Raw genomic sequence first — 66,785 nt, forward strand, 5'->3', positions numbered from 1 at the left:
GGAATATTAGTGTTATTATAGAGCGGGAATATTAGAGCAGGAATATTAGTGTTATTATAGAGCGGGAATATTAGAGCAGGAATATTAGTGTTATTATAGAGACGGCAGGAATATTAGTGTTATTATAGAGCGGGAATATTAGTGTTATTATAGAGCGGGAATATTAGAGCAGGAATATTAGTGTTATTATAGAGACGGCAGGAATATTAGTGTTATTATAGAGCGGGAATATTAGTGTTATTATAGAGCGGGAATATTAGTGTTATTATAGAGCGGGAATATCAGTGTTATTATAGAGCGGGAATATTAGAGCAGGAATATTAGTGTTATTATAGAGCGGGAATATTAGTGTTATTATAGAGACGGCAGGAATATTAGTGTTATTATAGAGCGGGAATATTAGTGTTATTATAGAGCGGGAATATTAGTGTTATTATAGAGCGGGAATATTAGTGTTATTATAGAGCGGGAATATTAGTGTTATTATAGAGCGGGAATATCAGTGTTATTATAGAGCGGTAATATTAGTGTTATTATAGAGCGGGAATATCAGTGTTATTATAGAGACGGCAGGAATATTAGTGTTATTATAGAGCGGGAATATTAGTGTTATTATAGAGCGGGAATATTAGTGTTATTATAGAGCGGGAATATTAGTGTTATTATAGAGCGGGAATATTAGTGTTATTATAGAGCGGGAATATCAGTGTTATTATAGAGCGGTAATATTAGTGTTATTATAGAGCGGGAATATCAGTGTTATTATAGAGCGGTAATATTAGTGTTATTATAGAGCGGGAATATTAGTGTTATTATAGAGCAGGAATATTAGTGTTATTATAGAGTGGGAATATTAGTGTTATTATAGAGCGGGAATATTAGAGCAGGAATATTAGTGTTATTATAGAGACGGCAGGAATATTAGTGTTATAGAGACGGCAGGAATATTAGTGTTATTATAGAGCGGGAATATTAGTGTTATTATAGAGCAGGAATATTAGTGTTATTATAGAGACGGCAGGAATATTAGTGTTATTATAGAGCAGGAATATTAGTGTTATTATAGAGACGGCAGGAATATTAGTGTTATTATAGAGCGGGAATATTAGTGTTATTATAGAGCGGGAATATTAGTGTTATTATAGAGCGGGAATATTAGTGTTATTATAGAGCAGGAATATTAGTGTTATTATAGAGACGGCAGGAATATTAGTGTTATTATAGAGCGGGAATATTAGTGTTATTATAGAGCGGGAATATTAGTGTTATTATAGAGCAGGAATATTAGTGTTATTATAGAGCAGGAATATTAGTGTTATTATAGAGACGGCAGGAATATTAGTGTTATTATAGAGCGGGAATATTAGTGTTATTATAGAGCGGGAATATTAGTGTTATTATAGAGCGGGAATATTAGTGTTATTATAGAGCAGGAATATTAGTGTTATTATAGAGCAGGAATATTAGGCTACTGTCACTTTAAGAGCTGCACGGATCCAATATAATGATACACATTTAAAGAGAGTCTTTCGCGCTCGAATGGTTTAAAGTCATGTTGAAATGCTCACAAAGGAATCAACAAGAGGAATCGAATTTTAATTTGATAACAATCGATTTTTGATTCCCGAACCCTAGGTGACGTGCAACTAGAAATAATCGAATAAATGCATGTAGGACTAAATTGCTGGGTGAATTATTGGATTTGCCTGCTATAATCCATGTTTCTAAACTGTAGGTAACGTGTCTGTCCTGCAAGCGCAAGTCGAACACGGTGGAGCCGTTCTGGGATCTGTCTCTGGAGTTCCCGGAGCGATACCACCGCATGGAGAAGCCTAGCGCCGCGTGTCAACGGAGCTGCTCCCTGTCCGAGATGCTCGCCAAGTTCACGGAGACCGAAGCTTTGGAGGGTTGCATTTACGCCTGCAACTTCTGCAACAGTACGTAACATCTTGAATTCTTTATTAAGCTTTACAGAAACAGGGAACCATTAACTACAATACAATACAATTCTGCACAAATGTGACCCTGGACCACAAAACCAGTAACGAGTCGCACGGGTAGATCTGTGGCAATAGCCAACAATACATTGTACGGGTCAAAATGATTGATTTTTCTTCAATGCCAAAAATCATTAGGATATTAAGTAAAGATCATGTTCCATGAAGATATTTTGTAAATTTCCTACCGTAAATATATAAAACTTTTATTTTTGTGAGTGGATGCAGCACAATCGCCAACATAAATGAACAACTTTAAAGGAGATTTTCTCAATGTTTCGTTTTTTTCTTTGTTTTTGTTTTTAGTTTTTTGAGCACCCTCCGATTCCAGGTTTTCAAATAGTTGTATCTCGGACAAATATGGTCTAATCCTCCATACATTAATGGAAAGCTTATTTATTCAGCTTTCGGATGATGTATAAATCTCAATAAATAAATAAAATTACCCATGTGACTGGTTTTGTGGTAAATTAAACTTATATCGCAAAGGATAATACTCAGTTTCATCATTCTTAGTGATGTCAATAATTGTTCTTCCCTTCTAGTTGTTAATGCATTTAACATCAGACTTTCCCGTTTCAGGAAAGCGCCGCAAATCGTCCCATAAGCCCCTGTCTCTTTCAGAGGCCTGTAAGCAGTTACTCATCTGCCGTTTACCTCAGGTTCTGCGGCTACACCTCAAACGCTTCCGGTCAGTCCAAACCCTTCCCATGTTTCACCTTGTTAAAGGGATAGTTCACCCAAAAAATATAAATTAGCCCATGATTTACTCTCCTTCATGCCATCCTAGGTGTATACACTCACCTAAAGGATTATTAGGAACACCTGTTCAATTTCTCATTAATGCAATTATCTAATCAACCAATCACATGGCAGTTGCTTCAATGCATTTAGGGGTGTGGTCCTGGTCAAAACAATCTCCTGAACTCCAAACTGAATGTCAGAATGGGAAAGAAAGGTGATTTAAGATATTTTGAGCGTGGCATGGTTGTTGGTGCCAGACGGGCCGGTCTGAGTATTTCACAATCTGCTCAGTTACTGGGATTTTCACGCACAACCATTTCTAGGGTTTACAAAGAATGGTGTGAAAAGGGAAAAACATCCAGTATGCGGCAGTCCTGTGGGCGAAAATGCCTTGTTGATGCTAGAGGTCAGAGGAGAATGGGCCAACTGATTCAAGCTGATAGAAGAGCAACTTTGACTGAAATAACCACTCGTTACAACCGAGGTATGCAGCAAAGCATTTGTGAAGCCACAACACGCACAACCTTGAGGCGGATGGGCTACAACAGCAGAAGACCCCACCGGGTACCACTCATCTCCACTACAAATAGGAAAAAGAGGCTACAATTTGCACGAGCTCACCAAAATTGGACAGTTGAAGACTGGAAAAATGTTGCCTGGTCTGATGAGTCTCGATTTCTGTTGAGACATTCAGATGGTAGAGTCAGAATTTGGCGTAAACAGAATGAGAACATGGATCCATCATGCCTTGTTACCACTGTGCAGGCTGGTGGTGGTGGTGTAATGGTGTGGGGGATGTTTTCTTGGCACACTTTAGGCCCCTTAGTGCCAATTGGGCATCGTTTAAATGCCACGGCCTACCTGAGCATTGTTTCTGACCATGTCCATCCCTTTATGACCACCATGTACCCATCCTCTGATGGCTACTTCCAGCAGGATAATGCACCATGTCACAAAGCTTGAATCATTTCAAATTGGTTTCTTGAACATGACAATGAGTTCACTGTACTAAAATGGCCCCCACAGTCACCAGATCTCAACCCAATAGAGCATCTTTGGGATGTGGTGGAACGGGAGCTTCGTGCCCTGGATGTGCATCCCACAAATCTCCATCAACTGCAAGATGCTATCCTATCAATATGGGCCAACATTTCTAAAGAATGCTTTCAGCACCTTGTTGAATCAATGCCACGTATGTGACATTTAAGGCAGTTCTGAAGGCGAAAGGGGGTCAAACACAGTATTAGTATGGTGTTCCTAATAATCCTTTAGGTGAGTGTATGACATTCTTCTTTCAGACGAACACAATCAGAGTTATATAAAAAAATGTCCTGGCTCTTCCATGCTTTATAATGGCCATAAAAGTGCATCTATCCATTATGAAAGTGCATCTTTTATGATGGATAAATGCACTTTCATGATGGACAGATGCACTTTTATGGCCATTATAAAGCTTGGAAGAGCCAGGACATTTTTTAATATAACTCTGATTGTTCCCTATCCCTTTAATGGTTTGAACCCACTTCCTCCTAACGGTTCTCATGTTTCCAGGTGGTCCGGTCGGAACCACAGGGAGAAGATCGGTGTCCACGTGGCTTTTGATCAGGTCCTGAATATTCAACCATACTGTTGCTCGGACGCCGCTCCGATGCCGCAGAGAGAAGCCTTCACCTATGACCTTTCTGCTGTAGTGATGCATCATGGGAAAGGCTTTGGCTCAGGGCACTACACGGCCTACTGTTATAACACTGAAGGAGGTGAGACATGGTTCTTGGCTAGCGAGTCTGGGGTTCATGTGGACGGTTCACAATTGGTATGAATGCAGCCCGTGCAAGCAGCTCGTGCGCTTCACATCTCCTACCGACTGATGGCCCGTTCACACACAGGACGATAACTATAAAGATAACGATAAAGATGTAGTTCTAAAAATCGTTCTCCAAATGAAAGAATAGCAGAGTTCATGCCACAGCTAAAACGATAGCGATACAAGGAACGATATCATTGGGATCACTTTCAGAACGATTTTTTCCAGCCGTCGAACGATAAAACACTGACAGCCAATCAGAATTCCAGCCGTCGAACGATAAAACACTGACAGCCAATCAGAATCCACTCGAATATAAAGGGCTCGCGCATTAAAATGGCAGAAGTTAATCGCCGAGGTCCAGGAAAACCCACCCCCTTTTCAAGGATACGTTAACAAAAAATATACGTGGAAAGTAATCGGTCGTACCCTTGGAATAAATTAAGTATTAACAACGAGATCATTATGCAGGCTAGCAAATAGCGTAACAAAATTACCTCAGGAATCCAGCGCTAATTTCGACAGCATTGTATTGCTTCCTTTGAAGTTGCAGTGAAAAAGGAGTTGTATATTTATATAAAGATGTTGACTAGGCATTGGTTTTATTCCACTATTGACTTCGTCAGCTAAATTCACTGTTGGATTAGATGGATTACCCTAGACTAGCTAGATTCACAGATGCGCTCGAAACGCAGCATGCTGAGGACATCTGCTGGTAAAAGACGTGTAAATGCAACAAGAACAGCAAAAACATGTTCAATGACGTGTTGTACACAACAATTGTAAATCCATTTTCGCTACATGGAAACCGCAGGGCGCTCTTGGAATAAAAAGATTGTTATCGTTCGTTGGTGTGTGTCAATGTACCGTAACCCTCTGGTGCTCTTCACGTAGCGGTCAAAAATGACCGAATTTTCATTTCAATGAAGGGAATGTACAATATTTTAGTTTAATAATGTTTTTTATTTAATATTTTGTATTTTATGGGGATTTTATGGTACTACATTATATTTACACTGTATTTATAATTCATTTCTTCACGTTTTGAGCATAGACCTGAAAATTACATTTCCAACTTAAACTGGTAAATCTTGAATGCTTTAAAGCAGCAGACTGAAGTTTGATCTCTTTTTAAAGACGACACTTGGCTAATTTAAAATGACAGCGTTTAAAAAAGTGAACCTTAAAAAAAAGTAACAGAATTTTACATTTATTGTTATGAAAAATGCACCAAAATACTATTTGAAATTTTTATATGAAATCTATATTATCAAAAACAAGTTTTACTCTAAAACTACAAGAAAATCAAAGCCATAAATCTAAAGTTGTGTTCCAAATGTGAGGTTGATATCTCAAAAAATGAGCGTTCAGTGAGATGTTGTTCGGCTGCAGTACCAAACGCTTCCACTAGAGGAAATTCGTCTCGCATTCGTCATGCGTCATTTCTGACCGCGAGGAGCACAAGAGTGACTATTGTTTACAGCAGGGGTTCCCAAACTTTTTCATTCTAGGACCCACCTAGACAAGTATAATCAATCTCAAGACCCACTTGCACTGGTGCTACCAACTTTCTCAGTTGGTCGCACCAGCATGATTTGGTCGCACCTTTTTTTTTTTTTTTTTGCTACATGCCATGGGATTAATCAATGCATGCTGATGGTCTTAATCTGCATACCCTAGTTTTGCACTGATGTAAAAAGACTGACAGTGACAAGACCTCATGTTAGCAAAATATTTTAAACTTTTAACTATTAAAAAAACATGTATGTTCTTTAATGTTTGATTATAATTTTACCGTCTTCACATAGGGATGGGAAATGATAAGATTTTATCAATAATAATAATGCCACTGACGATTCTGCTTATCGATCCGATTCTTTAACGATTCTCTTATCGATTCTTGATAGCACTGTGTGGAAAAATGTAGTCATATGCTTTTTTTTAAAAAACAAGGGGTTTTATTTATTTAAAAGCTTAAGCTTGAGTAAGCAAACTGTACTTTTTATGTAATTTATGTAATAAATCGAACCTTATTGTAAAGTGTTACTGATTAGTTATCCACCGATTCAGACGTCACCTGAGTTCACTGTTGGAAAGATCAGTTGTTTTAACCATTCATTAAAATGAATCGTTCAAAGGAGTCATTAGTTCGCGAATTGGACGTGTCGTGCGCGTTGCGTGATTATCCCAGCGGTTAGGACATGGACATCCAAGATTTGTGTCAACACAGAAAACATTTCATCACTGGATAGTTTTTTTCGTTTAATTAAAGTGTTGTTTTATGTCAGCTGGACGTCTGGGACGCTTTTCAGAGAAGATAAGGCAACAACTTATTTAGCACAATTCACACCCAGCGGTAATTAAGGAAAAAAATAATCTCCGAATGCTCCACATGAAACTTTGGTCTTCCGACCTTTTACCAACGTGTCGATTTATTTTGATTAATATGTGCGAGGGGGAGAGAGCAAGACAGCGCTTAGTTTGGAGACGGTGAAGTCTTGTTTACACTTTCGCCTGGCTCTGAAGAGCTCTCTCTCTCTCTCTCTCTCTCTCTCTCTCTCTCTCTCTCTCTCTGCTCGTTCTTTCAGTTAAACATGCACTCTGTCACAAGCGCAGCAGTTCATCTACATTACTCACCGCTCAAATAAGACTTTGGCAGGACAAAAATTCACTTTGGCGGGCGCTAAAACTCACTTAAGAGTCGTTTGGTCATTAATCGGACTGGTTTTGTTTCACTCACCGTAACGTAAATTTAGCTGCAGCTATAATTGCCTTTGTGCGACCCACCTTTTCTCACTGTGTGACCCACAAGTGGGTCGCGACCCACAGTTTGAAAACCACTGGTTTACAGCACCATTTAACCTGTTCAGATCATGGCCATGATTTTTTTTTGTTCACACAGCAACAAAACTTTTACCAAGTTTCGTACAATTCCGATGAAGTTAAAAAATAAAATAAAAAACTTTTTTGTGTGTGTGTGTGTGTTTGTCTTGCAGGTTTCTGGGTTCACTGTAACGACTCTGAGATGAACGTGTGCAGTGTGGAGGAGGTGTGCAGCACTCAGGCCTACATCTTGTTCTACACACAACGCTCCTCTTAAACCTGTCTATCTCTCTATCTGTCTCTCTTTCTTCTCTCTATACCTGTCTCTCATTGGAGGTCTGTTCCTGACATCAGCAGTGAGACTCAGAGATTGATTGGTCTCTGCTGGCACAGTCACACTTTACCCAGGGCATTCAGGACCAAACTACTCACCTGCAGGGTCCAGAACAGCAGGGACACACACACACACACTGAAGTCCCTCTGCTGTCGGAGAGAGAGACAGACGGATCATCCTGGAGAGAAAAATGCGACAGCAATATGATCATCAAACACTCTGAATCAGGAATTCTTCACCTTTGATACTGCGACTGTTTTCTACTCTCTTTCTATTTGGGACGAAAATCAGGAAAACAGAGAAAGCCTCTTCATTTACATCAGTGGTAAATGACTGAACAATCTTATGACGCTGAATGTCTTTAGTTGTGTATGTATGTGTGTGTGTGAGTGTGTGTTGAGTGGAAGGGTGTGACTGCTGACCTCTGACCCTTGACCTTTGTCCTGTATTGTGAGAGCACCTGTTATCAACTTTATTGATCTTGTGGGATCTTCCTGATGATAGTGAATAAAGAAAAAAATCATGAAACCTTGACATGCTGTCTGCTTTATATTTGATGCGCATTTCATTGCATGGATGGGTATAAAGACAAAAAGGTTACTTAAATCTAAAATACTTTTGTTTAAACATTTTGTCACTGTAAAATATATATTTTTTTTACTTAAATCCAGTTACAGCATGTGAACATGTTCTCTTATTCGAAGGTAAGAAAAGCTAATAATAAAATCACAAAAATATAACATTAAATCACTCATTATAAAGATTAAATCTTTATTCGTTTACCTGCAATAAAGGAGAACCGAGAATCTTGTTTGTTTAATAAGGTCATGGTTAAACACCCTGTGAAAGGTTGAACAAAACACCAAAGCAATTGTGTATAATGTGAATTCGAAATATTCTATTATTAAATATCTTGGTCAAAAATATGAATTAAAGACACTCACAACATTTGTCAAATCCTGTGACAAGTTTATCTTCAGAAGTGCTCATTGTAGTTGTCTAGGAATATTTTTTATTTCTGGTGTTTACTGCTTTAAACCCGTCAATCCGGTAAACCCGATAAATTTACCGTTATAAAAGCGCGCGCAATTTTAGCGCGCAAATTACCTCAGTCGGTCAGTAAACGTCTATCGACTGGACTAAATGGTAAGTTTATCCCTATTAAATGTGAACATGATAGATTTATAGATATATTAAGCGTGCGCTTATCTAAGCGAACAACATCTGATATTACCATTCTGTCCTCGTTCGTTTTTTCCGGGCACAGTTTGTCAGATCAATCTTATTTGCATACTGTTAATTAAAGGGAGTTGCTTCTCATTAGAAAGACTGTTTGACCGTAGAAGTAGACCGTTGTGTGACGCAAGATGGCGCCGTTGAACCGGTTTTAACATGTCGATCATGCAGTAAATCGAGCGGTTTATTCATCACAATCACATCATATCCGCTGATTTACAGAGTAGGTTTGTGACGAACTCAGAATCATTGAAAAGGAAAACGTATGCTGTGTTGTGGATCATAATTGTGTATCAGGTTGTTGATTATCATATAGTCTATTCATCATTTTGAGCCCGAAGCAGGTTCATGTGACTCAGTGTAATCCATCCTGGGATTAATGAATTATATCTGGATTAAAGTCTGCATCTGGATTGCAGCAGATTGTCGTCCAATGCGAAAATATGTTCACCCAAAATAATAAAAAGAAAAAAGGTAATAATACAAATACAACGAGTAATTCCATCCTAGCATCATTGCTGCACAGGTCCTAATGAAAACAAAAGCCTAGCCTATATTTGCAAATGTATTTATTAAGAATACAGTGGTGTTGAGATTTAGCAAACGGGTAGAAACATGATAAATGTGATCAAGCCAATGGAGCGTGTTACACTATTACTGTGTTTACAAAAATGTTCTGATGACGGATGTGGTTGATTCTTATTGATTCTTGACTACTGACGTTACGTTTCTGCCTTTTCACCCTAGTCAAATATCACTTGACAACACACAAAGTAAAATGACAATGTTTCGCCCCTCCTCCGTAATGAGATATTTCATATACAACAGACACAGAGACAAAACAAACTAAACGCAACACATTTTCCGAGACAGTTTTGGTGTCAAAAGCTCCAAAGAAGTTTGGATCTGAAATGTGAACGTGTGTTGGTTTTAAAGCCATGCATCAGCAGAAGACCATTCGCTGGACTCTCCGCTCTAAGAACCAGTTTTAACATTCATTAGTTAAAGGGACAGTTCACCCAAAAATGAAAATTGGCCCTTGATTTACTCACCCTCAACTCATCCTAGGTGTATATGACATTCTTCTTTTAGATGAATACAGTCAGAGTTATATAAAAAAATGTCCTGGCTCTTCCAAGCTTTATAATGGCAGTGAATGACTGTTTCTGTTTTGAAGTCCATAAAAGTGCATCTATCCATCATAAAAGTGCATCTATCCATCATTAAAGTGCTCCACACGGCTCTGGGGGTTAATAAAGGCCTTCTGAAGTGAAGCCATGTGTTTTTGTAAGAAAAATATCCATATTTAAAACTTTATAAAGTAGATAAATAACTAGCTTCCAGCCAAACGAACATACGGATTCGACTTAAGTCTAAGCGCAACTTATGCGAGTAATGCGACGCACTGCTGATATTTACGCTATGCTATGACGCACTACGCTACTTCTGACGTCACAAGTTGCGCTTTGCATAAGAAGGCCTTTATTAACCCCCCGGAGCACTTCTATGATGGATAGATGCACTTTTATTATGGATAGATGCACTTTTATTATGGATAGATGCACTTTTATCATGGATAGATGCACTTTTATGATGATAGATGCACTTTTAAGATGGATAGATGCACTTTTATGATGGATAGATGCACTTTTATAATGGATAGATGCACTTTTATGGACTTCAAAAGAGAAACAGCCCTTCACTTCCATGATAAAGCTTGGAAGAGCCAGGATTTTTTTTTTTTTACATAACTTAGATCATATTCGTTTGAAAGAAGAATGTCATATACACCTAGGGTGACTTGAGGATGAGTCACATGGGCTAATTTTCATTTTTGGGTGAACTATCCCTTTAAAGCAAAAATGAGCTCAATGATCTAAAATAGGAAAGAAACCCATTCAGAAGGAAAAGACCGGGAATGTAGAGCCATGTAGACCATGGTGTATCTCCTTACTGAATCTTTCTTAAACATCCTTCAAGCTCTGGTATGATGGGAGGGATGCGTCACAGTTAGAATCTAAGTTCTGTGTATTTTGTTCGTCTCTTTCAGCTGGGCAGCAGACAGAGCTCAAGCCAATCCCAGTGTTTCCACAGTGTGACCAGGAAGAGCGCCAGGGCGAGGGTGGCGCCGACCCGAGCGCGCGTCTTCATGAGGGGCGTGATGAAGTTGGCCATGGTGGACACGAACACCAGCAGCACCGCCATCAGGGCCAAGATGACGTTGATGAGTTTTCCCAGCAGGGCTCGAGCGTTTGCGTTCTCCACGCCCTCCAGCTGAACCACCTGCTGCTGTTGCTGCTGCAGCTCCAGTTTGGTAATGCGGGTGAGACACGACTCTACGGCCTCCTGCACACAAACACATGCACAGAACTTTGTATAGTGTACAAGTTCCAAAGTCCCTCTGTGATTACAGCTCTCAGATATGGCAATGTTAATGTATTTGGTCTTGGTACGCTGCTGCTGATCATTGCATGTTACTGCTGAAATAACCCCAGTAGCAGATCTATACAGGTGGAGCTGGGGAAGGGGAGGGTTTCTGAAAGAGCACTGCTAACAGCAAACACTACCAGCATTTGAATATTGAGCCACAGCTCATTGGCCGCTGATGTAACAGCAACCAATCAGCTGCGCTATGTGGATAACAATGTTATCGCTACCAAATTGAGTTAAGGACCTGCGCCATCTAGAGTTTCATGTCAGAACTTGTTTTTTTCCCCTCTATATTAGTGTCACTGTTTCTGAACTCCCTGAAACGCCTCCATTGTAGTCTTGAGTTTTCTTTCGGGAACGAACACGTCACAATATTCCTCATTTAAATAATTCATACGCAGAATAAAGGGGTGGGGCCTGGTTGAGTTAGTTAGTAGTGTATTAAACTGGCGGTTATGGTAAGGGGCGGGACATTCTCCAAACACACTCGAAACGCTCGACCAATCACAACATACTGCTCCAACCAACCAATCAGAACACAGTGTGCTTTTCAGAAGGAGGGGCTTCACAGAGGCAGGAACTAAACAACTGACAGACTGGGAAGAGAGGAGCTGCAACAATGAAGAATATGGGGAACATAATCAACATTCAAGCAGGAAAACCTGTTCTAGTAGAGCCTGAAACAAAATGAAGCCTCGATCATTCTTTGTTATCGTTTCTCACCTGGATGTCTCGCGCTCTCTCGTACGATTGGTACGCCACCTTCTCCTCCATGCTGGCCAGCTCCTGCTTCAGATTGCTCATTTCGTTCTGGTGAAGTTCCGTCAGGTCATTCAGCTGCTCTTCCAGACGCTCGTATCTGGAGGAAAAAGAGAGGAGACACACACCTGAACATTTAGCTCTGGAAAAATAGTGAGGTTGGATTCTTGAACAAAGCGTTTTTAACCAGTCGAGCCGGTTCACTGAGTCAAACTGAATCAAACTTTAGTTCCGGATTGATGATGCGCAGCACCAAATGAGCCAATAACCAAATGAGCCTATAACCAAATGAGCCAATAACCAAATGAGCCAATAACCAAATGAGCCAATAACCAAATGAGCCAATAACCAAATGAGCCAATAACCAAATGAGCCAATAACCAAATGAGCCAATAACCAAATGAGCCTATAACCAAATGAGCCAATAACCAAATGAGCCAATAACCAAATGAGCCAATAACCAAATGAGCCTATAACCGAATGAGCCAATAACCGAATTAGCCAATAACCAAATGAGCCAATAACCAAATGAGCCAATAACCAAATGAGCCTATTACCAAATGAGCCAATCACCAAATTATCCTATAACCAAATGAGCCAATAACCAAATGAGCCAATAACCGAATGAGCCTATAACCGAATGAGCCTATAAACGAATGAGCCAATAACCGAATGAGCCAATAACCAAATGAGCCTATAACCAAATGAGCCAATAACCAAATGAGCCAATAACCAAATGAGCCTATAACCAAATGAGCCAATCACCAAATGAGCCTATAACCAAATGATCCTATAACCAAATGAGCCAATAACCAAATGAGCCAATAACCAAATGAGCCTATAACCAAATGAGCCAATAACCAAATGAGCCAATAACCAAATGATCCTATAACCAAATGAGCCAATAACCAAATGAGCCAATAACCAAATGATCCTATAACCAAATGAGCCAATAACCAAATGAGCCAATAACCAAATGAGCCTATAACCAAATGAGCCAATAACCAAATGAGCCAATAACCAAATGATCCTATAACCAAATGAGCCAATAACCAAATGAGCCAATAACCAAATGAGCCAATAACCTCCAAATAAGCCAATGACCAAATGAGCCAATAACCAAATTAGCCAATAACCAAATGGGTTATTGAACCAAAGAACCGGTTTGAAATGAATGAATCACAAACAACCAACTCAAAAATGAGCCAGTTCTAATTGTCAAAGTTATTTTTTGAGTTGGACATGAAAGAACCGGTTCTTTGGCTCAATTATCCATCTCTAGATTAACCGTTAATTCGGTGCATACTCCTTTTGATTCTAAACTGAACTCAAGTGGCACTGAGAATTGAGTAAGAGACTAACATAAATTACTCTGAAATGTTAATTGGGAAAGTGAGAGACGAAACCATGTTGATGACCTGAGTCTGTGGTAGAGTAGTGAGTTTGATGTGAAACTCGAGGTCGGGGACCAGATCTGTTCTGTGGGGTGCGGACTGGATCGGTTCCTTTCCTAGAGCTCCTCCTGTCCGATTTTAGGGGAAATCGGATCTACTGGAGACGTCCAACAGATTATTTAGGCGTGCCGAAAGAACACCACAGACACAGTACAATCAACACGGGAAAATCTCACAGTAAAACAAGCAGCTGTGAAAAATATGATCCACCGGTGTTTTGCCAGATGTATCATCTTTTTACGCTTTCAAATTTCATCTTTATATCTCTTTTAATGCCTTTTATAACTGTTTTAATTTTACTTGCTTTTATTTTGTGATTATTTTAATTCCTTTCTGTGTAAAGCATTTTGAATCACCATAGTGTATGAAATGTGCTATATAAATAAACTGGCCTTGCCTTGCCTTGCAAGCACCAAATGAGCCAATAACCAAATGGGTTATTGAACCAAAGACCCGGCTCAAAATGAATGAATCACAAATAACCAACTCACAAATGAGCCAATTCTAATTGTCAAAGTTATTTTTGAGTTGGACACGACTGAACCGGTTCTTTGGCTCAATTATCCATCTCTAGATTGGTTCATTCGGGGCTTTGCAAGGAGCATGCGTCTTGCGTTTCTAACCCGGAACTAAGGTTTGATTCAGTAAACCGTAGGGGTGTAACAATATATCGCAATATAAAAATGCAACTATATGTATCGTGGATAGTGACAATATGTATTGTCGATAGTTCACCCAAAATGAAAATTACTGTGTGAGAAAAAATTCTACAGTTCTAAAAAAAAGTTTTCAGAGTTTTAGTGTCAGTACCACATTAAACTACTATATATAATGTTGAATATAATGTATAATAATGTGATCGGGGAATATTTGTGGGTCCTGATAATGTCAAATGTCTGATGGCGCCAGTAAAAAGTGGCCTAAATAATTTTAAATATATCTAGTCAGGGACAGAAATCAAACATATTCATCTAAAATAATTCTGTTTTCAGCTTCATGAATATGTTCATTCTGGTGTCTCTGTTGTCCTGTGCTTTGGGTTTCCAGCACCAAGTCCAAGCCTTTTCACTTACACCCACAATGTAAAACCAAATTTAGCATTTTAATCAACAGTACTTTTTTTGTTACCTTTTTACCTTATGTCTTGGAGTATCGCAATATCATATCGTGATATCGAATCATGACATGAGGGTATCGTTACACCCCAAGTAAACCGGCTCAAAAGAACGATTCCTTTTAAGAATCGAACATCGCTCCTGGAAAGCCGTGGCACTGCTGTAGTTGGTGCAGTTTTACCTGTATCGCTCCTCCTGCAAGCACTGGGTCATGTAGCCGTAGTCGCTTTGCAGCTGCGCTTTCATGTCCTCGATGGCGTCCTCCATGTGCACTTGGCCGACTTTGATCTCCTGCAGGCCTTCCAGCAACGCATCCCACGAGGAAGACGACGAGTGGTGGTGGTGATGGTGGTGGTGATGCCCGTCGAGCCGAGGGCTCCCCATGGTGGCTCCCATCCCAGACATCGGCCCGCCGGCCCCACCAGAGTTGCTCCCGGCCGGCGACCCGGACGTCGCACTCGAGCACTCGTCGTCGCTACCGTATTTGGGGCTGGAGACTAGCGTAGCGCTTCCGCTCAGAGCGCGCGGCGTCTCTTCCGCGTGCCCGTCCTCCAGGGTGTCCTTCATGTGGGCGATGTTATCGGCACTCCCGAACTTGTTGCGGATGAGGCTGGCGAACTCTCGCGGTTTCGAGACGACCGCGGTGTGCGTGAGCGCTGAGACTCCGCCCTTCACTCCTTCGACCACGCCCCCTCCGAACCCGCTGATTCCCGCACGCATGTTCGCGCCCACGTCCTTCAGCCCCTGATGCATGTCCCGGAAGACGTCTTTGGGCTGCCGCGCCGGACCATTCTGCGAAAAAGCAAGACGTGAGTACTCTGGAAAATTGCAAAAGTTTGCATGCAAGAGAACTAAGGCTGCAGGATTAATCGGAATGAAACCGCACGCGATTTGGCAAAGGCTGCGATTATTTTATGCGCAGCTTGTCAGCTAGAGTTAGGGTTAGCACACTCCCTTTACCTCTGTACAGATAAAACGTTATATAATGATTCCAGTTCGCATGGATATTATATATATATTCAAATGTGCATACCTTTTTTAAAATCCGTTTTCACAGATTCACGTTTTTTAAGTTTACACAGATGAAAACATTTTTCAATTTTTTTTAAAACTTGCGCCTTGGAACCAGTTTCAAAGTTTGCGTTCTCGAGCACCAAACACTGTTGTCGTGCAAATGAACGTCCAGAACGCATTAAAAAATTCTGTTTTCAGTTAAAACGGTGTCGTGTTAGCGGCCCCTAAGCTAATAACTAATGATCTTTGCAACGGAAGTTAAAACTAACTTTATCTGGACAATAACTTTATTCTAGAGCTGCTGTAAAGCCTAAACAATCTCTGTTACTGTAATCTCCTATTATCACTGTAAAGCTACTTTGAAACAGTCTACATTGTTAAAAGCGCTGTCTAAATGAAGGAGACTTAACTTGAAATAAACAGAAGATTGAAATACTTTGATGTATTAAATGTTGTCTGTTGTTGGACATGAGGTTCATAAATGCGTCTCATGTTTGGAAAGATGTTTGAGGCGTGTTGCTTTTTCAAATGCACGTTATAAGCGACTCAAACTGAGTGAGCAGCGTTTCCTGAGCCGTACGTCACTGACAAGCTGCACATTACAAAATAATCGCAGCCTTTCCAATCTCATAATCGCGATAAACCAACCGACGATTTCATGTTAACTGCGATTAATCGTGAAGCCCTAAACATAAATGCCCATTGTACCTGTTCGATCTCTTTGAGTTTCTTATGGTAGTGCTCGAGTTTCTTGTGCAGGTGTGCAATGGTCTGCGCAGACTTCTGGTTCTTCTTCTCGAACACTTGTTTGATGCGCGACGCCTGCTGTTTGTCCGCGTTGTGGGCGAGTTTGAGATACTCGGCTACGTTAGCGTCGCGCGCCTCCTGTTCCACGCGGATCTGCTCGGTGATCTTCAGGATCTTCTGCTGCAGGTGTTCCAGCGCCACACGTGTTCTCTGGACCTCGCCGTCCAGTCCCGCCTCCACGCTAATGTTCCCGTCAGACCCGCCATGGCTCGCGGACGGCGGCAGCCCGAGAGTCGACACTTCGCTCTTATCCAGCTGCATGCACACAATCAGGGTTTGATATTAGAAGATTAGCACTAGCCAATTTGGCCCAAAACTGGGCTTTACTCATTATGTTCAGGGTATAATCAGGGTTTGAAATGAACACCCGCCAACCCACTAAATGCGGATGAAACTCAATCAGGGTTTGAAAATTGAAATTTCCATCTTACACTGGAAAAAATGCTTTTCTTACTCAGTATTTTTGTCTTGTTTTCAGTCCAAATATCAGAAAATTCTTAAATCAAGAAGCATTTACTAGATGAGTAAAATGCCATAAGATATTATGTCTTGTTTTCTGGGGAAATAAATCTAGATTAAGTGAGTTGTTGCTTATTTTTCTGACCCTGTTGGCAGATCATTTTGCTTTTTTTAAGCATCAACTCACTTCATTTTGATTAATTCCCCCGGAAAACAGGACATAATATCTTATGGCATTTTACTCCTCTAGTAAATGCTTCTTGATTTAAGAATTTTCTGATATTTGGACTGAAAACAAGACAAAAATACTGAGTAAGAAAAGCATTTCTTTTTGCAGTGTAAAAAATTGGGCTTCACTTTATTATGTTCAGGGTATAATAACATAATAAATGAACATCCGCCAAATGCGGGTAAAAATCAACTGGTGGGAATCACTGTCAAATCACGAGCCAATTTGGCGTATTAGTTATTATGTTTACTCACTTTGCTGGGGAAGTTCGTGTAAGACAAATCTGTGCAGATTTAGTGCAAATATTGATCATCATGATATATTAAATACAGCGTATCGCTCAGAATCTGCTCATATCTGCTCACTTGAACACACACGTCACTACACAACTAATAACAGCGCTTGTTCATTTACATTGAAGCAATAGCGAAGATTAAAAAGCATTTGATTAACAGAAAAGACATTGTTATTTTCAAACCTCCTACATTTTCTGATGTTCCTTAAAGAGGAAGAGAGGAGATGCTGGATGACAGGATTTTATTACATGTTATAATTTATATATAAGCTGTGACGTAGTTAATCTGGTTCATGTGTTTTTCTTTTTTTCTTCTTTTTTTCGTGGCTAGTAGAAGTTCTGAATGGCCGATAACTTATCAAATTAGTAGCCAAATTGGCCGGTGAGTGAAAAAGTTAATCTCAAACCCTGCACACAATGAAAACACAACAGAGCTGAGTTGCAGTGTCATGCAAACTTGCACATCAAACATCTGATGTGACACCACACACACTAATTTTAACACCTCAGTCATATGAGTGAGTGTTTACAAGAGAGAGACACCGTGACCCACTTTCCGTTCGTTAAATCTCTCCATACACACTAAACTAAGAGAAGAAACTGCAGAAGCATGCGTAGATTTACACCTACGACCTGAAACATCAGCGCTTGATGTGAACGACACACCACAGGAAAATCAATAGTGATCTGAAATGAATCATTCATAAATGCAGCGTCGCAATACGCGCTAGAGTCGCAGCAAATCTTCGTAAACAAATAAACGTGCGTGAAAAGATGCAGTGTAACACAACAAGCCTCGTCTCAGGGAAACACGCATTCGAGCATGCGTGTAAAGATGCATTAACCTTTACATGTGTGTGTGTGTGTGTGTGTGTGTGTGTGTGTGTGTGTGTGTTACTGCATGCATGTTACCTGCACAAAACAGCATGCTAGAATGCATTTATCTGAGAAACACTCACACACTCTCACACACACACACACGGCTAAAGGTCAGCGCAGTCCATGCATCTTTTAATGCATGTGAATCTGAGCCATGTTACCTGTCAAGAGCATGCGCATGTGTGTGTGTGTGTGTGTGTGTGTGTGTGTGTGTGTGTGTGTGAGTGTGTGTGTGTGTGTGTGTGTGTGTGTGATCTACAGGCCGCATTTAGAGTGGAGGTTTGAATTGAGTGGTGCGGGACAGCAAACACACACACACACACACACATGCATGCATGACACCTGCTGTACATTTAGGGACATGTGTCAGGCGGGTTAAACGCAGAGAAGCGCGTGAGACAGACGGGTGATGATGGATGGATGATGGATGAGAGATGATGGACGGTACAACACAGGAACACAAGATTAATTTGCGATAAATTACCATGATCTTCAGTGCAGGAGGTGCAGCTTCACTGCAGAGACGTGTAAGAGGGCCATGTCTCTCTCTCTCTCTCTCTCTCTCTCTCTCTCTCTCTCTCTGTGTGTGTGTTCACCCCTCCCCCTCTCCTCTCCTCTCCTCTATCTGTCTATCTCTCAGTCGAGTCTGCCATGCTTTACATTAGAGTCGATATCGGCTTCTCTCATCTTTGTCTGGCCCGTTTCTGGCGTTTCTTTCTGGTCTCTCCGGCCGTGTGTGTTTGTCTGTGTGTTTCGACGCGCAGATGAGCTGAGGGGGAGGGGAGATCAGCGGAGCATGCGTCACACACACACACACACACACACACACACACACACACACACACTGCAGCTAAATCTATGCGTGTGCGTATCACTGTGTCTGTTCATGAGGGCATGATTGGGGTGTGTTTCTGAGTGAGAAACACATTTTAAGGGATGTATATAATGCATGCGTGTGTGTGTGTGTGTGTGTGTGTGTGTGTGTGTTTGTGTGTGTGTGACATTTCCCAAACTGACAGGAGGGGCTGATGGGAAACGCTGACGTCCGTCTCATAGCAACACCCTTCACAACATCTGGGTCACTATGTTGAAGAGCAGCACCTGCAACACACACACACACACACACACACGCGACGTCTCTTTTCTTATTCAGATTATTTGTTTGAGGATAATGAACACTGTTGACATCTGTGGCATTCAGGAGATTGCGATGGAAAAGAGTGTAGATTTGTTTACAGAAATATATTCGCAATGTCTAGCGCTGCAAGCTTTAAAATACGCAACTAACACACGGTTTTAAAAGTATGGATTTAAAAGTTTCCGCCAGGGAATTAAAATCATTTTCACAATTTCGTCTTTTTTCTCGCAATTCCGAGTTTATAACTCACAATTTTGAGGAAAAAAGTCAGAATTGTGAAATGAAAATACCCAATTACCTTTTTTTATTTTTTATTTTATTTTGTGGTGGAAGCAACAGCATCTTCTGTAGTCAACATGAAATTTCAACATTTCTTAAATGAAATGCATTTTTAAAATTACCGTTCTACGTTATTCTAACAAAATGCATACATTTCAGCACACTCTTAACTAGCTCCGCCTCCTTTTTGCATTTGGTTAATTTGAACTAATAGTCAAATATCTACTGTATGTTGATATCTACTGTGTGTGTACGTTCGTTTGTAACATCTTTTCGTTAGCTTGTAACACTTTTGTGTTCCCTGATAAACTGCGTTAGTTTGTAACACCTTTGCGTTAGCTTGTAACACTTTTGCGTTTGCTGAGAAACTTTGCGTTCGTTTGTAACACTTTTGCGTTCCCAGAAAAACTGCGTTCATTTTGTAACACTTTTGCGTCCCCTGAGAAACTTTCCGTTTGTTTGTAACACTTTTGTGTTCCCTGATAAACTGTGTTAGTTTGTAACACCTTTGTGTTAGCTTGTAACACTTTTGTGTTCCTTGAGAAATTTAGCTGTCTTTTGTAACACTTTTGCGTTTGCTGAGAAACTTTACGTTCAATTTGTAACACTTTTGTGTTGGTTTGTTAAAGTTTTGCGTCCCCTGAGAAACTTTCCGTTTGTTTGTAACACTTTTGTGTTCCCTGATAAACTGCGTTAGTTTGTAACACCTTTGTGTTCCTTGAGAAATTTTGCTGTCTTTTGTAACACTTTTGCATTCGCTGAGAAACTTTACGTTCAATTTGTAACACTTTTGTGTTGGTTTGTTAAAGTTTTGCGTCCCCTGAGAAACTTTCCGTTTGTTTGTAACACTTGAATTCCCTGATAAACTGCATTAGTTTGTAACACCTTTGCGTTAGCTTGTAACACTTTTGCGTTTGCTGAGAAACTTTGTGTTAGCTTGTAACACTTTTGCGTTCCCAGAAAAACTGTGTTCATTTTGTAACACTTTTGCGTTTGCTGAGAAACTTTACGTTCAATTTGTAACACTTTTGTGTTGGTTTGTTTAAGTTTTGCATCCCCTGAGAAACTTTCCATTTGTTTGTAACACTTTTGTGTTCCCTGATGACAACATTTTGGAAGAAACCGTACAGCACCTTAAAACATCAACCTGCGCTCTTGACACACTTCCCACATCTTTTTTCAAAAGTGTGTTAAACAGTTTAGAAGCAGATCTTCTAGAGGTGGTAAATGCTTCACTTCTCTCTGGGAGTTTTCCAAACTCCCTGAAAACTGCAGTTGTCAAGCCCCTCCTGAAAAAGAGCAATCTGGATAAGACCATATTAAGCAACTATAGACCGATCTCAAATCTTCCTTTCATAGGCAAGATCATTGAAAAAGTTGTCTTCAATCAGCTGAACAAATTCTTGAGCTCGAATGGATCCTTTGACCATTTTCAATCTGGTTTCCGACCGCACCACAGCACAGAGACAGCGCTCATAAAGATAATAAACGATATTCGCTTAAATACGGATTCAGGCAAATTATCAGTGCTGGTACTACTCGACCTCAGTGCTGCATTTGACACTGTTGATCACAACATACTTCTGGACAGGCTGGAAAACTGGGTGGGGGTTTCTGGGATAGTCCTAAAATGGTTCAGGTCATACTTAGATGGGAGAGGTTATTATGTGAGTATAGGAGACCATAAGTCTGAGTGGACATCCATGACATGCGGAGTCCCTCAAGGCTCAATTCTTGCGCCACTCCTGTTCAACCTGTATATGCTCCCAATGAGCCAAATAATGAGAAAGAACCAAATCTCTTACCACAGCTATGCAGACGACACACAGCTCTACTTAGCCCTATCGCCTAACGACTACAGCCCCATTGACTCCCTGTGCCAATGCATTGATGAAGTTAACAGTTGGATGTGTCAAAACTTTCTTCAGTTAAACAAAGACAAAACTGAAGTCATTGCGTTTGGAAACAAAGACGAAGTTCTCAAGGTGAACGCATACCTTCACTCTAGGGGTCAAACAACTAAACATCAAGTCAGGAATCTTGGTGTGACACTAGAGTCAGACCTTAGTTTCAGTAGTCATGTCAAAGCAATAACTAAATCAGCATACTATCATCTGAAAAATATTGCAAGAATTAGATGCTTTGTTTCCAGACAAGACTTAGAGAAACTTGTTCATGCTTTCATCACCAGCAGGGTGGATTACTGTAATGGACTCCTCACTGGACTTCCCAAAAAGACCATAAGACAGTGTCAGCTCATACAGAACGCTGAGCAGAACCAGAACATATGAACATATCACACCAGTCCTCAGGTCTTTACACTGGCTCCCAGTTAAATTTAGGATTGATTTTAAAGTATTATTACTGGTATATAAATCATTCAATGGCCTAGGACCTCAATATATTGCAGATATGCTCACTGAATATAAACCCAACAGATCACTCAGATCATTAGGATCATATCAGCTAGAAATACCAAGGGTTCACTCTAAACATGGTGAATCTGCTTTTAGCTATTATGCTGGAACAGCTTCCAGAGGAGATCAGATGTGCTCCTACAGTAGTCATATTCAAATCCAGACTCAAAACACTTCTGTTTAGCTGTGCATTTACTGAATGAGCACTGTGCCAATGTTCGTCCGACTGTTTGTACTGTATTTTATTTTTCTAAACTGTTTTAATTATTCTTATTTCTTTTATTATTTTAATTTCTTCTATGAAAGCACTTTGAATTGCCATTGTGTATGAAATGTGCTATATAAATAAACTTGCCTTGCCTTGCCTTGATAAACTGCGTTAGTTTGTAACACTTTTGTGTTTAAAATTTCCAGGAAGAGTTTGTTAGGATGAACATCAGTGGATTAACAATGGCACAACACATTCATTTGTAACACTTTTGCGTTCGCTGAGAAACTTGCGTTCGTTTGTAACCCTTTTGTGTTGGTTTGTTAAAGTTTTGCGTCCCCTGATAAACTGCGTTCGTTTGTAACACCTTTGCGTTAGCTTGTAACACTTTTGTGTTCCTTGAGAAACTTTGCTGTCTTTTGTAACACTTTTGCGTTTGCTGAGAAACTTTGCGTTAGCTTGTAACACTTTTGTGTTCCCTGATAAACTGCGTTAGTTTGTAACACTTTTGCATTAGCTTGTAACACTTTTGCGTTCCCAGAAAAACTGTTCATTTTGTAACACTTTTGCATTCGCTGAGAAACTTTACGTTCAATTTGTAACAGTTTTGTGTTCCCTGATAAACTGCGTTCGTTTGTAACACCTTTGCATTAGCTTGTAACACTTTTGTGTTCCTTGAGAAACTTTGCTGTCTTTTGATTTTTCTCAGCAAACACTTTTGCGTTTGCTGAGAAACTTTGCGTTATCTTGTAACACTTTTGTGTTCCTTGAGAAACTTTGCTGTCTTTTGTAACACTTTTGCGTTTGCTGAGAAACTTTGCGTTATCTTGTAACACTTTTGTGTTCCTTGAGAAACTTTGCTGTCTTTTGTAACACTTTTGCGTTTGCTGAGAAACTTTGCGTTCGTTTGTAACACCTTTGCATTAGCTTGTAACACTTTTGCGTTCCCAGAAAAACTGTTCATTTTGTAACACTTTTGCATTCGCTGAGAAACTTTACATTCAATTTGTAACACTTTTGTGTTGGTTTGTTAAAGTTTTGCGTCCCCTGAGAAACTTTCCGTTTGTTTGTAACACTTTTGTGTTCCTTGATAAACTGCGTTAGTTTGTAACACTTTTGTGTTCCTTGAGAAATTTTGCTGTCTTTTGTAACACTTTTGTGTTTGCTGAGAAACTTTGCGTTCGTTTGTAACACTTTTGCGTTCGCTGAGAAACTTTACGTTCAATTTTTAACACTTTTGTGTTGGTTTGTTAAAGTTTTGCGTTCCCTTGAGAAACTTTGCTGTCTTTTGTAACACTTTTGCGTTTGCTGAGAAACTTTGCGTTAGCTTGTAACACTTTTGTGTTCCCTGATAAACTGCGTTCGTTTGTAACACCTTTGCATTAGCTTGTAACACTTTTGTGTTCCTTGAGAAACTTTGCTGTCTTTTGTAACACTTTTGCGTTTGCTGAGAAACTTTGCGTTCGTTTGTAACACCTTTGCGTTAGCTTGTAACACTTTTGCGTTCCCAGAAAAACTGTTCATTTTGTAACACTTTTGCATTCGCTGAGAAACTTTACGTTCAATTTGTAACACTTTTGTGTTGGTTTGTTAAAGTTTTGCGTCCCCTGAGAAACTTTCCGTTTGTTTGTAACACTTTTGTGTTCCTTGATAAACTGCGTTAGTTTGTAACACTTTTGTGTTCCTTGAGAAATTTTGCTGTCTTTTGTAACACTTTTGTGTTTGCTGAGAAACTTTGCGTTCGTTTGTAACACTTTTGCGTTCGCTGAGAAACTTTACGTTCAATTTGTAACACTTTTGTGTTGGTTTGTTAAAGTTTTGCGTTCTTTTGAGAAACTTTGCGTTCGCACACAAAGAACATGACAAACGCAAAAGCATTGAAATATGTTTTCCTTCACCATGTCCCTTTAGGGGCTCTGTACAAATGACCGTATACTTCAAAAGAAAAAGCATTAAGATTGAGATACTCACTGAATAACCTGTATTTGAAAATACACATGATGGAAGTTAAATGCAACTTCATGTCGACTTCAAACGTAACACGTGAACATGAGACGGATATGATAGATTCACTTACCAATCCAGAGAAAGGGCCGGTTTACACGAGTAACACCAGAAGTTCATCCACCTAGAAAACTGGTGAACCTCAAAACACTTCACAGCACAAAAAACACATTCTTTAGAATCAACAGCATGAATATTTTAAGTAGTGATTTAGTCGTACAAAATCAGATCGAACACCAGAGTTTCTTTTCATGAAGTTTTATTAAAATAACAATTACATGTCAATCTACAATACAACATTCATCAGTAAAATAAATATGGCATATATTCAGAGCTCTTTAACAATAACGCTACACAACACTACACAAAATAACAAGTGCAATTCGCAATCAACAGCGAATAATCCGGATATTAACAGAATATTTACAGACAGGTCGCAGAAATCCACAAGCTGGATCAGAGAACAGATTTAATGAACGTTTGCTGGAATTCAAAACTTACAACAGAATAAAGCTTTTTATCTTAATTACTCAATGTATAAAGTCTGGCGTTCACATTTCTCATTAAGTTTATTTAGTTATCGCTCGACTTGTATTTCCATGACAACAGGAAAACTGAGAGTGTTTGTAAATATGCTGTAGTTTCAGAAGCCGTATCACAAAACACGAGCAGAACATATCGCTGTTGTTTTAGTTTTAGGAATATTTAGAATAATATACTTTCATGTTAATTACAGTAAAGAAAAACAATATATATATATCATTATGTGCTTGTGTCATTTTACTACATACATATTAAATATATATATTAATAGTACTATTTAGGTTCAATTTATTTTTATTTCAGTTTTCATTTATTTCCAGTTAATATTTTTAGCACTTAAAACTGCGAAAAGCAACATTTCTAATGGTAATGTTCTAAGTTAAACCAGTTTAAATTTAGTTTGTTTTCCAACTAAAATTTATTTTAGCTTTATTTCAATTAACAGAAATGTTTTTAACAGTTTTAGTTAAAGTTAACAATAATAACCCTGGAACAAATGTCTGTGTAAAACATTCGTACATTCATTTCTGCACTAAATTTAACGCAACATGATGTACGAATTAACGTACGAAAAAACTGCAGCGATTCTGCCCGTGTTTCACGAACGACGTCAAGTGTTTGTAAATAAAAATGACATTGCAATAACGTGATCGCAGCTCAGTTACGAGAATGTGTGTGAGAACATACTGGCAGCTTAATTGAGGTTTACGTTAATAATAACAATAACTTTTATGTGTCAAAAAAAATAAAAATTGGCACCAAACATTTAAAAATAGCAGTTTTTAAAGTTAGCAACATGTTTTGTGCAATAAAGCAATACATTTATATATGTGCGCACTGAAAAAAATCAGTGTTTTATAATATGTCATTGTTCGTAATGAAATCCTTTTTTCGCAATTTCGTGATTCTGAAAGATTCGTTCATGGATGTTTCGAATCTTTCCTCCACACATCGAACTCAAAGGGATTTTTCAGGGAAATGTTAACCGTTGACATGCAAACATATAAACAGGAAGTGCTCAAAGAGGAATGACAGATTCCCATTCCTGAACAACACATGATGGAAGACAGAAAACGAAGAGTTCTGGGACAGGCTCCAGACTGAAGGTAGATGACGGTGTAGAAGAACAGAAGATCCACTGAGTTCACGTCAGTTACTGAATGTCTTTACACGTGTGAGGATATGAGTCCAGGCACGACACACACACGAGTTCCTGAGTGTGTTATTGTCCTGATTTGCGGGGCGTGGCCACTTGCCTCTTCTTCGCCTGGTAGAAGTCTGTCGGGATAGCGTCTATTATTAGTCAGACTGTCCTTCACACCATCATTATTACTCAGCGTTTTACTCCTACATAAGAAACTATTAGGATTGACCACATGATAATTCAACAGTTTATATATACACAGCCATTCAAAAGTTTTGGATCAGTAAGATTTTTTATGTTTTTATAAGAAGTCTCTTCTGCTCACCAAGGCTGCATTTATTTAAAAAAAAAAAAATTTATAATATTGTTAAATATTATGACAATTTTAAATAATTGTTTTCTATTTTAAAATTTAATTTATTCCTGTTATTTTCAGCATCATTACTCCAGTCTTCAGTGTCACATGATCCTTCAGAAATCATTCTAATATGAGGATCTGATGCTCAATAAACATTTATGATTATTATCAGTGATGAAAACAATTATTTACTTTTTTATTTCAGGATTCTTTGACGAATAGAAAGTTCAGAAGAATCTGCAACAGAATATTTTGTAACATTAAACACTACAGTTCAAAAGTTTGGGGTCAGTAAGAATTTTTTTTGGGGGGGGGGGGGGGGGGGGGTGAAAGAAATCAATACTTTTATTCATCAAGGATGAATTAAATTGACCAAAAGTGACAGTAAAAGACATTTATAATGTTACAAAAGCTTTCCATTTTAAAATAAATGCTGTTTTTTTACTTTCTATTCATCAAAGAATCCTAAAAAAAAAAAATTGTACAAAACTGTTTTCAACATTGATAATAATAATTCAATCAGATCCACATATTATATATATAATGATTTGTGAAGGATCATGTGACACTGAAGACTGGAGTAATGATGCTGAAAATTCAGCTTTGATCACAGGAATAAATTACACTTTACTATATATTCACACAGAGAACCGCCGTTTATATTAGTTTGTAAATTATAATAATAATTAACAATATTTTTTTTATCTAATAAATGCAGCCTTGGTGTTTTTCTTTTAAAAACATGAATAATCTTACCGATCCAAAACATGAGATGAATAGCGTGTATCTCTCACCTGTGATGTTCGTCTGTTTCCTCTTCTCTGCTCTCTTTTCCGGCGTTTTCTCCACGTCCTGCGGAACCGATTCGAATCTGTTCTCTTTTCCCGGTGATCCTCCGGGATTCCGTGCGTCCTCACAGCTCCGGTACAGCACGGGCACGCGCACGCCCGACACGCCCACCCAGCAGAAGTCTCCGCCCTCCAACGGCTTCTCCGCGACGAAGTCGAAGCTCCAACGACGCGACGCGTCCTCCAGGTCCTTCCTCAGCGCGTCGCGATACTCGCGCTGGAGCTGCTCGCGATCCACTGGACCGAACAGGCTTCTTCTCGTCGGCCCGGTTCCGAGGGCTCGAAGGATCCGCTTGTGTTCCGACATTTTCTGAAGCAAAAGACACGAGAGTGACGGTTACTACTAGTGAGGAAACCAACCGTCTCTGAACATCACGTGATGCGTTCAAGTCATCTCGTGTTTACGAGTTGAACGGACATGAACGGACATACACAGTGACGTGAATACGAGTGGGAAGCTCGGGATTTTCTTTAAGCCCCGATGAGTTGTGGGCGTGTCAGTGAGAAACATGGAGGAATAACGTTATATTAGCAGTGATATTGTCAGGCTTTTCTATTTACAGCGAAGCTAAACGCCTGCACAGAATATGATGGTTTGCAGAGGCTTCTTAAATTAATTAAAACCATAAACAAGCAAAGCACATAATATTGCACATTTCTTCGTTATTCATTTTCTAGAAGTAGAGTCTGTATTTTTGAGTAATTATTTAGAAAGTAAACCGCAATCTTACTCACATAGCCTACTGCACATAAGCACGAACTTCCCAGGAGGACTTGAACGCACAACCCAACCCGTGTTTCTGATTTCTCCTGCAAAACTTGCCGTGTCTGTCTCGTCTCCTCATGTGTGCGTGTTTCTGCTGTTCTGTGATCAGCTTTTAAAGGCTGCTTTGAGTCATCATGAGGGGCAGAGACATGTGCGGACATGTTCCTCTGACTGCAGTGAGCGCGTCTGGCCAGCAGAGGGCCGCCATCTTACTACACTACACGATCAGCTCTGAATACACAGCATACATGCATATACAAGGAAATAAAATACTTAAAATATTTCCATCATACATGAGGGATGTCTCACTAATTATAAAATTGAATGAATATTCATACAAAACCACTAAAAGAATACTTTTGTATTATAAACTACTTAGTAGTCTTATACTACTAATAAATAAAAAAAAAATCATTTTGAGATTCTTACGACTGACAAACCAACGTTTCACATGAAAGTGTCAGAATCTCTTATAAAAATAAATTTTAATTATTTTCCTGATTAAAATAATCAATCATTTTATATTTATTTTATTAAAATGTTTTTAGCCCATCTTTTTTCTGAGATTTTTTTTCTGTTTTGTTATTAACTCATTAATTAACTATTATTTAACTAAAATTATAATTATGGTAATATAATACATTTAAAAAAGTCGAAATTATGACTTAAAAGTCTAAAATATTACTAGTCAAAAATGTACTTGTCATAATTGACAAAAAAAAAAATTATGATAAAAGTCGAAATTATGACATAAAAACTGACAAAGACAATTATTTTGTCATAAGAATTTTTTCAAAGATTTTAGCCTATCTTTTTTTTCCATGAGAATGTTTAAACATTTTTTATTTAAATTGCTTATTATTATTAATATTTAATTCAATAATTAACTATTATTTAACTAAAATAGGCTTAATACTTGTGATAATATAATAAATATAAAAATAATGTTTTGACATTCTTAATATGATAGGGCTGACAAACCAGCCCAAAGTTCACATCAAAGTGTTTAATGTATTAAAATACAAATACATTTAATACAAATATTAAATGTAATAAATCTATAATTGTGATGTATAAATTATTTGTCAAAGATTTCAGCCCATACATTTAAGTTTTTTTATTTATTTTTTTTTTTTTTTTTATTATTTAGAAAATCTATGATCTATCATTCATGATGTCATGACAAAAGGTGCCATTGAGTCCATGTGAAGGAACAAAAAGTTCATTGCGAAAATAAATTCAAGACGACGGCGGGAAATCGAGCGTTTGTTTGATTGGTCAGAAGTGACGCAGACACGCCCACTCTACTCACTGGGTCCACGTGAACACAAGACTCGTGTAAGCCGGTAGAAAGAAAACAGGTCGCGATTGTGACATGAGTTCACTTTACATTAACATTCAAACAGCGATAAAAATAATAAAAATCAATCAATCACGTGCCTTCTGATCTATATATTCAAGTTTAAGTGAAAAGTTTTCAGTTAAAGTTCGTCTGAGATGTTTATTGCTGGGCTGTTATTCATGTTGTATGTCAAAACAGCCAAGAGTTTAAACTAGTTGTATTAACAGTTTGCCTAACGTTCTTGTGATAAATGATAACAACTTTAAACAAACGCCATGAACATGAAAAACGATGAAAAACAAGCAACTTACATGTTTTGGCTTCTGACGAGTGTTAAAAATCTGTAAAGTCGCTGTTTGCTGAATGAACTTGAGTGGTTTCAGGTGTCCTGGACAGCAGTGTCGAGTTTAAACTGAACTTTAGGAGTGTCTTCAGGTGAAAGTGTGGAGAAACTCAATCCTGTGCGAGAGTAGCTGCGGATACGAGATGCTCTTCAGTGCTGGAGGGACTTTCTGAACTTTACGAACTCCGATGGGCGTGTCTAGACGGTGGGCGGGGCCTAGTGAGCACAGCACGTGGACTGTGCCCGATAAACACGCGAGCAGCGTGAACGCGCCTTCACGGGAACATTCCTGTGGATCTGTGTCACAGAACAGAAGGTCCCGAAGTTACTGAGTGGATCCGCCCTATATATATTACACACACTATTTGTTTTAAGTGTTTATTTGCCTTTCTTGCATGAGAAGTTAAATTACAAAAAAAAAGTACGCGCACATAGCCAGCAAAAAAGAAAAGAAAAATAGGAATATTCTTCAACAGAAAGGAGCTTTTACAAATAATTGTTTTTTAATCTATATTTTAGTTTTTATCCCTGCTGCTGCTGAGCCAAACTTGCTTTTTTAACCCACCAAAAGTGCTTTTAAAAAAAAGTTTTTTAGCCTGTAAACTTGATTTCTGATTCATGTATAATTGATATAATTAGGGACAGAAACCCCAGAGGTTTGCAAGCAGTTGATAGGGGTTTTGTAAAATATTTAGGATTGCAAAACTCTAGAATTGTACACGTTTAATTCGTCTTTCTAAAGTCTGATAGAAAACCATGAGATTAATTGTCAATATTTGATTCTATTGACCGCCACCATGACAATACAGAAAGTCAAAATTTGACATAAAAGTAGAAATGATGAATTAAATAGTCTAAATATGACTTAAAATATCGTAATTCTTACTTAAAAGCTACTTATGACTTAAAAGTCGAAATAATAAAAAGTTAGAATTCTGACTAAAGTCATAATTATGACATAAAAATATGAAATAAGACATTAATTTAAAAACTGACTTTAAAAGTTTGGCTAATTTTTGACTCATTTTTAATATCTCTGTGTTCTCCCGCCCACATAAAGACTCATTTTGTCAAAAAGCACATTTCATAAATAGACATTTTTCTACATGTTTATTTCATCATTGTTACTTGTATCACACACACAAATTAATAATACAAAAAAGTATGACTTCAAAAAATATGATTCCCTCCATTTTGGAGTTGAAATAACACTTTTGAAAGTGTGGAATATGCACATTACTCACTGAGTATATTTGTTAAAATGTAATGTGCATATTTCACACTTTCAAAAGTGTTATTTCAACTCCAAAATGGAGGGAGTCACGTACACATTTCAGGAGTGTTAAATCTGACTAAACACTGGCTGTGTACATTTTCCAAATGTATTTATTCCATATAAAACATAGTAATATTTAATCCAGAATAAAATAATTAACACAATAACTGCCCTAATTTAGTGCCAATAAACACAACAGCATGAAATAAAATCAGTCACAGTTTGTTCACTAATGAGACCGACCGAGTAATGAAGTCCATCCTTCCCACGACAATCAGCAGGAAAGGCCATTCTTTAGTCTAATTAATGGCCGTTATTCATTAGTGTTTGCGGTTTGGCGGGAGTCAGACAACATGACGGTTATTATTACATTCCACTGCGCGAGGAAGCCGCGGGAAAAAATCAGTGAGTCACCCGACGCGTGACTCATCAGAACGTGACGTCACGGAGCCGCGAGGAGAGCGAGGGAAAGAGCGGGTAAGTTTGAGTTTCTGTTCATTCATTCATTCATTCATTCAGATTCAGTCAGTCTCCTCGCTCTTGTGATAAACTATTAATATGACTGAATTCAAACTTCATACATGCAGCCTTAGGAGCTCGCATTAATTGAAAAAACGTGGAATATTTGTACTTTTAGAAATTAATTTGTCAAACCAGAAGAATACCGAGTGAACTGCTAAAAGTGATATACAATGGCGGGAAAAGTAAACGGTTATTGGTCTGTAAAGTAGCGAATGACTGAGTAGAATGAATGAGATAATCCACCATAACTCATTCTCTGTCAGCAGGTACAAAACGTGAACATGTCAAGGACCTTGCCAGTCAGTCACCACCCTGAAGTCGAGTTTAAGTAAGAGGTTATATAACGTATATACTTGATCAGTGATCTTACGAAAGCTAGAATTGTGACTGTTTGTTTGGTCTGAATCGCGCAAATGAAGGATTTAATCCGGACAGATTTATGTTTTATTCACTACTACACCTCATCAAACCACACCCTATCTGCACTGGTTTCATGCATTTTCATATTCTTATGTATAAAGACAACTAATACTGTGAAAAAGTAATATTATAAATGTGTAAAATATTTAGTTTCTATTACATTACACCATAGCGTTGTTCTACTCATTGTAGTACTGTACTGTGTTAAGTGTATTTTATTAACTTATGAAATTATTTTATTTAAAAACAAAATTTCATGTTTTTTAATCAGTGTGATTAATTACCGTTTAATAAAGCAATAAGCCCCTTGAAGCCGTGTTTTACAGTGGATGTAGAACAGCTGAGGGCCATTGTTAGGCTCGACGCGGAGTAAAACCCCCTTAGCTGTTCTACATCCACTGTAAAACACGGCTTCAAGGGGCTTATTGCTTTTATAAAACGGTTACTCCATAAAAATATTCATTTTAATATTTGATTCATAAAATAAAAAATAGCAACAAAAAAATATAACGTTATATAACACATTTATTCCTCCGCCAAGCAATATAGTCAAAGAGTATACATGGATTTCTCGGCGACGTCATCACTGCTTGCGCACGCAACCTGGAGGCAGAAAGACCCGCGGTCTTCGTAACGGAGTAAAGCCCCGTTCACACTACAAGCGACTTTATCGCTGCATGTCGCCAGTGGCTGGCGATGAGGTCGTTAGTGGGCGTTCTCACTTCTGGTTGCCTAGGTAATGTTTGTGAGTGACATTCACGGATGTTACGTGTTGTAGACAACAAATCTGTTTTCTTGCCGCTACAAGCTAACATTTTGGAAGGAAAAGTCTAAATATAAATGGGATCAGTACATAAAATGCATAATATTAAAGATGAATGAGAAACAGCGAGTGCCCTGTGCTATCGCGGCTATTTAACTGCAGAAAATGGGCAAATACTGGTCTTTCTGAGTTCACGAAACCATTCGGGCTCGGAGTCAGCACGGCGAGTACCACCGTATGTACACAGAGACATATCATAAACTATTGGACAGTTTCTGACTGCTAAAATAAACTTTTCATTCAGTCAGACGCTGCACTGAAGAGTGACGGATCACGTTTGCTCCACTGACTTCACTCCTATTGGTTGTCGCTCGCGAAAGTCGCTCTTCATTTGCATAAAGTTAAACATTTCTCAACTTTGTCGCGTCGCCAGACACGCCCCATCCAGTCGCCAACGTGTCGCCGGAAGTCGCCCGCTCCCCATTGAAAATGAATGGTATCGCGTCGCTTGGTCGCGTGTAGTGTGAACGTACCTTAAAGGGTTTAGGCTAGTAGCATAGTGGTGGTGTTGTCGCTAGCTAAGTCAAAATGCCAAGGAGTTGTTGCGTAATTTATTTACATGCAGGCCTATCCACCTTATTCTTCTCTAAACAATGGGCGCTGCCATAACGACGACTCCGGTTCCCTACTTCCGGTTCATAGCGCTTGACCAGTACTAGTAGCGAGAGAAGTTCAATTTTAACGCTAACCACTCTAAACGTTTACTTTATTGAATGTATCTGATACGGAACCGGACATGGGCATTATCTTATGCTCGAAACACTCAGTTTCTAAAAAGTTTGAAATCTTCTTTGAATTGTTAAAACAAATAACAACAGCACACGAGGAGCTTGAACTCATTCTCTCGCTACTAGTACAGGTCAAGCGCTACGAACGGAAGTAGGAAACCGGAGTCGTCGTCATGGCAGTGCGCATTGTTTAGACTGAGCAGAAAAAGGTGGATAAATAAAAACTATGAAGTGCTGCAAAAGAGAAAACAAACTACAGTAAAGACGTGATCCGGAAGCTCAACTCGGACCGTTGTCATGGAAACGTCAAATTAAGCATTTTGGCGCAACATGGAAGCTCTTTTGGAAAGTTTGGACGCTTTTTGTGGTAGTGTAACTTAGTAGTCTGTATCGTGGAGCAATTCTTTGTCTCACACGGCCTCTAAAGACGTCCATCCTGTAAGTATCTCAAGAAATCAAAGTGTAAAAGAGTAAAAATGATATAAAATGAAATAAACCAAATAAAATGAATAGAAGAACAAGCCTATCGCGACATTAATAATACCTTCTTCAGGCAGGCTTGTTGTAAATATGGACAAAGAATAAAAGAAAAATAAGATATATGATATATTTATACAATAATATGATATTCTATAATATATATTTCTCTAATAAATTGCTTTTAAATAAGTTCTTTTTTTGAATTGCAATACTGCAGCGCGATCTTCGTTTCAGCACGTTCAGCTAGTGAAGTGTGAATGGGTGGGCGCGCGCTGTAAAGTCCGTAAACTCGAGGGAATTATGAACATTTATTTGCCCGTGTGAATGAGTCACCAAAAACAGACGTCAGGGGGTAATTTCTTAATTACAGAGGTCCAGGGGTAATACTAATCCCGTGCGAATAGGGCTTTAGTCTAACATGATAATTCATACATACATGCATCACAGTATGTCCAGATTTTGATTCGTAAACAGTTGGACGTTTTACATAATGTTATATTAATATGAAACACAAACAAACAGATCCAACTCTGAAATTGCCGTTTATTATTGAGTCAACAAGAAATTACAAACAATGCGAAATCTACGTTAATTACAATGTTCTTTTACAGAACTTGGCATAACAGATAGCGGTTTTCTGCCTCCTGGATGCGCGCGCATTCGGTATTGTTTGTATACAAGAAACCCGTGTATAGAAGGACCAAGAGGCGAAACTCCGTTGCAGTTTTGACAACAGCCACTAGGTGGCACTTCGGTAGCGCGGCCGCCATTTTGGACTGAACCAACGGCTTTACAGTTAGCACAACTACTATACAGCATTAACATTATGAGTGGAAATAATTGGAATCAAAGAAAAGAGTGTTCTGCCATCAACTGCGCAACAACTACCAGTGTACAACCAATCAACTAGCATTTCATAGATTAGATCCAGAGAGGTAAAGTAGAAAAGGTTTTTATTAACGTTAAAGTGAGCTAACGTCAACGATAACAGGTGCTGTAACGTTAATGTAAGCTATAACCGCAGTGACAGTTTGCTAACGTTATGTATTTGGTCGAAATTGAGTCAAGACTCGAAGTGGGCTTTTTAAATCGCATACTTTCAGAGATATATGAACACCTAAACTGGCAAATGACCGCTTGATTAATTCATTGTTATCACTAAATTATCCTTTTAACTGTCACCTTTTTTTTCGCATAAACATGAAAATCACTATCCAAACTTAAATGGTTGTAATTCAAGAATGCTTTGGAATATAGACCTCTGGTTGGTCTTGTTTTAAAGAAGACATTTGTCAGATTATTGTTGAAGTGAAAAAAAATTATGAAAGTGAAACAGAAAAAAGTTATATAAGTTTGAGTTTATTAAAATGTACAAATTTAAACAGAATTATTTATATTTTATATAAATATATATTACAAAATATATTTTACTCTATAACTGCAAGAAAAGGAAAGCAAAAAATCTGAACAAGTTGTGTTCCACATTTTATGTTGATCTTCCTCTCGCTCCCTCACCCCTTCTGCCGCGTGCTCGACACGGTTTGGAGATGCGCGCTCTTGCTCGCTCGCTCTAGATTCCGGGAGATTTTAGCTAATTTGTGGGCATCAGGGAGCTGCTATCAATATGCGGGAGACTCCCGGAACTTCCGGGAGACATGGGATGTCTGCTATAGAGATATTAAAAATTAGAAACTACTATTTAGTTCATTTAACCGCTTTTGAATTTGAACCGGTATCGTTCATTTCTATGACGGCTGTGTTGCGTTCAGTCCAAGATGGCGAGGCTGAAAAAAATCTTTTTATGTTTTCACATTTTTCCCACTGCTTTTCGTATTTTCAATTAAATCGTTAGTTTTACTAAATGTATTTTTTTTAAACAAATTGTATACATTTTTATAATTAATTTTATGTAAATGTTTTATTTAAACAATTTTATTCATTTTAAACAAATATTTTAAATTTGTATTCTATTGTATTTATTTGCTTAATTTTTTTTAAATCAAATGTATTTGTAAATTAGTTTAATCTTATTTTTACTGATTTTGTCAAATGTACAGACTCCCTAGCTCTCTCTTGTGGCCCCCTGACCCCAGTTCAAATAACCCAGAAAACCCCTGGGTTCAAATTATATATAAAAATATATATATCCATCATAGAGGCTCAAGTTGACAAATAGACTTTGGATTTCAAAAAAAGAAAATCATCTAAAAACTCCAAGAAATCCAGATAAAAGAGTCAATGTAGAGTTAAAGTTGGTCGCCCTCTGCTGGTACTACAACAACACCGCACATATACCTATACACATGATCTGTACCCATTTTAATTACATTCAAGTATTTGAGAACATTTCTCCCTTTATTATATTTCTACTTTTAATGTTGACTGTCTGTCCGTGTCAGATTCCTCATGCCAGGGATTTTACTGAAACCCGGCATCTGAACATACACTTCCTGCTAAATTAGATCTTGAAATTAAGCTCCGGACAACTTACAATAAAACCTCAAACAAGGTTCAGATGTCAATATAGTTTAATATTTAACCAGGATGTTCAGCGAGTCAGTGATCACTACTGTACACAAACATGAAATGTTCACAATGCTAACACTATAAACGGCTACAAAAACAAAGAGGTTTTGTGGTAACACTTAATTTCAATAAGGTTATTCATTAGGAAAATATTCTACTACTATAACAATCTAAATTCTACACTTACTAAAAATAAAAGAGCACAGGTTGTATGTTTAAACAAATTAAAATAACTACACAAACTAACAAGGGACAGCTGTATTTTTATTATCTAACATTTGTAAAGATAATAAATGCTGTAAATGAAAGCTAATGCATAAACATCTTGATTAACCCTGTATGAACTCTTCATCACTTGTAATTATTGGATCAAATCCGAGTAAATTAACACTTAATCAAATATTTATTTGTAAAAAGTCCCCCGTGGTGAAAATCCAGCTTTAAATGTAGTTTGTGTGTCTATGTGGTGTTTTTAATCTGCTTTAACACAAAGCATGTGTAAGTTCATAAGTCGACACCATTGCTGAGTATTTCCTCCTTAAAACTGCAGTGAACCAAAGACAGTCTCAAACACACACTTTGAAATCGCTGGTGTTTCTGACGTCACAAACTACCTTGTAACCAATCAGATCAACGTGTGATCGTCAACGAGTGATTGGAGTGAGTGGAGGCGGGGCTCATTTGCATATTTATAGAACCACGTATACTAAATGAGGCAAGGGTGTCGAGTTACATTCTAGATATCTTAAAGCATGAAGAATTATTCAAGGAAAAAAAAGGCATCAAGTCTTTTTTGTGATCAAAGATGAGTTTTACAGCGGGACTAAAATGGCCAATTATTAAATTAAAACAACATTGTAAAAATTCACAGAGACAGGATATTTTTTGTAATGAGTTTTAATTCAAATCAACATTATAATCAGTACAAACACTACAAGGAAAAAAACAAACGAGAATGAAAACTGTTCTTCATTCCACCCCCTGCTGGCGACACAGTGTCGTTACATCGTCCCCCTCTGATCGCACACAAACACAAAGCAAAACGCTAGCGGTCGAGCTCAGGCGACAGGAAATGAGCTCATCGCAGCAGGACCAATCACATTCACCGGCAAAAACACAAATAAGTCTTAAAAGTGTGAGATGGAATGCCGTCGCATTAAAACTGCAGCTACAGAAGGAAACAGAACCGCTAAAATAATGTTCATAAAAAAAACAAAATAAATGGGGGACTCTGAGCAATAAAGTCTTTTCAAAGTTTTTGATCGACGGTTTCCCGTCACGACATTTTTCTCTGTGTCGTGGTTCATTTCCGGTCATTAGATCTGGAACGACTGTAAACGGGGGAAAAAAGTTGAGATGTGAGCTCGGTGTTGGACGTCATTTCCTGGCCGGACGATATAAAGTAGCGAAACTCTTACCTCCTCGATCGTGAGAAAGATCGCGAGGGCTTGTGGTTCCTGTCGCGGGACAGCGACCTCTCCCTCCTGCGCTCTCTGGAAAGAGATCTAGACCAAGTCCAGAACCAGGGTTATTATAGTCAACTAAAACCGTGAAAGTGCTCGTAACTTGAAAAAATTTTTTTTTTTTTTAATTTAGTTTAAACAACGTACTAAAACAACTAAAATAGACGCATTTAAAGTTACCATAAAATAAACTGAAAACATAAAAATAAAAACCGATTTAAAATATTGCAAAACTATAATAGCATCTCAGTGAAACAAAACGTTGATAAAGTGCCGTTTTCCTGCGCGTAAACTCTTACCTGCTACGACTGCGACTGAAGCTCCTCCTCCTGGGCGATCTGAAGAAGAGAAGAGAAGAGCGAGTCAACGCGGTGGCGATCGACACACGAAGGCACCTCAAAAGCCCTGAAACTCCAGCCTGCTAACAGTCACACACTCGGCACCGCCCTGATACAGGGGTGGAGTGGAGATCTCGCCACATGAGCGTTCGCTAAGAGCGTTACGCTCCAGTACAGAGAACTACACAGTAGAAAAACTCAACGCACTGCAAACAACCCCAACAGAATGAAGACACTGAAAGAAAGCAAGAGCAGCTCTCAAAGCCCACGCTTCTTATGTAACCTGAACCTCCGCTTGGGCTCCCCATCAGCTTTTGCCTAATCTTAACGGAGTCAAGATACCAACCCTGTGTGTTTCAACTCTCAACAGGAGATTTCTCCTCATCTTATATCTGTATTCAGCATTAAACTGTATGAAGCAGGAAAAACTTACTAGTCTTTCGGTTTTCAACAAGCTAGAAAAGGCGAAGGGGTGGCGGCCGGGGAGCAGAATTGGCGGGAAAGTGTAGGCCAGATGCTGCTAGCTGATTAGCTGGCTTGCGGATGGGGGCTGGATGTAGTGGATTTTTCCTGCTTTTATTGGTTAGCCGAAGGCTGTTGCTGGTGGTTGGTAGTGTAGACATTGGGGAACGTAAAACGCTGATTGGTCAGGAATGTGAAGTGGGCCGCTGCCGATTGGGTGTTAAGGTTGGAGGAGGAGGAGGAGCTGACAACGGCATGCTCAGGAACCAATGGGCTGGTGCGACCTGATGACTGGCCACGCCTGGGTCATGTGACACCAACCCAGCCAGCTGATTGGGGCACGCTGGTCACATGATGCTGAAAGAAGACTAGTAGACTGACTCAGAGGGTGGTGAGGAGAGGCATGGTGGTGACTCTGCAACGGGGTTCATTTTTATTAATATAGAGATGATAAGATAAGAAAATAAAAACAACCTTTTCATGTAAAGTTAAGTCAACAAAAGATTGCATTCCAACCATTACTAGAGCCGAGCAGATTACTGAAAACAAGCGACTGGGCTTTGCGCGGCCAATTCGCAAAGTTAGCATAATCAACATTGAATAGCGCTGCGCAAGAAGAGTGCGCGAAATCGCACCCAGGTCAAATTTCAATCCGAAATAAAGCTTATTTTTAGGAATTAAGGACAATTAAACATCCATCACTGCTAAAATTCTCATAAATGGTAGAAAAACCTCACTTTACATTTTAAATCAAGTAAACAAATGAATTATCGCAATGACTTAATATTAGCAGTAATGAGAATGTGGGTGTAAAAAAGGTGCTAAATTGTCATCAAAACACCATCACGATGCTAAAAGCAGTAACGCTTTACAATAAGCTCCCATTGGTAATGCAATACACTCGTTACACTAACACTTAATAAAATACTTAAAATTAACCAAGACTAATAATGATTTCATTGTTAGTTCATGTTGACTAAGAGTAACAAACAGAAGCTTATTGTAAAGTGTTAGCCTACCCAGAAAGCAATCAGAAAGCTCATTTTTGTTGTTCCAACTTTTAATTTCGGCGTGAAACGCAACCCGGGCGCCGTCATGAGATTAGCCCAAATAATCACTCGCGGTTCTGCATTTAAACAAAACTATCAGAATTTGAGAAGCCCAGTCAGATCATTGCTTAATGGTTATCAATGACAATGAAGATGGAGGAGCTAAAGATCTCCGTCAGATGCCCATCAGAACCGGGACACGTGGCACCGGCAGGGCAGTGGCATCCAGGACTGGCGAAGGGGGCAGAATCGCATTAGTTTCCTCTGAAACACAGTTTACAGAGAGACAGGTGAGCGGGAGAACGGGTTTACCTGCGCCGGGCGGGCGGGCTACGCCTTCGGTAGTCGTCGCGTGGACGTCGGCTCCAGGATGGAGGCGGACCCCGGTTACGAGTTCGCTTCTCGCCATTGGACAGCTCCACCCTCACTCGGCAACCGCAGAGAGTCCTGCGTGACCCGTCGATTAGACCAGAAGTCGTGAAGTAATTTGCTGATGATGATGATGATGATAACTAGCTTTAAGATCCACACTCACCGTCCGTCTAGTTCTCTGACGGCGTCTGTGGCGTCACGAGGGTCTTCGAATTCGACGAATGCAAAACCAGGAGGGTTTCTGGCCACCCAGACGCTCCTCAGGGGCCCGTAGTAGCCGAACGCCCTCTCCAGTTCCGACTTGTTCCCATTATTCCCAAGATTCCCAACGTACACTTTGCAGTCCAGAGGGCAGTCGCGATGCATGGCTCAATCTGCACAACACAAGAGTGCGAGGGGTTACATGTGTTATTTTTTATGTTACTCTGGACCACAAAACCAGTCACATGGGTCCATTTTTGTTTACTGCGATTTATACATAAGCTGAATAAATAAGTTTTCCATTGATGTATGGGTTTGTTAGGATAGGACCATATTTAGCCGAGATACAACTATTAGAAAACTGCAACAAAAAAAACAAAACGTTGAGAAAATCTCCTTTAAAGTTGTCCATTAATGTTGGCGATTGTGCTGCATCCACTCACAAAAATAAATGTTTTATATATATATATATTTACGGTAGGAAATTTACAAAATATCTTTATGGAACATGATCTTAACTTAATATCCTAATGATTTTTGGCATAAAAGGAAAATGAATAGCCTAATTTTGACCCATACAGTGTATTGTTGGCTATTGCCACAGATATACCCGTGCGACTCGTGACTGTTTTTTTATATGAAATGTTGATTTTATCATGACATTCAGTCAATAAATTTGTTTGAGTAGGCCTATGTGTACCGATCATCTCTTCCTCTACAATACTAGTTACAGCAGCAAATAAACGAACATCAGAGGGAATGATGAAAGATTCAGAACAAATAAATCATGTCTCATGTAATCCATCAATCAGTGTTTCAAACGCAGAAAGAAGTCAATAAAACAGCTTGTAAACAATAGTCACATTTACCTCAGGAAAGCCACTCAATGACCATCAACAGCGGTTTGCTAGAAAAATAACTAGATATAGAGATGAGCATTTTCACAAGTGTAAAGCACTGTAGATGATATTTTCACCCTTAGTCCGTTCTTCAACTGTTATGAAAACAATTATGTTATGGCCAGAGATTTACCCTTATGAAAATAAATCTTGGTTTTATTACAGTAAAAGTGTTAGCTAACTGTAGGTTTTTTTTGATGGATCATTACCATTTGTATAACCAGTTTTACTACAAATATCATGGTTAAACTATGGTGAGTGTAGCAAAACCATTGTTAATTTGTGGTTACCATTGCTTAACTATTATTAACCATGTGTTTTTTGGGGTTTTAACGGTAGTAAAACCATGGTTCATTTGTGAGGGTTTTTTTGTTTTGTTTTTAAATCACAAGAAACCGTGAAATATGTGTCGATACCCAGTCTTACTAGTCCACGTGTCGGTTGTACACTCATTTAAATAAATCCGAGAATGTCTCTATGATAATGATGCTAATGGAGGTGTGGCTGGTTTCGGTCTCCATCCCCCAATACCTGTCTCTCTCTCTCTCTCTATTGAATGGTGTTTGAGCACAATACAAAATAATTGTATTTGTCTTGCCCAAGAATTTGTAGACGAGCTTTGATACAACGACCATTCAGAGTCAAACACCGTCGCTTTTTACTTTGTGGTGTTTGAGTTCCTAATATGCATAAGTGTTTAATCTACTACAAAACTGCATTGTTACATATTTAGAGCAGAACGAAATAAATACATTTCGAAATAAAGACTAAATAAGAGCAGCGCCTGAAAATGAAATAAAATAGTCCTAACGTTACATAAATAACGACAAATCGCGTTATTTTTGCTTTTGTTCGCGACTCAAAATGGCGCACGACGACCACACGCGACTGAACACGGAATACAAAATACAAAACACAATGAAACACGAACTGTCTCTTTAACGTGCGATAGCTGCTGTAAACATAATCAAGATTAATGTTGATGTAACACGCGTGATTAAAGACTGGAAGTAAACTGCTAACCGCTAATCTGGGTCAATAGTAAAATGGCGCCTGCAAAAAAATGTGAGCAAAAAGGCTAAACCGTCTGCTAACGCTTGTGATAAAAAAAAACACAAACGACAGAATGAAATGCATTAGAACACAATGAAAGATAATAAACGTACATTTACCGTCAGCGTCGCGTGTTTCTGACCGTGTGTGTGTTTGATTCCTGGATCAGATCCGCTGTGAAATGGCGCAGCGCGGAAATACGGAGGCTCTCACGTAATGTACGTCCTTACGTAATGTACGTCCTTACGTGATGTACGTCATCACGCACGCAGAGGGGCGGGGCTTCAGACGCTGCAATCGATCATGAGATGCTCAAAAGCAACAGGGTTTTTCATGTCGGGTGGTTGTAAATCATGAAAGCTTTGGAATACAGACCCCAAATTGGTTGCTTTTAAAGAGACACTCTGCAGATTATTGCAGAAGTGAAAACACTTTTTTATATATATATATATATATATATATATATATATATATATATATATATATATATATATATATATATATATAAAGAAGGTTATATAAAGTTTACTGTAACTGTACTGAACTCAACATGCTTTATTTATTTACAAAAAATATATATTTTACAAAAGTATTTGTACTCTAAACTCAGCAGAAAACCAAAGCTGTGAGCCAAGTTGTGTTCCACATCTGAAGTTGACCACACAAATTGAGCCCTTAAAGGTTTAAAAGTTTTAGAATTTTGAGTGTTTAAGCTTTTAAATCAAATCTAATTTATGATTGTGTGATATATATCTATCTCCACATGTTTAAGTATGCTGTATGGCCACTGAAGGTTAATATTCCTCTTGTTATCTAGAGAAGGAAGAGAGTTATAGAGGTTTGGATTAACATGAGTCAGAACTCTCCCAGTAAAGTGTTTCTGTGGGTTTGTGGGGATCCGAGCGGTTGCTATTCAGAGAAGTTTGACTTTACAGAAATCATCATTATCTTCATCTTCATCATCATCAGGACATCCACTGCATTCCTCACCCTTAGAAACCACATCTGAGACGGTCGCTATGGAGCGAGGGTCTTCAGCGAAGCTCTTCTGACGTGGAAACACGTCGGCGCTATTGCTTAGTTCTGAAGTTCCAACGAAAAGGCATTTTAACTAGAACGCTTGTTATGGACACCAATAGCTGTATTGTTTAGAAGTTTTTCCCTTTCAACAAACCTTCCCGCACTCGTGTCCTAACCCTCAAACCAAGTCTCCGTCAGCTGGTTCTCTCAGCCTTTCTCAGCACATTCACAATCCACAAAAAAAGAAACCAAAATTCAGTCCCAGGAGCCTTTGAGCTCAGTGAGGTGAAGGAGAACTGGAACATCATTAATCAGGAGTTTGATCCATCCATTATAAATGACTGGAAGCAACTAAAGCGTAATTGGGGCTCGAGGAGGAGGAGCTTGTTTCCTCTGAAGTGCGTGATGTCACTTCCTGTGTCGGGCTGGCGGAGGTCTACATAAACCCTGAGAGCTGAGCGAGAGAGTCAGTAGCTTCAGGAACTCGGTGGTTTGTTGGTAAAGTGTCGTTCTGCTGAACGTGTGTGAGCTCATGTTTCTGATGTTGAAGACTCCAGGATCTCAACGACTCGCTTTCATGATCCTGATGGTGATCGCAGCCGTACAGTGTCAGGAGAATGAGAGGTACATCTATTTATCTATTCATCCATCTATCTATCTATCTATCTATCCATCCATCCATCCGCCCACCCGCCCGCCCATCCATCCATCCATTCATCTATCTATCTGTCCATCTATCTGTCTATTCATCCATCTATCTATCCATCCATCCATCCGCCCGCCCATCCATCCATCCATCCATCTATCTGTCCATCCATCTATCTATCTATCTATCTATCTATCTATCTATCGTTCTGTCTGTCTGTCTGTCTGTCTGTCTGTCTGTCTGTCTATCCATCCATCCATCTGTTCTATCTCTCGATCTTCTCTGTGGTTGTTCTGAGGTTATCTATCTCTCTTCAGCAGACGAGCGGTGACTGAGCATCAGCTGATGCATGATCGCGGTCGCTCCATCCAGAGCCTGAAGAGATTGATCTGGCTGTCCAGTGCGATCGAGGGTCTCCACACGGCCCAGATGCGCACCGTGACCCCTGAGGACCCGGACAGCAGGTGGCGCTCTCGGGCTCCGGGGCAGATCTACTCTCAGCCCGGCCACAAGAGGGCGCTAGAGACGCTGCTGAGAGACATGTACACACCTCACCTCACGCCAGGACTGCAGGCAGACAAATAACCACCTATTCAAACCAATGACAGTCCGACCCGTCTGTAATAGAGACAGAGCGACACGCATCATAATCTGAAGCCACGCCCACCGGGCGGGAAAACAGTCCAACCGTCTCCATTGACTTTGTATTGCGTTAGGGTTAAACAAACATAAAACAAAACAGTGTCTAAAAGCTGCTATGTGACGAGGTGTACAGCAAACAAGCTAAACAACCCAGAAATAAGTGTTTATAAGCTGTCGACCCAAAAAAACGAGCGTTTAAAGACACAAAAGTGGATATCGGCTGGAACGAATGGGTAAACAGTGGGATCCTGATGCTCAGTATGCACTAAAAATACACTATGTGTGCAGTAACATATAGTCACTGGTAAGTCAAATATCCAAATGTCAGTTTTATATATTATATCTCTGTAAGATGAGCTATTATTACGTTAGTTCTCAGAGTAATGAGACAAGCTGCTCTTTCTCTCAATCGCCTGTCTCCACTTTTGTGTCTTTAAACACTCGTTTTTTGGGGTCGACATCTTATAAACACTTATTTCTGGGTTGTTTAGCTTGTTTGCTGTACACCTCGTCACATAGCAGCTTTTAGACACTGTTTTGTGTTTTGTTATAAGTCATAAATGACGAGGAGGCAGCTTCACTCAGTACAGAGTCAGTGGAGACGGAGGGATTGTTTTCCCGCCCGGTGGGCGTGGCCTAAATGCGCTCTGTCTCTATGAGACTGAGTGAGTGGAGAAACTTTACCGAACAAAACTAGATCGCTATCATTATAATATACCAACGAAACTACGCTAGTTTTGTAAAGAAAAATGTGTTGATTAGAATGTAAGCGATCTAGTTTTGGCGCGTTTTCTACGTCTGCGCGCGCAGATTAACAGTCACCCGTGATCTTCACCTGTAAATCTGCCTGTAAGTCTTTTACATTTACCGTGATTTACCTTGGTTAGTACACGTCCAAAAACATTGGTATACGTATAAAAAAATACTATGGTGTTTTTGTTTTGTACATGTTTTGTTTACTTATACAGAGAATGTGTATGATGGGTTTCACATATCTCCCTGTTATGATATTTATCTGTATGTGTGGATATAAACAGATAGTATTTTGGATTTATTATGTGTGTGTGATTAAAGATGCTTTTAAGTAAACCGCTGTTCATAGCAGAACTCATTTCGGCTGAGACGCCTCAAATATGCTGAGGTGAATATTTGTGTGTTTGTTTCTGTAATACACAAAAAGAAGAACCGCAAACCAAAACAATACACGTTTTATTCGTTTTTCTAACAACAGTGAAGGTCGTTTCCCATTTAGTGTATTTATTTATGTCTTGCCCAACTATTTCATATACAGCTGCAACCCAAGTTTCAATGTATAAATACAAAACTCCTGAATTACCTGTATTTTACAGTGCTCAATATGAATTTGTGAATATAAAATGATAAATAAAGTAAAATTGAAGTTCCACTCAGCTAACAGAGAACGTTCTGACAAGGTTCTCTCAAAGTTAAAGACAAACGTTTTATTTCTGACGCATGTTCGTCATGTTGTTTAAATGTTTCTAATTGTTTCAGAATGTTCAAAAGTAACGTTCACATAATGTTTGAAGAATGATGTTAATAACCAAGAAAAAACATTTAAAAAAACTAGATTGTTTTGAACATTCAGAAATAACGTTTTGTTGTAACTTAATGGGAACATTGGCAAAACGTTCTTAGAACATATTTTTGCAAGCTCTGAATATAAATATAAAACAGTATGAAATGTGACATTTTGTCACATCAAAGAAAAGAAAACAGATGAACAAAACGCAGTGACTTCATTCAAACATAAAACTAATTATTAAAAAGTATAAATCCTCTTACTGCAGAAAACATACAGTAGTACTACAGTAATCCATCAGTTTGACAGGATTCTTGTACTTCAGGCTCTCGCTGCAGAAACCACGAGTAATGTTTAAACGTCTCTCAGCGTGTAGATGCAGAACGTGAAGGGTGGCATGGGTTTCTCTCTCACACACACAAACACACTCTCTCTTCGACTATCGCGTCATTATCCTGCAAAAGATAAAAACACTTGCTTTAATTAGCAAAAGGAGAGTTTGAATAGTCTAAATATATCAAACGTCACCGAGTACCGAGAACACTTCACAAACTGTGTTTGACGTTCATCTAACGTTTTTTTTTTTACGTTCAGAGAACATTCTAAAGAAACGTTCCATAATGTTTGAAGAAAGATACAATGTAATGTTCTCTTAACGTTCACATAACCAAAGAAAAAACGTTTATTAAACACTGGATGTTTTGAACGTCCAAAGAACATTAAAAAATAATGTTTTCATAACTCAATGTAAACGTTAGCAAAACGTTCTTAAAACATAATATTTTGTTAGCTGGGATACTATTACAGTTTTTATTAATATTTTAAATGTATTTGATTTCAGTTAGCAGTTATTTTATTTCAAGTAACAAACGTGTTTTTATGGTTTTAGTTTTCGTTAACTACATTAACCCCGCTTCGATGTCAATATTGGAGAGTGCTACATATTTATCTTTTTGGAGTGAATGATTCAATGATTCATTAATAAAGACTTCACTTGTTTCATACCAGAATGAATCTGTGTTTTTGAACGAATCTCTTGAATGAATGATTCAATGACTCACTCATAAAGACTTCACTTGTTTCATAACTGAATGAATCTGTGTTTTTGAACGAATCTCTTGAATGAATGATTCAATGATTCATTAACAGAGACTTCACTTGTTTCATAACTGAATGAATCTGTGTTTTTGAATGAATCTCTTGAATGAATGATTCAATGACTCACTCATAAAGATTTCACTTTTTTTTACTGGATGAATCAGCGTTTTTGAACGAATCACTTAAGTGAATGATTCAATGACTCATTTATAAAGACTTGTTTCATAACTGGATGAATCAGCATGTATGAACAAATCTCTCGAATTAATGATTCAATGACAAATCACTTGTCGCCACCTACTGGTGTAACAAAGTAATCGATACTATCGTTATTTGAAGCGCAAAGTTACTTTTAATAGGTGATTTGCTCTATTTTGATAGACTTAACGTAGACATTAGTGTTTATATCTTAACTATAAACTTTTGTCCCAGTACTTTTGTGATAATTTGAATTATTGTGTGGTTGAAAAGACTGTTTGTGAAGCTGTTTCATATCTATTCATGACAGCGGCTCTCTCTGGATCAACGGCACCGCAAACACAGATTCCAATGCTCCGGTAAGATCTTGTCAAAGGTTTAATAGCCACAGCCGAATCATTGTAGTTTAGGAATAAGATTGTGTGGGCGTTTTAATCAAGATGGCGATCTTTTAACGACTAACAGTGCAGCTCTAGCGTGTCGTATGTGAGTGATCTTCTCTTACATCACTGCAGGATGTCAGCCAATTTATCTTGATAGTACTCGTAGTTCTCCTGGCAGTCCTCCCACAGCGTGAGCTGCTCCTCGTCGTTCTCTACGAACGTGTCCCAGGTGTAGGTGAAATCCAGCGGCTTCATCATGCGCAGTTTGCAGCCGGCGGCCGCTAGCGCCTTTAGCCCCGTCTGGATCTCAGGCTCCTCCCAATCGAAGAGCCGCGCGGAGAAGATCGTCAGACGAACGCTTTTCCTGGCCTTCAGGATCTCCGTCAGCTTCCCGGCGCAGGCCGCACACGGGCTGGACGACATGTACCAGGTGATGGTGTATTTGCAGGCTGGGTCGTAGTTGGGCAGGACCTGCTGGAAGAAGGCGTCCTCGGCGTGGGCACCCGCGTGCTCGTCCTCGAGGTAGCCGCGGAGGAGGCCGTCCGAGCCCTGGTCCACCAGGTAACACAAGAAGGTTTTATTGCGGCCGGACGAGTACTCGACGTTCTTGAACTGGAACTTGTAGAAGAACGGGTCGATGCGATCCCTGTGGGCAGATAAAGCGGGTGAATTCAAGACCTGAACACTGGAACCTCTTCACATCACAAGGTGTATTGCTCAGATTAGTCGCATGATTCTTATGAAATCATTTAGTGGCTTGATTTTTGTTATATCAACTTCAAATTTGGAACACAGCTCGATTTTCTAGCAGTTTTAGAGTCCAGGTTATTTTGTAAAATATGTACTTTGTGTAAAATACAAAATGTTTAGTTCACACTCTAAAAAATCTTGGGTTCTTTTTTTCTACCCAAATCCTGGGTTGAGTCTTTTGGGTTATTTTTTCAGTGTTTGGGTAGTTGTGTTACCCAGATCCTGGGTCAGGCGTAACAACCCAGTATTTGGGTAGTTTTTGTGTTACCCAGATCCTGGGTCAGACGTAACAACCCAGTGTTTGGGTAGTTCTTGTGTTACCCTGCTCCTGGGTCAGACGTAACAACCCAGTGTTTGGGTAGTTCTTGTGTTACCCTGCTCCTGGGTCAGACGTAACAACCCAGTGTTTGGGCAGTTTTCGTGTTACCCAGATCCTGGGTCAGACGTAACAACCCAGTGTTTGGGTAGTTCTTGTGTTACCCTGCTCCTGGGTCAGACGTAACAACCCAGTGTTTGGGTAGTTTTTGTGTTACCCTGCTCCTGGGTCAGACGTAACAACCCAGTGTTTGGGCAGTTTTCGTGTTACCCAGATCCTGGGTCAGACGTAACAACCCAGTGTTTGGGTAGTTTTTGTGTTACCCTGCTCCTGGGTCAGACGTAACAACCCAGTGTTTGGGCAGTTTTCGTGTTACCCAGATCCTGGGTCAGACGTAACAACCCAGTGTTTGGGTAGTTTTCGTGTTACCCAGATCCAGGGTCAGACGTAACAATCCAATCCTGTCACAAAACAAAACAATCCTGTCACAGCATATTTCGGCTACGAGTGAAACGCAGCGCGGCGGTCCAGCGAGATCCAGCGCCGTTACCGTGGAAACGGGACAACAGAGACTGGTCGATTACACTTGAATTACTTATAAATGTTTGATTCTTACTTCCAATATTTGTTAAACAAGCTTAAATGTATGCAATATGTATTCAAAACTATATAGAAATGCTACACTGTAAAATATGATCGAAAATAAAGGAATTATCATGCAAACCAGTGGTTTTGTGGAGTATTTTTGTATACAATTTTAAGTTAATCCGTAAACATTAATTCATGTATGAACTTTAGTAAAAACTAATCAACCCAGTATGCTGGGTTAAACAAAGAACCCAAATTGCTGGGTCAAATTAACCCAACGTGTTCTGTCCTAATATTTACCCAGCCCTTGGGTTGAAAACAACCCAAATTGGGTTGTTTTTAACCCAGTGTTTTTTAGAGTTGCTTTACACTAAACTAAACTTTTTACAATTTCATTTTTTGATGTTCTTCGACTTCTGCAATAATCTGCTGAGTGTCTCTTTAAAAAGAACCAACTTTAGGTCTGTATTCCAAAGCTTTCATGAATTACAACCAGTGAAGTTCATGCTACGCTCCAAAAGGTGGGTGAACTTTTCCAGTTTACAGGTCAAATGTGCATCTCGGCTGTATTATTCCCCAGTCTTTGGCCTCGGCGGGGGGTTCAGTGGTGGTTTTACACAGCTCCTTCACAGGCTGACAGATGGAAGGGCTGTCGGGGTTATAAATACCCTCAGCGGAGTCTGACCCATATACAGAACCCGGTGTGTCGTGAGATGCTGTGGTTTGGAGGCATTGTGTGTGTTTGCTGCCAGATGAACCTGGCTGATCTTTGATGAGCACCTGCTAGTAGATGATCCACAACAATTCACAGCTTTAATGTGTCGACAGAATCAAACCCATCAGCGTTATCAAACACGCTTGGCTTCTTAAGCGGATTCGGAAATGCAAATATCCATTTAACCCTTTAGAAATCCAACAATTGTCTCTTAAATATCGCAACTGTGCTCTAGATACCAATTAAAAATCTTCAAATGAGCATAATATGAATATATTCATCAACATCCACATTGATTTTGCAGCTCTGGATGAACACTACTGACACATTTGGGTCTGTTTTTATTTCTCTTTGTGAATTTTAGGCTATTTTAGCCTGAATGAGATGTACCTGAGAACTCTGATGGACTTCATCAAAAACGTTCTTCAATGGTTCTCAAGGTTCACTCGAGTCATTGTCATTAAGTTCTGTCTGTTAAACTCTGAAAAATGCTGGGTTGTTTCAACCCAAATTTGGGTAAAATATGGACAAACCCAGCCATTGGGTTAAATTTGAAATGAAATGAAATTACATTTTTAACCCAACGTTTGGGGTTGTCCATATCTGACCCGAAATTGGGTTAAAACAACCTATCATTAAACTTACTGGCGCTTCAGGTTCTTCAGATTGGTGTTTTGGTGTCCGGATTCTTTAAAGCACCAGATGGATAGCGTTATTTTTAAGAGTGTGTTCTTTAGATAACACACAGCAGACAGCGAGACACATCACCGCCTGTCAGGAGCGACCTTGGTGGGGGTTGGGTTGGATTGATCTGCTCTACACAAGCTTTGACCCAAACGTTCACGCATTTCCCAGCAGATCCACAGATATGTTCTGGAGAAACACTACCATGTTTGGCTCCCCAAAGAAACTTTCAAAGCTCCGTTCGCTTCCTTAATAATATAAATAACCCTTTAAAGTTGTTCCATGGTTGTTAAAGGTTCTTCATCAATGCCAATAAAGAGCGTATTCCAAGTCTTCTGAAGTCACAAGATGGAACAGACCCATAATTATTCATTTATTCCCTGAAAATCTTTGCCATTGGTGTTTGTGTAGATTCACACACTCCACTAGAAGAAGTCAATGATCCCAAACACCATTGGTTCTCGCATATCATGTGACCGATTGTGATTCAGCAAGTTTGTGAGCAAAAGTGTGATTTAAATGTTGGCCTGTTCCTCACACAAAACTATCATAAGACTTAAGAAGACTTGAAATTCAGCGCACGAGTAACATCGACTACTTTTACAAAACTTTCAAGGTTTTTTTCTATAAGTGTGAAGAACATGTTAATAATCGGAAGAAGCTTTTGTGCAATGGAACAGTTCTACGGATCCTTCATGGAACCATTGATGCCAATAAAGAACCAATAAAGATGTTTTCTGTCTTCGCACACTGACAAGGTTGACCTAAACATCTCCTGTTGTGAATGAAGTGTTTTCTCCTCGTCTGATGTTCTGTCGAGGGTTTCCAGACTCACCCGGTGATGATCTCGAACGGCGGCAGCTCCATCGGCTCCGGTTTCTCTCCGTTGGCCTCGGCTCCGTTCTCGGCACCGGCCTCTCCGTTCTCCACCTGCTCCTTCTTTCCATTCACCTCAGGTTTCTCTCCTTCTTTAGGAGGCTTCTCCTCTTTCTTTGCCTCATTTTCTGCTCTTTCTTTCCTCTTTACGGTCTGACGAGAGCCGACGCCACTGCTGCTCTTTCTGTCGGCCATATCTGAAACTAAACACACACACACACACACCTCAGTATTTATAACAGCACTAGAGTGTGTGTGTGTGTGTGTGAGCAGCTGTCGGTCTGTTCTATTAAAAGACCTCCTGGCCATAGAGGTGATAGATAAACGAAATCTTACACAGGATATATAGCATCAAACGTTGGGCATTTCTTTCTCGAATATTGCAGCGCATAGTGAAGTAAAAGCATTATGAAGTTGGTTGATTAATATCCAGAGCTCCAATATAAGCAAAGAAGAAGCTCAAATATAAGAAAAATAAGTTCTAAGAACTTTTGCTATTAAGTTATGGAAACATTATTTCTGAATGTTACCTGGACGCTAAAAATCGTAATGTTTCTCTTGGTCGTGTGCACGTTACGGAACATTCATTCTTCAAACATTATGGAAACGTTACTTTAGAATGTTCTCGAACGTTCTGGGTCATTAATGTTTTTATTAATGCACTATTACTCTAACACACTGAAAGTATGTCATTAAACAGAGGAACTACTTTGACTAATATATTGTAACTCACAACGAATCAACCGATATAAATATTATCTGTCCGATAACATCTGTCCGATAACATCTGTCTGAGGTGCAAAACCAAATCAGGAATCTTTTATCGTTCAAACGTTCATTGCTAAAGAGATTTACGTCCGAAAGTATTAACTTTGCCTCGGTTCAGGGTTATTTTATCATTGAAATAATTTTTTGTTGATTCGAATTCGTTGTATTTGTATATTTTTCATTTTAAGTTTAAGTGATTTTGTGTGCTTTTTCATGTGTAGCCTATTAGTTTTTGTTTTTAATCGTTTTTATACAGTTTTAGTTAAGTAAATTAAGTTGGAGTATACATATATATATGTATGTATGTATGTATATGTTATATACATATATTAACAGCTAACATGTAGCTTATTTTATTTTAAGTAGCCTAATAGAAATATGAAGGAACGAACTGGTGTGACGTCATTACGAACAAAATCAGGCCCAAACCTCGCGTTCAAAGAAGTCACCGACGAATTTCGAGTGAGTTCAGTTGATGCACTGGAAAAAAAATTATATTCGTAAGAAATTGTCAAATACAACCCCCCCACCTACCAAAACAAAAACAAAAAAACAACAACCTTGAAACATGTTAAATTAACTTGAGAAGCAACTCTGCATTAGACTCGCTGTTTTCATTGACTGTATCTAGAACATAAGTAGGCTATATTTCGTATAGCAAATCGTAATATTGCAGTTATTATGCTTCTTAAATAGCGTTTTTTTTTCTTGTAATACTGGATCGCCGCCAGCGGACGGCGTAATTTACATACGTGTGGGCGTGAGCGCGCGCTTTACCTGATAAACTCCTGTCAATCATTCTTTTAAAAGCTGTCATTCTCTTCTACTGAGGTGATGAGCATTAAACAGAGGCAGTGTGTCGTCGTAAACCAGACACGCTCCTGGTGAAGTGTTTGTCTCGACTACAGACGAGATCGCTATTGTTCACGTTTAGGGCTTAGTTTTCTGTAAAGCTGCTTCGAGACAGTTAAAAATCTTGTGAAACACGCGTATATGTGATGTGAATAAAAGCAGTGGGAACGCCAGAAATAGTTCAAACAACACGGAGTCGCTAGCCGCGAGTTAGCGATTTTACCTCAGAACCGTTCTCATACTTATAGGTGGTGTGTGTGTGTAAAATTGAATATAATAACTTAAATGGGTAGAAAAACACTTTAGCCTAAATATTTTCTAAATAGGCTAATATTGTACAAATAGTTTATATGAAAAAACGCGACCTTTTGAATGTTAGTTTGATGGTCCCTCGCATGAGAATGATCATGTATGGAAGTCGGTGGCATCTAAAATCCCCTGATCTAGCCTATTGATATCTAAATTCATGTACCATGGTATTTGCATGGCATGCCAGGGTATTTCCAATAATATCACGCTAATGTAAAATTATGCGTATAAAAATTATGGTAGCAACATTGATACTTTCTGGTACTTTTATGTAAGTAAAAACAAACAAAAACAAGGAACGTGTCCAAAAAATTCCTGATGTTACTTTTTTGTTGTAGTTGTAGTTCCGGGATGTGTCCAGATGGTGGCAGAAGTCTCACACTGATGGAGTTTGAGCGTGTTAAGCTTTAACCTCCTTAACTAACCGATCAATGGAGTTAATAACAGAAGGAATTCCTCTCCGTCACACTGACCTTAATGTTGAACTAGATGTGGTGAATATATAACAGCTCAGACCCCGAGCTGAGCACAATACTCTGACACAGGGACTTCCCAATGATTTACCTCAAGATTATTAGGATAACAACCCAAACCGAACCCTTTGTGGACAACTTTATGTGAAAATAAAGCATGCATCTGCAGTGCATCCATATTTATGTATAAAAGTTAATCATAATGGCTTCAGACCACCTTTAAACTCTATTTATGAATCTTTTTTACTTTAGTCACTAAAGTATAGCCTGAGCATCATGAGAGCATTTATACATGCGTTAAATGTGACCTTTTAAAATATGACTGATATGTTATGCTGATCTAATTCTCTCTCTACCCCCCCACCCCCCCACCACACCACACCACACACACACACACACACACACACACACCCCACCCCACACCACACAGGTGATTATTTATTTATGATCTTATCTCGCCTTCTGTAGAAATCATCAACATCTTAAGTCTGAAAACAACAAGCATTTTTATTTGATTACATTTGCAGCTGCACGTATTCTCTGGAAAAAACACATGGACACACACTACCAGCCGAAAGCTTAATCGCTAACATTCTTAATGTTGTTAAAAGAAGTCTCTTATGCTCACCAAAGCTCATTTATTTAGAAACAACAACAACATGATCACATGATCCTTCAGAAATCATTGTAAAATGATGATTTGATGTTTAAGAAACATTCATTATTATTATTATCATGTTGTGCAAAAAAAAAAAAAAAAAAAAAAAATCAGGATTCTTTGATGAATAGAAAGTTAAAAAGATCAGCATTTATTTGAAATATAATCTTTTGTAACATTATAAATGTCTTTACTGTCACTTTTGATCAATTTAATGCATCCTTGATTAATAAAATAATTGAATTTCTATTACCCCCTCTATTCTTAAATTAGAATAGAGATATGAGAGAGAGAGAGAGAGAGAGGGAGAGAGAGAGAGGGAGAGAGAGAGAGAGAGAGGGAGAGAGGATTAAACAACTTTTATTTAGTCATCATTTATATCTCATTCACATTCACAATAATAATATAATAATAATAATAATAAAATGTAATATTCAAAAAAATAAATGAAAATACATATTCTTTTAAAAACCTAAGACCAATTGATCATCATGCACGACACATAAAACCTCATTAATACACCAAATTTCACAAAAAGCAGGTACATTATTTGTGAGACTGTAATATGTAAATTCCATCCTCAATCTTGCTGCCACCAGACTCACACACATTACTCTAGAGTTCGTTGCTGCCAACTCTAGGCCCTTATTCTTTCTTGTTTTCCATATGGCCAATTTTGCTGTCCCTATTAGATAATTCAATAAACATACTCTCCTTCTTAATAAAAATCTATATTTCAAACCTCCTATAAATATTTCGAGAGAGAGAGAGAGGTAGAGAGAGAGAGAGAGAGAGAGAGAGAGAGAGAGGGAGAGGGGGAGAGAGGTAGAGAGAGAGAGAGAGAGAGAGAGAGAGGGAGAGAGAGAGAGAGAGAGAGAGTAGGGGTACGTGACAGACGCCTCCGCTCATTCATCTTCACTCAAACCTGTTCACTCGCATTCCTAGACATCGTTTCTTCATCACGTGACGTCGACGAGGAGGAAAAAGACCTGCAGTGATGAGGGGAAATGCGATGGAAAAACCTAAAAATGGATCACGTACATCACATGATCAACTGCTATTTTTAGTGACGAATTGCGTAAAAATAGAGTAAGAATAGGAAATAGCATATGCATGAAACCCATTCACACATGGTGTTTTACTCTGAGTACCGCAGTAAAACAACTGGAACAAAGACATGAACTGCTTCGGAGTTAAGCATCACTCGCTCGCTGATCATGATCTTCACGCACAATAACAGAATGATGTTTACCATCACCTACATCTACTACAGCACTCAGCCGTGTGTGAGAGACGCAGACAAACACACACACACACACACACACACACACACACACACACACACACACACACACACACACACACACACACACACACACACACACACAAACACACACCAGCCAGTCCTGCAGCAAACTGAAACCTGTTATAAATTTACACACATACAGCGACGGTAAATATTGACAGAAATGACTTCATCCCTCCAGGTCTAGTTGAGTGTGTGTGTTTGTATGTGTGTGTGTGTGTGTGTGTGTGTGTGAGAGAGAGAGAGAGAGAGAGTGTGTGTGTGTGTCTGTCTTTCTGTCTGTATGAGTGATTGTGTCTTGAGTGTGTGTGTGTGTGTGTGTGTGTTTTTGTGTGGGTATGAGTGTGTGTGTGAGTGTGTGTGAGAGAGAGAGAGAGTGTGTGTGTGTGTGTGTGTGTGTCTGTCTTTCTGTCTGTATGAGTGATTGTGTATGAGTGATTGAGTGATTGTGTATGAGTGAGTGTGTATGAGTGAGTAAAGTGTCTTGAGTGTGTGTGTGTGTGTGTGTGTGTGTGTGTGTGTGTGTGTGTGTGTGTGTTTTTGTGTGGGTATGAGTGTGTGTGAGTGTCTGTGTGTGTGTGTGTGTGTGTGTGTGTGTGTGTTTGTGTGGGTATGAGTGTGTGTGAGTGTCTGTCTGTGTGTGTGTGTGTGTGTGTGTGTGTGTGTGTGTGTGTGTGTGTGTGTGTGTGTTTGTGTGGGTATGAGTGTGTGTGAGTGTGAATTGCCCTGTAAAGAGTGCCAGTGTCACATTATTTGCTCGCGTTTATCTCAGAATGTATGTTAGCTGTGTTGTCATGTTTCAAGTTCACGTATCAAGGTCTGAAGAGCCATTGTCAGGAAAAAGGGTTGAGTGGCCGAGCGAGAAAGAGAGAGAGACATTCGCTGGAATTCCCCCTCCCAGGAGACTCACCTGGACACGCCTCCGCCAGCGCACTATAAATGTGCTTCAGAAGCTGCAGGTGCACCAGAACACCTTCAGATCCTCTCAGCACTGAACCACTTATGATAAACACGCATAAAGACGACTGGATTATTACTTAACAGCACTTACACTGGGATTTTATCTGGAAACCAAACTTACATCTGACTAACACGACAGGTAAACTCGCCTTTGAAAAGTTACAAGCGATTTTGAATTCAGAACATTCAACATTTGAAGTGGATTGGATTTCGGATTCAAACAAAATTCATGTATAACTTTTTGATGACAGGTTTTGATTCACTTCAGATGTTGACTACTGTATTTTTGATTTGCACGGTTGGAGATGAAGTTACATGGGTATTTTTTTGCATCTTGCAGAATTCACAATGGCGTCAAGCGAACTCAGTCTAATTCTCAACAACGCGAATGCCAACTTGTACCCTGAGCCGCAGCCACACTTGAGCATGATCAACTTCAACAGCAGCACAATGGGTAAGTTCTTGACATCCCTTTCTTAGCGGTTAATAACTAATGATCTTTGCAACGAAAAGTGAATCAATCTAAAACTAACTTTATCTGGACAATAACTGCTGTAAAGCCTAAACAATCTCTGTTACTGTAATCTCCTATTATCACTGTAAAGCTGCTTTGAGACAATCTATATTGTTAAAGCGCTGTATAAATGAAGGTGTCTTGACTTGACTAATGTTACGGGATGCTTCCTATCACTCAGCCAAAGCCCAGACTTGCCGATAATCTCTCCTCCCTGCAGTCTGACCTCAGTTTCTGACTCTTAAAATCATTAACCCGAGCAATGTTTAACTTGGCGCGCAGGAATGCTTTCTTTACGGGCTTTCAGCAGTGTTGACACTGTGATCAAAACCTGACGGGGGGGGGGGGGTGTCAACACAACAGATAGTTAAACACACAACAGAAGCTCCGGCCCTGGAGACAGTAAAGTGTTCTTCTATTGTTAGATCTGTGAAACTTAACGTACTTTAAACCTGTTCATCCGGCAGGCCCCTGGGACCAGGTCAACCCGCAAATGTGGACCAGACAGAACGTCCTGGAGTGGATCGGCTTTCACGTGGAGGAGAGCCGGTTTGATGCGAGTCTTCTGAATATGAACTACTGCAACATGGACGGGCTCACATTGTGCGCCACTTCTAAAGAATCATTGATGGGCATGTTTGGACAGAGGTTTGGTGGACGGCTTCACCAGAACCTAGAGAACCTAAAAGCCAGATATGGTGAGTGACTTGTTTAACCGAACCCTTTTTCTTTTGGAAGTTGAACCCCTTGGGAATGCATTACCAACCTTGATTTGCTTGTATCTACAGCTAATGACTTGTCTGAGAACACCGTTCTAAGTGAATCTGAATTAGACATACTGGAGAACATCCTTCATGATTCATTTCCCTTCATGCACGGACCAAACCTCGGACCTCTGCTGGAAACCGTGGTGGTTCAAAGCTCAATCCCAACAGGTGAGTCCACTTTCTGACCTTTAAACCCAATCCATAGTGAGCAGCACCAACTTGCCCGAACTGGAAACAATAAAGGTATTCTATTTCCGCAGACAATTCAGAGACAAAATACAGTTACTTTGACGAGTACACCAACCAGCTGACTCCAGAGAGCGACCACGGATACGACTCCCTAACCGAGAGTTTCCAGAGTTCCCACGCTGGTACGCATCTCCACTAAACTCGAATCAATTAACTCTTTCAAGGAACATCCTGAAGTCTAACCTCTTTGTTTTCGTCCTCTTCAGGCAGCTTTCTGAACCCGAGCTCACCCGAGTCCAGCAGCAGCAGCAGCGATTCAGACCCTGAAAACTCAGAGATACCTTTCTCCGTTAGCTCAAGTAAGTTCTTCCGAAGCTCAACCTCGCTCCTCGAGGCCTATCAACCTGCAGAGGCTAGTCAAACACACCTGTACCAGCTAATCAAGGTCTTCGGGATTACCTGACAGGTTGAAACTAAACTCTAAACTCTGCAGGAAGGTGGTTCTCGAGGAGCCGTCGATAGCTGGGATGATGAAGGGACAGAACCCCGAATGATCCAAGAGGTAGTTGTCTAACGTTTGAATGCTTCCTTTTCCACAGAGATCACTGTAAAACAAGAGCCTGGAAAGAGCCAGAAGAGAGGTAGAGGACGCCCTCCAAAGCCCAGGGATAATGAGGGATACGAACACTTCATTCAGTCCAAAAAGAGCAAACACGGTAAATACGCAAAACTCTATTTAAAACATCCCAGCAAGCCGTTAAAAAGACTTGGGCTGAAAATTTGGGCTGTCAGTGAAAATTTAATAGACGTCTAAACCAAATCTCAAGACAGACTAATGATTTCATTTAATTTCTTTGTTATCTACTTGATGACTAGTCTATTCTTGGGCTACGGTTTAGACATCTGTTAAATTTTCACTGACAGCCCAAATGTTGCCTTGTTTTAGACGTCTGAGCCGTGTTTGGACGGCTATTAGACGTCTTTTAAACGCAAAATTGCTTGCTGGGACCTGATGTGGAGATCAAGTGTGATAAGAGTCTAACAGGACTTTAATTGCAGCTCCAAGAGGAACCCACCTTTGGGAGTTTATCAGAGATATCCTGATTCATCCGGAGCAGAACCAGGGTCTGATGAAGTGGGAGGACCGAAGGGATGGCGTATTCAAGTTCCTCAAGTCCGAAGCGGTTGCTCAGCTTTGGGGACAGAAGAAGAAGAACAGCAGCATGACGTACGAGAAGCTCAGCAGAGCCATGAGGTAAAGGACTCAATTCTGGGATCAAGGGTGGGATTTGTCTCTGTGTCTGGGATCGAGGAATAATTGAAACTCTTGCTCTTTCCCACAGGTATTACTACAAGCGAGAGATTCTGGAGAGGGTTGATGGACGCAGGCTCGTCTACAAGTTCGGGAAGAACTCCACCGGTTGGAGAGTGGAAGAGACCGGATACTAAAGAGAGTCGCTTCTATTCAAACGTAGAGGTTTTGGTCTCCGGCTTAATGGGCTTGAAGATTAAAGATCCTCGCTTTAGAAACACACTCTTCCCAGAGGGAAAAGGTTTCACAGAAACTGTAAGCCAGTGTTTTGGCTAAAGTAGGTTTTATGAACCGGTAAAAATTGTATAGTGGGGCTTGTCTGGTTGGATTGGCGCGCGGGCGTGGCCTGGATCAGACGGTATCGCTACACCACTTAAAGACTCTGTAAACACATGTTCTACACAATGGTTGAACTGTGAGAGAATGTAAAGCTTTGTAAAGCCTCTTTGGTATTGGGAAATGAAGTTTCATGCGTAACACTGTTTGTCAGGGCAGACTGACCGAAGAACACGACGGTGGTTTGAAGTTTTGTAACGTTCACATTTGCTGTATATACACATGTATGTAAAAAGGACTATATATTCTTCACAATACTTGTCAATCGAGTACAAATCAGATATATCACTGAAGATTCTGCTCAATTTTTTTTATGTGATTTGTTAAGTCACTGGATAATGTGTATGAGGATTTCCTCGCAGATTGTATACTATAACTATTATGTATGGCATATATTTGCTGTTTCGTTTGTATGAGACTTTTCTAAAATAAAATTTCTGATGAAAACTCTCGTTTGATGCGTTTTTATCTTGTAGTTGGTGCCTCACCCTCTTGAACTACGTTCCACTCAAACTTATTTCAACAGTTACTTTATATTTGCTCAAGTCTTGTTATCAGAGATCACAGGTGTGTTGTAAATGAGACACTTCTGTATGAATTTCAACACGAATATACGCAACAGCTTGCACAGAATATGGGATGAGCACTACCTGAGTTATTGCACATCTCAACCATCCAGCATAAACATGTTAAAAATGCGGGTCAAATATCAGTGCAAATCAAGATCTCACTTGCCGTATGATTCAGCAGATTTTTTTACTGCGAGGCTCCAAAATGTATCCAAAACATCACGTATCTTCATGATGTTGGAAGTCTAAAAAAAAAGTGTTTGAATCAGGTGATTTTTACTGCACGTATAAAAGTAGTTCAAACAGGTGTAGAGAATCACATTAACCACCACTAACTATTCACAAACAAACCTAATCCTGTCTCCATTATCAAAACCAGACTGTTTTTGGCATTTCAAATCGTGCAAACTTAAGAATTAAATATACATTGCCGCTCGGTTTTAAACGTGACTTAAGTGTGCAAAAGTTTAGGATGACTTTAAATTGTAAAATAAACACACATGAATCTGAATGCCAAGTTTTGTGTCACTGTTTGGTTTTCACGGCTAGAATTTCCAAACGACGCATTTGATGCAGTCGACCTTAGCTTGAACTGAATCGCATTTTTCATAGCAGGTTTAGTTTTGCATTTTAGAGCACAATGCGACTGTTTTTTAGAGGTCCGGCATTCAAATACACACACATATATACGCCACATTGCATTTGAATTTTGGACCCACATGCAAATAGATGTAGCTGAAGCAAGCAAGAAAGAGAACCGTCGTCCCAATTCAAAGCAGTAAATAGTATTTGAATTGGAAAATCTCATGTGTCTGAAATAAAACACCATTTAATACCTGTGAGAGCTGCACAAAACACTCAGAAAAGAGTTTTCATGAGCTCGAAAACACTTTGAATTGCGGTTATTGGAGACAGCTAATCTGGTCATGTTAAACCGGACTTATTTTACAATACAATCCATCAAACCATCTCAGATGACTTGATCACTAGTTACTTAACACAGAAGTTTCACTCTGGGATCTTTACACCATTGTCATGTTTTTAGTGTGTGTGACCAGTCACCCAGAGATGATGAGCTCTTGCTTCCAATAACATGAATATGTGCATCACATAACCTAATTTCAAGGCGTGTTTCAGGTGTGCGCAGTTATATTTTCATTTTTGAACAATACACAAAACTATGCGCACTGTAAACATCAGGTGGATTGTCAGTTTGAACCGTGACTATCATGACTAACATTCGCTGTACACTCCTAAAAGTGTTGTTGTCTAAACTGAAATTACCCACAATAATTATTCAGGTCAAGAATGTTTTTGATAAGCCGTGCCCGAGAGAAAGGTGTAAACTTATATAGTCATTGCCCAGCCAACAGGTTCTCTCAAAGTTATGAACAAACGTTCCTCCAGTAACATTAAGAGAACATTTGTTCAAAGTTATCTGGTCTTCAATAATATTTGTAAAATGCTAGCACAAAAACTTTTCTGATATGTTTTAGTTGGACGCTCATCTAATGTTTTTTTAAAATGTTACTATACTTGTTTCAGAATGTTCAGAGATCATTCAAAAGTAACATTCCCATAATGTTTGAAGAATGATACAATGTTTCCTTAGCGTACACATAACCAAGAAAAAAGGTTTTAAAACACTTACAATTGCATGCATGGACATTTCATAATGTTGTCATTTAAATGCTTTATAGTTGCTTTATAAAGGCCCGTTTACACCAAGAACAAATCTATAAAGATAACCATAACTTTATTAGCTCCTCACCAGCAGACGATAACTATAACGATAACTATATTAGTGTTCACACCAGCGGACGATGACTATAACGATAACTATATTAGTGTTCACACCAGCGGACGATAACTATAACGATAACTATATTAGTGTTCACACCAGCGGACGATAACTATAACGATAACTATATTAGTGTTCACACCAGCGGACGATAACTATAACGATAACTATATTAGTGTCCACACCAGCGGACGATAACTATATTAGTGTTCACACCAGCGGGCGATGACTATAACGATAACTATATTAGTGTTCACACCAGCGGACGATAACTATAACGATAACTATATTAGTGTCCACACCAGCGGACGATAACTATATTAGTGTTCACACCAGCGGGCGATGACTATAACGATAACTATATTAGTGTCCACACCAGCGGGCGAACTATATTAGTGTCCACACCAGCGGGCGATGACTATAACGATAACTATATGAGTGTTCACACCAGCAGACGACAACTATAACGATAACTATATGAGTGTCCACACCAGCGGGCGATGACTATAACGATAACTATATTAGTGTCCACACCAGCGGACGATGACTATAACGATAACTATTAGCGTCGCACCAGCAGACGATAACTATAACGATAACTATATGAGTGTTCATACCAGCGGACGATAACTATAACGATAACTATTAGCGTCGCACCAGCGGACGATAACTATAACTATTAGCGTCGCACCAGCAGACGATAACTATAACGATAACTATATGAGTGTTCATACCAGCGGACGATAACTATAACGATAACTATTAGCGTCGCACTAGCGGACGATAACTATAACGATAACTATTAGCGTCGCACCAATGCACGATATTTGTTTATTATATGCGCTGCAGTTTTGTCGTCTGTCGCTTTAAATTCTCGAGCTCTTTAAAGCAGGATGGATTCTGATTGGCTGTCAATGTTTTTATCGCTCATCAGCTGGAAAAAGTCAATCTAACGATATCGTTCCTCTGTGTCGTCATAGTTTTTCCTATTCCTTTACATTTCAAACGATTTTTAGAACTATACCTGTACGGTTCTAGTCCTTGGCCTTAAGCGTTGCCGAGAGCTGCATAAGCGATCATGAGCGAGTCAGAGAGTGTGTGACGATGATTGATGATGACATGCATCAGATTAGAGCTGTGTGTGTGTTTACTGCATTTCTCAAACTCCTGTCGAGTCTTGTTTCTTTTCTCAGCGCCACATTCTTCCACAGTTCTCTGGAAAGTGTGATGGTCAGTGTGAACGATGATTATAATGTTTATGCCAAGTGAAACTGGAGCATGTATATATTATATATACTGTATACACACTACCAGTCAAAAGTTTTGGATCGTAAGATTTTTTATATTTTTATAAGAAGTCTCTTCTGCTCACCAAGACTGCATTTATTTCATTAAAAATACAAGAAGAAAAAAAACAGTAATATTGTGAAATATTATTCTAATGTAAATCAGCTGTTTGTGAATACAGTAAAGTGTAATTTATTCCTGTGATCAAAGCTGAATGTTCAGCATCATTACTCCAGTCTTCAGTGTCACATGACCCTTCAGAAATCACTCTAATATGATGATTTGATGCTCAATAAACATTTATGATTATGATCAGTGTTGAAAACCGTTATTTACTTTTTTATTCCAGGATTCTTTGATGAATAGAAAGTTCAAAGTTCTGGAGTTAATGATGCTGAACATGCAGCTTTGATCACAGGAATAAATTACACTTTACTATATATTCACATAGAAAACAGATGATTTACATTAGAATAATATTTCACAGTTTTTGTTTGGTATTTTTAATCGAATAAATGCAGCCTTAAAGAGACTTCTTTTAAAAACATTAAAAATCTTACAGATCCCAAACTTTTTGACTGGTAATGTATATATATATGCAGAATTGTTGGTGTGTTTCTGCTAAATAATTGATGTAACTGAGATGATTAATGTAAACAATGTTAAACGTCAGTCACGTGACTAACAGAATCCCAACTCAACAACAGTTCGTTGATCATGAGAGGATTAGCTCGTCACAAATTCCTTTATTCAAAACTAAAATGAGACATTGATTTAACATTGGGTGATGTAATGTGTTGTTTTTTCCCCCATTGTAATTATAAAGTAGAATATTTGGAAGTGTATTTATTTTATTGGCATATTATTGTAAGTGTCAAACTTGTGACACTGAATGACAGTCTGTTGAGTGATGCGTAACTTGCTTTACTACCTCGGGATTTTTTCCCTCTCTAATGTATTTCATACTTAATTCGTGTTTACTGTCTTCCTTTATTTAATGTATGCTGTCATCCACCGCTACTGCACTGCTGGAAATGTTCAATTATCCGTATATTTGTTATTTGGTTGTTCATAACATTTAAAAAACAAACAACACATCGTGATCGTGAGAGACTTTCTGTGCTCAGATTAATGTTTACTGGATAATTATTGAGTGCTTGAATTAAAACAAATGATTTTCCCTATTTTCTTACTTTATATATGAAGTTCCAAACACTATTGCTGATTCTGCTGAATAGCGCACGAACTGTCATTTGGTTTCTGTTGTTGCCCATGTGACGCGAAGCTCCGCCCACATCCTGTCTCTCCCATCATGATCTCATCCAGCTGATTTGCATAAGTATGCAGGGATTTTCCCGCCTTCTCCCCTTCAGCTTCCAAGTAAAATCCATGTAGATCAGCGCGGCCCACACACACGTAATTATCTCACACACACCTAGAGAACAAACTCCACAGTGTTTTGATCTGAACGTGAAGCTTCTAGATTGCATCTGGTTTGTGATCTTTGTTAATAATTTAATTTCCAGTCAATATTTGGAAGTGATGGAGTGAAACGCCCGTCGAGAGATCAACACTGGCCAATTACTCATTAGTCATGAAACTGCAGCTTTTGTTCAGCACTGAAACTCTTTGTTCGGGTGACAGTAACTTGAGGAGTAACAGTTGTGTTAATAACAGTAGTGTGTGACAGTAGTGTGTGTGATAATATGAATTGTGCAACATTTCACGCAGCATTATTACGTTTAAATCAGTGATTGGCATCCAGTTATTTTGCATATTTTAAATATATTTCATCAAAATATTTGGTGAATATATATATATACAGTGGGTACGGAAAGTAATCAGACCCCCTTACATTTTTCACTCTTTGTTATATTGCAGCCATTTTTTCCTCATTATTGTACACACAGCACCCCATATTGACAGAAAAACACAGAATTGTTGACATTTTTGCACATTTATTAAAAAAGAAGAACTGAAATATCACATGGTCCTAAGTATTCAGACCCTTTGCTGTGACACTCATATATTTAACTCAGGTGCTGTCCATTTCTTCTGACCATCCTTGAGATGGTTCTACACCTTCATTTGAGTCCAGCTGTGTTTGATTATACTGATTGGACTTGATTAGGAAAGCCACACACCTGTCTATATAAGACCTTACAGCTCACAGTGCATGTCAGAGCAAATGAGAATCATGAGGTCAAAGGAACTGCCTGAAGAGCTCAGAGACAGAATTGTGGCAAGGCACAGATCTGGCCAAGGTTACAAACAAATGTCTGCTGCACTTAAGGTTCCTAAGAGCACAGTGGCCTCCATAATCCTTAACTGGAAGACGTTTGGGACGACCGGAACCCTTCCTAGAGCTGGCCGTCCGGCCAAACTGAGCTATCGGGGGAGAAGAGCCTTGGTGAGAGAGGTAAAGAAGAACCCAAAGATCACTGTGGCTGAGCTCCAGAGATGCAGTCGGGAGATGGGAGAAAGTTGTAGTAAGTCAACCATCACTGCAGCCATCCACCAGTCGGGGCTTTATGGCAGAGTGGCCGGACCGAAGCCTCTCCTCAGTGCAAGACACATGAAAGCACACCTGAAGGACTCCAAGATGGTGATAAATAAGATTCTCTGGTCTGATGAGACCAAGATAGAACTTTTTGGCCTTAAAGGTATAGCGGAGGATCTTTCCGAATTTTAGATAAGAACCGCCCTCTCCACTTTTTGAAAAAATGCACATGCGCAACACTCTACCTGCTCCCGAGAGGGAACGCCTATTAAACGTGTGCGAGGTTCTCCTCGTGCACGCTCTGTTTAAAAGTTGCTGTCGGCATCGCTCATACAAGATTACTTTC

General features: G+C 39.2%; 7 protein-coding genes across 11 annotated transcripts in view; 3 read left to right on the forward strand and 4 right to left on the reverse strand.

The window, feature by feature from the left end:
- The window catches only part of usp49 (ubiquitin specific peptidase 49), a 13,244-nt gene extending 5,007 nt beyond the window's left edge, over positions 1 to 8,237 (forward strand). Inside the window, exons 4-8 of one of the 2 annotated variants that reach the window (XM_084416297.1) lie at positions 1,736 to 1,937; positions 2,580 to 2,688; positions 4,293 to 4,498; positions 7,542 to 7,594; positions 7,705 to 8,237. In XM_084416297.1, coding sequence (XP_084272423.1) covers positions 1,736 to 1,937; positions 2,580 to 2,688; positions 4,293 to 4,498; positions 7,542 to 7,594; positions 7,705 to 7,716 — 582 coding nt within the window. In that variant the 3' untranslated portion in view covers positions 7,717 to 8,237. Of the gene's footprint in view, positions 1 to 1,735; positions 1,938 to 2,579; positions 2,689 to 4,292; positions 4,499 to 7,541 lie in introns of both variants that reach the window. The other variant, XM_084416296.1, reaches the window with a different exon arrangement.
- Positions 8,238 to 10,684: 2,447 nt separating this feature from the next.
- Positions 10,685 to 19,142, reverse strand: tmcc2 (transmembrane and coiled-coil domain family 2). Its single transcript, XM_084415868.1, has 5 exons — positions 18,865 to 19,142; positions 16,420 to 16,773; positions 14,879 to 15,489; positions 12,093 to 12,228; positions 10,685 to 11,285 (listed from the first exon to the last, which is right to left on the reverse strand). The coding sequence occupies exons 1-5, from the start codon at positions 18,865 to 18,867 to the stop codon at positions 10,986 to 10,988; spliced, it is 1,404 nt and encodes a 467-aa protein (XP_084271994.1). The 5' UTR covers positions 18,868 to 19,142; the 3' UTR covers positions 10,685 to 10,985.
- Positions 19,143 to 24,668: 5,526 nt separating this feature from the next.
- Positions 24,669 to 29,925, reverse strand: cdkn1a (cyclin dependent kinase inhibitor 1A). 2 transcript variants are annotated; one of them, XM_084416583.1, is made up of 3 exons: positions 29,739 to 29,925; positions 27,266 to 27,629; positions 24,669 to 26,247 (listed from the first exon to the last, which is right to left on the reverse strand). In XM_084416583.1, exons 2-3 carry the CDS (start codon positions 27,624 to 27,626, stop codon positions 26,192 to 26,194), a joined length of 417 nt encoding a protein of 138 aa, XP_084272709.1. In that variant the 5' UTR covers positions 27,627 to 27,629; positions 29,739 to 29,925; the 3' UTR covers positions 24,669 to 26,191. The 2 variants fall into 2 exon arrangements, with proteins under 2 accessions (XP_084272709.1, XP_084272708.1); XM_084416582.1 differs by lacking the exon at positions 29,739 to 29,925 and adding an exon at positions 28,055 to 28,310.
- A 7,506-nt stretch (positions 29,926 to 37,431) lies between these two features.
- On the reverse strand, positions 37,432 to 42,617 carry srsf3b (serine and arginine rich splicing factor 3b). 2 transcript variants are annotated; one of them, XM_084416292.1, is made up of 6 exons: positions 42,502 to 42,617; positions 40,393 to 40,603; positions 40,170 to 40,304; positions 38,308 to 38,346; positions 37,964 to 38,050; positions 37,432 to 37,876 (listed from the first exon to the last, which is right to left on the reverse strand). In XM_084416292.1, the coding sequence occupies exons 2-6, from the start codon at positions 40,593 to 40,595 to the stop codon at positions 37,849 to 37,851; spliced, it is 492 nt and encodes a 163-aa protein (XP_084272418.1). In that variant the 5' UTR covers positions 40,596 to 40,603; positions 42,502 to 42,617; the 3' UTR covers positions 37,432 to 37,848. The 2 variants fall into 2 exon arrangements, with proteins under 2 accessions (XP_084272418.1, XP_084272417.1); XM_084416291.1 differs by having other exon boundaries at positions 42,496 to 42,614.
- Positions 42,618 to 43,894: 1,277 nt separating this feature from the next.
- Positions 43,895 to 44,713, forward strand: pth4 (parathyroid hormone 4). The gene is made up of 2 exons (XM_084415867.1): positions 43,895 to 44,026; positions 44,366 to 44,713. Exons 1-2 carry the CDS (start codon positions 43,935 to 43,937, stop codon positions 44,631 to 44,633), a joined length of 360 nt encoding a protein of 119 aa, XP_084271993.1. The 5' UTR covers positions 43,895 to 43,934; the 3' UTR covers positions 44,634 to 44,713.
- A 1,165-nt stretch (positions 44,714 to 45,878) lies between these two features.
- On the reverse strand, positions 45,879 to 52,120 carry apobec2a (apolipoprotein B mRNA editing enzyme, catalytic polypeptide-like 2a). Of its 2 annotated transcripts, none has more exons than XM_084417644.1 (3): positions 51,798 to 52,120; positions 48,032 to 48,555; positions 45,879 to 46,685 (listed from the first exon to the last, which is right to left on the reverse strand). In XM_084417644.1, exons 1-2 carry the CDS (start codon positions 52,031 to 52,033, stop codon positions 48,033 to 48,035), a joined length of 759 nt encoding a protein of 252 aa, XP_084273770.1. In that variant the 5' UTR covers positions 52,034 to 52,120; the 3' UTR covers positions 45,879 to 46,685; position 48,032. The 2 variants fall into 2 exon arrangements, 1 of the variants encoding a protein (XP_084273770.1); XR_014628460.1 differs by having other exon boundaries at positions 45,882 to 47,290; positions 47,456 to 48,555; positions 51,798 to 52,038.
- Positions 52,121 to 56,437: 4,317 nt separating this feature from the next.
- Positions 56,438 to 60,732, forward strand: elf3 (E74-like factor 3 (ets domain transcription factor, epithelial-specific)). The gene is made up of 9 exons (XM_084417757.1): positions 56,438 to 57,303; positions 57,505 to 57,618; positions 58,146 to 58,376; positions 58,467 to 58,613; positions 58,706 to 58,816; positions 58,901 to 58,993; positions 59,234 to 59,350; positions 59,694 to 59,889; positions 59,978 to 60,732. The coding sequence occupies exons 2-9, from the start codon at positions 57,513 to 57,515 to the stop codon at positions 60,081 to 60,083; spliced, it is 1,107 nt and encodes a 368-aa protein (XP_084273883.1). The 5' UTR covers positions 56,438 to 57,303; positions 57,505 to 57,512; the 3' UTR covers positions 60,084 to 60,732.
- Positions 60,733 to 66,785: the final 6,053 nt, after the last annotated feature.

Source organism: Rutilus rutilus (assembly GCF_951802725.1).
Source record: "Rutilus rutilus genome assembly, chromosome: 8".
NCBI classification, from domain to species: domain Eukaryota; kingdom Metazoa; phylum Chordata; class Actinopteri; order Cypriniformes; family Leuciscidae; genus Rutilus; species Rutilus rutilus.

Excerpts from the sequence above, each read along its gene's own strand:
- tmcc2 (XM_084415868.1), bottom strand. Across the intron at positions 15,490-16,419 it reads AACTCAAAGAGATCGAACAG|AATGGTCCGGCGCGGCAGCC; the intron begins GTACAATGGGCA and ends GCTTTTTCGCAG. Across the intron at positions 12,229-14,878 it reads TTGCAGGAGGAGCGATACAG|ATACGAGCGTCTGGAAGAGC; the intron begins GTAAAACTGCAC and ends TTTTTCCTCCAG.
- cdkn1a (XM_084416582.1), bottom strand. The coding sequence starts at position 28,246 with ATGTCCGCACATGTCTCTGCCCCTCATGATGACTCAAAGCAGCCTTTA. Across the intron at positions 27,630-28,054 it reads GCTTATGTGCAGTAGGCTAT|AAAATGTCGGAACACAAGCG; the intron begins GTGAGTAAGATT and ends CTTTTGCTTCAG. Across the intron at positions 26,248-27,265 it reads GAAACAGACGAACATCACAG|ACTTCTACCAGGCGAAGAAG; the intron begins GTGAGAGATACA and ends CTATCCCGACAG.
- srsf3b (XM_084416292.1), bottom strand. The coding sequence starts at position 40,595 with ATGCATCGCGACTGCCCTCTGGACTGCAAAGTGTACGTTGGGAATCTT. Across the intron at positions 40,305-40,392 it reads GTCAGAGAACTAGACGGACG|GACTCTCTGCGGTTGCCGAG; the intron begins GTGAGTGTGGAT and ends CGGGTCACGCAG. Across the intron at positions 38,051-38,307 it reads TTCAGTCGCAGTCGTAGCAG|ATCTCTTTCCAGAGAGCGCA; the intron begins GTAAGAGTTTAC and ends GACTTGGTCTAG.
- apobec2a (XM_084417644.1), bottom strand. The coding sequence starts at position 52,033 with ATGGCCGACAGAAAGAGCAGCAGTGGCGTCGGCTCTCGTCAGACCGTA. Across the intron at positions 48,556-51,797 it reads CCGTTCGAGATCATCACCGG|GGATCGCATCGACCCGTTCT; the intron begins GTGAGTCTGGAA and ends ATCTGCCCACAG.
- pth4 (XM_084415867.1), top strand. The coding sequence starts at position 43,935 with ATGTTTCTGATGTTGAAGACTCCAGGATCTCAACGACTCGCTTTCATG. Across the intron at positions 44,027-44,365 it reads CAGTGTCAGGAGAATGAGAG|CAGACGAGCGGTGACTGAGC; the intron begins GTACATCTATTT and ends ATCTCTCTTCAG.
- elf3 (XM_084417757.1), top strand. The coding sequence starts at position 57,513 with ATGGCGTCAAGCGAACTCAGTCTAATTCTCAACAACGCGAATGCCAAC. Across the intron at positions 57,619-58,145 it reads CTTCAACAGCAGCACAATGG|GCCCCTGGGACCAGGTCAAC; the intron begins GTAAGTTCTTGA and ends TTCATCCGGCAG. Across the intron at positions 59,351-59,693 it reads GTCCAAAAAGAGCAAACACG|CTCCAAGAGGAACCCACCTT; the intron begins GTAAATACGCAA and ends CTTTAATTGCAG.